General features: G+C 42.7%; 1 protein-coding gene across 3 annotated transcripts; it reads right to left on the bottom strand.

The window, feature by feature from the left end:
• Positions 1 to 19,539: 19,539 nt before the first annotated feature.
• On the bottom strand, positions 19,540 to 39,630 carry LOC121562054 (metallophosphoesterase 1). 3 transcript variants are annotated; one of them, XR_005999386.2, is made up of 10 exons: positions 39,021 to 39,630; positions 38,650 to 38,758; positions 38,239 to 38,342; positions 37,727 to 37,807; positions 28,699 to 28,810; positions 28,466 to 28,534; positions 27,734 to 27,856; positions 26,009 to 26,149; positions 20,979 to 22,070; positions 19,540 to 20,937 (listed from the first exon to the last, which is right to left on the bottom strand). XR_005999386.2 is itself a non-coding variant. In XM_041874442.2 (9 exons), the coding sequence occupies exons 1-9, from the start codon at positions 39,278 to 39,280 to the stop codon at positions 21,852 to 21,854; spliced, it is 1,218 nt and encodes a 405-aa protein (XP_041730376.1). In that variant the 5' UTR covers positions 39,281 to 39,630; the 3' UTR covers positions 19,540 to 21,851. The 3 variants fall into 3 exon arrangements, 1 of the variants encoding a protein (XP_041730376.1); XR_005999387.1 differs by having other exon boundaries at positions 19,540 to 20,978; positions 21,198 to 22,070; XM_041874442.2 differs by having other exon boundaries at positions 19,540 to 22,070.
• Positions 39,631 to 54,183: the final 14,553 nt, after the last annotated feature.

Raw genomic sequence — 54,183 nt, 5'->3', positions numbered from 1 at the left:
TGTCTGGTCTCTATAGTTGTCTAGTCTATAGTGTGTCTAGTCTCTATAGTGTCTAGTCGGTATTCTGGTCTAGTCTCTATGTGTGTCTAATTTATATGTTATATAGTCTGTCTATTGTGTCTCTATAGTGTGTCTAGTTCTATAGTGTGTTATAGTGTGTCTAGTCTATAGTGTCTCTATTGTCTAGGTTCTCTATAGTGTCTCTATAGTGTATCTAATAGTGTCTATAGTGTCTAGTCTCTATAGTGTTCTATATCTCTATTGTGTCTAGTCTCTTATAAGTGTCTCTAGTCTCTATGGTGTCTCTATATTAATGTCTATAGTGTGTCTAGTCTCTATAGTGTTGTCTCTATAGTTGTGTCTAGTCTCTATAGTGTTAGTCTGGTCTCTATAGTGTCTCTATTGTCTCTATAGTGTTTTATCTCTATAGTGTGTCTAGTCTCTAGTCTCTATAGTTTGTGTCTAGGTCTCTATGTGTCTAGTCTATAGTGTGTTATAGTGTGTCTTGTCTATTAGTCTCTATAGTGTCTATCTATAGTGTGTTCTAGTCTCTATAGTGTCTCTATAGTGTGTCTAGTCTCTATAGTGTCTCTACCTTAGTGTTCTAGTCTCTATAGTGTTCTATAGTGTGTCTAGTCTCTATGTGTCTCTATAGTGTGTCTAGTCTCTATAGTGCTCTATAGTGTGTCTAGTCTCTATAGTGTGTCTAGTCTCCTATATTGTCTCTATGATTTTGTCTAGTCTTATCTATAGTGTGTTCTAGTCTCTATAGTGTGTCCGTCTATAGTGTCTCTATAGTAATTTTTGTGTGTCTAGTCTCTATAGTGTCTATAGTATTTCTAGTCTCTATAGTGTCTCTATAGTGTGTCTAGTCTCTATAGTGTCTCTATAGTGTTGTCTCTATAGAGTGTTCTCTATAGTGTCTCTATAGTGTCTATCTCTACTTAGTGTCTCTATAGTGTGTCTTAGTGTGTCTAGTCTCTATAGTGTCTCTTATTTCTAAAACCAAATATATAATAGTGTCTCTATAGTGTGTCTAGTCTCTATAGTGTCTATAGTGTTCTAGTCTCATCTCTATAGTGTGTCTAGTCTCTATAGTGCTCTATAGTGTGTCTAGTCTCTATAGTGTCTCTATAGTGTGTCTAGTCTCTATAGTGTCTCTATAGTGTAATCTAGTCTCTATAGTGTCTCTATAGTGTGTCCTTCTCTATAGTGGTGTTAGTTATACTATAGTGTGTCTAGTCTCCTTGTGGTCTCTATAGTGTGTCTAGTCTCTATAGTGTGTCTAGTCTCTCTAGTGTCTCTATATGTGTCTTAGTCTCTATAGTGTTCTTTTGTCTAGTCTCTATAGTGTTGTCTAGTCTTAGTGTGTATCTCTATAGTGTTCTAGTCTCTATAGTTCTCTATAGTGTGTCTAGTCTATATGTCTCTATAGTGTGTCTAGTCTCTATAGTTTTCTATATTCTCTATAAAATCTATAGGTGTGTCTAGTCTCTATAGTGTTCTATAGTGTGTCTATAGTGTGTCTAGTCTCTATAGTGTCTCTATAGTGTGTCTAGTCTCTATAGTGTCTCTAGTAGTGTGTCGCTCTATAGTGTTCTATAGTGTGTCTAGTCTCTATAGTGTGTCTAGCTCTATAGTGTGTCTAGTCTCTATAGTGTCTTAGTCTCTATAGTGTGTCCTGGTCTCTATAAGTGTCTCTATAGTGTGTCTAGTCTCTATAGTGTCTCTATAGTGTGTCTAGTCTCTATAGTGTCTGTCTATAGTGTTCTCTCTATAGTTGTCTCTATAGTGTCTCTATAGTGTGTCTAGTCTCTATAGTGTTCTATAGTGTGTCTAGTCTCTATAGTGTTTTTGTCCTAGTCTTATTATTTCTTTATTAATCACCTGGTGTCTCTATAGTGTGTCTAGTCTTCTCTATAGTGTGTCTATCTCTATAGTCTCTATAGTGTCCTAGTCTCATAGTGTGTCTAGTCTCTATAGTGTCTCTATAGTGTCTCTATTCTAGTCTCTATAGTGTCTCTATAGTGTGTCTAGTCTCTTATAGTGTTCTATAGTGTCTCTAGTCTCTATAGTGTTCTATAGTGTGTCTAGTCTCTATAGTTTAGTGTTGTCTCTATAGTGTGTCTACTCTATAGTGTGTCTAGTCTATAGTGTTATAGTGTGTCTAGTCTCTATAGTGTCTCTATAGTGTTCTAGTCTCTATAGTGTCTCTATAGTGTGTCTAGTCTCTATAGTGTCTCTATAGTGTTCTAGTCTCTATAGTGTGTCTAGTCTCTATAGTGTCTCTATAGTGTCTAGTCTCTATAGTGTCTCTATAGTGTGTCTAGTCTCTATAGTGTCTCTATAGTGTGTCTAGTGTCTCTATAGTTGTCAGTCTCTATAGTGTCTCTATAGTGTGTCTAGTCTCTATAGTTCTCTATAGTGTGTCTAGTCTCTATATAGTGTCTCTATAGTGTTCTAGTCTCTATAGTGTCTCTATAGTGTGTCTAGTCTCTATAGTGTGTCTAGTCTCTATAGTGTGTCTCTCTATAGTGTTCCTCTATAGTGTGTCTAGTCTCTATAGTGTCTCTATAGTGTGTCTAGTCTCTATAGTGTCTCTATAGTGTGTCTAGTCTCTATAGTGTCTCTATAGTGTGTCAGTCTCTATAGTGTCTCTATAGTGTGTCTAGTCTCTATAGTGTGTCTAGTCTCTATAGTGCTCTATAGTGTGTCTTCTCTATAGTGTGTCTAGTCTCTATAGTGTCTCTATAGTGTGTCTAGTCTCTATAGTGTCTAGTCTCTATAGTGTCTCTATAGTGTGTCTAGTCTCTATAGTGTCTCTATAGTGTGTCTAGTCTCTATAGTGTCCCCAGGATCTAGTCTCTATAGTGTCTCTATAGTGTGTCTAGTCTCTATAGTGTCTCTATAGTGTGTCTAGTCTCTATAGTGTCTCTATAGTGTGTCTAGTCTCTATAGTGTCTCTATAGTGTGTCTAGTCTCTATAGTGTGTCTAGTCTCTATAGTGTCTCTATAGTGTGTCTAGTCTCTATAGTGTCTCTATAGTGTGTCTAGTCTCTATAGTGTCTCTATAGTGTGTATAGTCTCTATAGTGTCTCTATAGTGTGTCTAGTCTCTATAGTGTCTCTATAGTGTCTAGTCTCTATAGTGTGTCTAGTCTCTAGTGTCTCTATAGTGTGTCTAGTCTCTATAGTGTCTCTATAGTGTGTCTAGTCTCTAGTGTCTCTATAGTGTGTCTAGTCTCTATAGTGTCTCTATAGTGTCTCTATGGTGTGTCTAGTCTCTATAGTGTCTCTATAGTGTGTCTAGTCTCTATAGTGTGCTTCTCTATAGTGTGTCTAGTCTCTATAGTGTCTCTATAGTGTCTCTATAGTGTGTCTAGTCTCTATAGTGTCTCTATAGTGTTCTATAGTGTGTCTAGTCTCATAGTGTCTCTATAGTGTGTCTAGTCTCTATAGTGTCTCTATAGTGTGTCTAGTCTCTATAGTGTCTCTATAGTGTGTCTAGTCTCTATAGTGTCTCTATAGTGTGTCTAGTCTCTATAGTGTCTCTATAGTGTGTCTAGTCTCTATAGTGTCTCTATAGTGTGTCTAGTCTCTATAGTGTCTCTATAGTGTGTCTAGTCTCTATAGTGTCTCTATAGTGTGTCTAGTCTCTATAGTGTCTCTATAGTGTGTCTAGTCTCTATAGTGTCTCTATAGTGTCTCTATATTGTGTCTAGTCTATAGTGTCTCTATAGTGTGTCTAGTCTCTACAGTGTCTCTATAGTGTGTCTAGTCTCTATAGTCTCTATAGTGTGTCTAGTCTCTATAGTGTCTCTATAGTGTGTCTAGTCTCTATAGTGTCTCTATAGTGTGTCTAGTCTCTATAGTGTCTCTATAGTGTCTCTATAGTGTGTCTAGTCTCTATAGTGTCTCTTAGTGTTCTCTAGTGTCTCTATAGTGTGTCTAGTCTCTATAGTGTCTCTATAGTGTGTCTAGTCTCTATAGTGTCTCTATAGTGTGTCTAGTCTCTATAGTGTTCTAAGTGTGTCTAGTCTCTATAGTGTTCTCTATAGTGTGTCTATAGTGTGTCTAGTCTCTATAGTGTCTCTATAGTGTGTCTAGTCTCTATAGTGTCTCTCTATAGTGTGTCTAGTCTCTATAGTGTCTCTATAGTGTGTCTAGTCTCTATAGTGTGTCTAGTCTCTATAGTGTGTCTAGTCTCTATAGTGTCTCTAGTCTCTTAGTGTCTCTATAGTGTGTCTAGTCTCTATAGTGTCTCTATAGTGTGTCTAGTCTCTATAGTGTGTCTAGTCTCTATAGTGTCTCTAGTCTCTATAGTGTCTCTATAGTGTCTCTATAGTGTCTCTAGTCTCTATAGTGTCTCTATAGTGTGTCTAGTCTCTATAGTCTCTATAGTGTGTCTAGTCTCTATAGTGTGTCTAGTCTCTATAGTGTCTCTATAGTGTGTCTAGTCTCTATAGTGTGTCTATAGTGTGTCTAGTCTCTATAGTGTCTCTATAGTGTGTCTAGTCTCTATAGTGTCTCTATAGTGTGTCTAGTCTCTATAGTGTGTCTAGTCTCTATAGTCTCTATAGTGTGTCTAGTCTCTATAGTGTCTCTATAGTGTGTCTCTATAGTGTCTCTATAGTGTGTCTAGTCTCTATAGTGTCTCTATAGTGTGTCTAGTCTCTATAGTGTCTCTATAGTGTGTCTAGTCTCTATAGTGTCTCTATAGTGTGTCTAGTCTCTATAGTGTCTCTATAGTGTGTCTAGTCTATAGTGTCTCTATAGTGTGTCTAGTCTCTATAGTGTGTCTAGTCTCTATAGTGTGTCTAGTTTCTATAGTGTCTCTATAGTGTGTCTAGTCTCTATAGTGTCTCTATAGTGTGTCTAGTCTCTATAGTGTCTCTATAGTGTGTCTAGTCTCTATAGTGTCTCTATAGTGTGTCTAGTCTCTATAGTGTGTCTAGTCTCTATAGTGTCTCTAGTCTCTATAGTGTCTCTATAGTGTCTCTATAGTGTGTCTAGTCTCTAGTGTCTCTATAGTGTGTCTAGTCTCTATAGTGTCTCTATAGTGTGTCTAGTCTCTAGTGTCTCTATAGTGTGTCTAGTCTCTATAGTGTCTCTATAGTGTATATATAGTGTGTCTCTATAGTGTCTCTATAGTGTGTAAGTCTCTATAGTGTGTCTAGTCTCTATAGTGTCTCAAGTGTGTCTAGTCTCTATAGTGTCTCTATAGTGTGTCTAGTCTCTATAGTGTCTCTATAGTGTGTCTAGTCTCTATAGTGTCTCTATAGTGTGTCTAGTCTCTATAGTGTCTCTATAGTGTCTCTATAGTGTGTCTAGTCTCTATAGTGTCTCTATAGTGTGTCTAGTCTCTATAGTGTCTCTATAGTGTGTCTAGTCTCTATAGTGTCTCTATAGTGTGTCTAGTCTCTATAGTGTCTCTATAGTGTCTCTATAGTGTGTCTAGTCTCTATAGTGTCTCTATAGTGTGTCTAGTCTCTATAGTGTCTCTATAGTGTGTCTAGTCTCTATAGTGTCTCTATAGTGTCTCTATAGTGTCTCTATAGTGTGTCTAGTCTCTATAGTCTCTATAGTGTGTCTAGTCTCTATAGTGTCTCTAGTCTCTATAGTGTCTCTATAGTGTCTCTATAGTGTCTCTAGTCTCTATAGTGTCTCTATAGTGTCTCTATAGTGTGTCTAGTCTCTATAGTCTCTATAGTGTGTCTAGTCTCTATAGTGTCTCTAGTCTCTATAGTGTCTCTATAGTGTGTCTAGTCTCTATAGTGTGTCTAGTCTATAGTGTGTCTATAGTGTGTCTAGTCTCTATAGTGTCTCTATAGTGTGTCTAGTCTCTATAGTGTCTCTATAGTGTGTCTAGTCTCTATAGTGTCTCTATAGTGTGTCTAGTCTCTATAGTGTCTCTATAGTGTGTCTCTCTATAGTGTCTCTATAGTGTGTCTAGTCTCTATAGTGTCTCTATAGTGTGTCTAGTCTCTATAGTGTGTCTAGTCTCTATAGTGTCTCTAGTGTCTCTATAGTGTGTCTAGTCTCTATAGTGTCTCTATAGTGTATCTAGTCTCTATAGTGTCTCTATAGTGTCTCTATAGTGTCTCTATAGTGTCTAGTCTCTATAGTGTCTCTATAGTGTGTCTCTATAGTGTCTCTATAGTGTGTCTAGTCTCTATAGTGTCTCTATAGTGTGTCTAGTCTCTATAGTGTGTCTAGTCTCTATAGTGTCTCTATAGTGTGTCTAGTCTCTATAGTGTCTCTATAGTGTGTCTAGTCTCTATAGTGTGTCTATAGTGTGTCTAGTCTCTATAGTGTCTCTATAGTGTGTCTAGTCTCTATAGTGTGTCTAGTCTCTATAGTGTCTCTATAGTGTGTCTAGTCTCTATAGTGTCTCTATAGTGTGTCTAGTCTCTATAGTGTGTCTATAGTGTGTCTAGTCTCTATAGTGTCTCTATAGTGTGTCTAGTCTCTATAGTGTCTCTATAGTGTGTCTAGTCTCTATAGTGTGTCTAGTCTCTATAGTGTCTCTATAGTGTGTCTAGTCTCTATAGTGTCTCTATAGTGTCTCTATAGTGTCTCTATAGTGTCTCTATAGTGTTTCTAGTCTCTATAGTGTGTCTAGTCTCTATAGTGTCTCTATAGTGTGTCTAGTCTCTATAGTGTCTCTATAGTGTCTATATAGTGTGTCTCTATAGTGTGTCTAGTCTCTATAGTGTCTCTATAGTGTGTCTAGTCTCTATAGTGTCTCTATAGTGTGTCTAGTCTCTATAGTGTCTCTATAGTGTGTCTAGTCTCTATAGTGTCTCTATAGTGTGTCTAGTCTCTATAGTGTGTCTAGTCTCTATAGTGTCTCTATAGTGTCTCTAGTCTCTATAGTGTCTCTATAGTGTGTCTAGTCTCTATAGTGTCTCTATAGTGTGTCTAGTCTCTATAGTGTCTCTATAGTGTGTCTAGTCTCTATAGTGTCTCTATAGTGTCTCTAGTCTCTATAGTGTCTCTATAGTGTCTCTATAGTGTGTCTAGTCTCTATAGTGTCTCTATAGTGTGTCTAGTCTCTATAGTGTGTCTAGTCTCTTTAGTGTCTCTAGTCTCTATAGTGTCTCTATAGTGTCTCTATAGTGTGTCTAGTCTCTATAGTCTCTATAGTGTGTCTAGTCTCTATAGTGTGTCTAGTCTATAGTGTCTCTATAGTGTGTCTAGTCTCTATAGTGTCTCTATAGTGTGTCTAGTCTCTATAGTGTCTCTATAGTGTGTCTAGTCTCTATAGTGTCTCTATAGTGTCTCTATAGTGTGTCTAGTCTCTATAGTGTCTCTATAGTGTGTCTAGTCTCTATAGTGTCTCTATAGTGTGTCTAGTCTCTATAGTGTCTCTATAGTGTGTCTAGTCTCTATAGTGTCTCTATAGTGTGTCTAGTCTCTATAGTGTGTCTCTATAGTGTCTCTATAGTGTGTCTAGTCTCTATAGTGTCTCTATAGTGTGTCTAGTCTATAGTGTGTCTAGTCTCTATAGTGTCTCTATAGTGTGTCTAGTCTCTATAGTCTCTATAGTGTGTCTAGTCTCTATAGTGTCTCTATAGTGTGTCTAGTCTCTATAGTGTCTCTATAGTGTGTCTAGTCTCTATAGTGTCTCTATAGTGTCTCTATAGTGTGTCTAGTCTCTATAGTGTCTCTATAGTGTGTCTCTATAGTGTCTCTATAGTGTGTCTAGTCTCTATAGTGTCTCTATAGTGTGTCTAGTCTCTATAGTGTCTCTATAGTGTGTCTAGTCTCTATAGTGTCTCTATAGTGTGTCTAGTCTCTATAGTGTGTCTCTATAGTGTGTCTATAGTGTGTCTAGTCTCTATAGTGTCTCTATAGTGTGTCTAGTCTCTATAGTGTCTCTATAGTGTGTCTAGTCTCTATAGTGTCTCTATAGTGTGTCTAGTCTCTATAGTGTGTCTAGTCTCTATAGTGTGTCTAGTCTCTATAGTGTCTCTATAGTGTGTCTAGTCTCTATAGTGTGTCTATAGTGTGTCTAGTCTCTATAGTGTCTAGTCTCTTTAGTGTCTCTAGTCTCTATAGTGTCTCTATAGTGTCTCTATAGTGTGTCTAGTCTCTATAGTCTCTATAGTGTGTCTAGTCTCTATAGTGTGTCTAGTCTATAGTGTGTCTAGTCTCTATAGTGTGTCTAGTCTCTATAGTGTCTCTATAGTGTGTCTAGTCTCTATAGTGTCTCTATAGTGTGTCTAGTCTCTATAGTGTCTCTATAGTGTGTCTAGTCTCTATAGTGTCTCTATAGTGTGTCTAGTCTCTATAGTGTGTCTAGTCTCTATAGTGTCTCTATAGTGTGTCTAGTCTCTATAGTGTATCTATAGTGTGTCTCTATAGTGTCTCTATAGTGTGTCTAGTCTCTATAGTGTCTCTATAGTGTGTCTAGTCTCTATACTGTCTCTATAGTGTGTCTAGTCTCTATAGTGTCTCTATAGTCTGTCTAGTCTCTATAGTGTCTCTATAGTGTGTCTAGTCTATAGTGTCTCTATAGTGTGTCTAGTCTCTATAGTGTGTCTAGTCTCTATAGTGTGTCTAGTCTCTATAGTGTGTCTAGTTTCTATAGTGTCTCTATAGTGTGTCTAGTCTCTATAGTGTCTCTATAGTGTGTCTAGTCTCTATAGTGTCTCTATAGTGTGTCTAGTCTCTATAGTGTCTCTATAGTGTGTCTAGTCTCTATAGTGTGTCTAGTCTCTATAGTGTCTCTAGTCTCTATAGTGTCTCTATAGTGTCTCTATAGTGTGTCTAGTCTCTATAGTGTCTCTATAGTGTGTCTAGTCTCTATAGTGTCTCTATAGTGTGTCTAGTCTCTATAGTGTCTCTATAGTGTGTCTAGTCTCTATAGTGTCTCTATAGTGTCTCTATAGTGTGTCTAGTCTCTATAGTGTCTCTATAGTGTGTCTAGTCTCTATAGTGTCTCTATAGTGTATAGTGTGTCTATAGTGTGTCTAGTCTCTATAGTGTGTCTAGTCTCTATAGTGTCTCTATAGTGTGTCTAGTCTCTATAGTGTCTCTATAGTGTGTCTAGTCTCTATAGTGTCTCTATAGTGAATCTAGTCTCTATAGTGTCTCTATAGTGAATCTAGTCTCTATAGTGTCTCTATAGTGTGTCTAGTCTCTATAGTGTCTCTATAGTGTGTCTAGTCTCTATAGTGTGTCTAGTCTCTATAGTGTCTCTATAGTGTGTCTAGTCTCTATAGTGTCTCTATAGTGTGTCTAGTCTCTATAGTGTGTCTAGTCTCTATAGTGTGTCTAGTCTCTATAGTGTCTCTATAGTGTGTCTAGTCTCTATAGTCTCTATAGTGTGTCTAGTCTCTATAGTGTCTCTATAGTGCTCTATAGTGTCTAGTCTCTATAGTTCTCTATAGTGTGTCTAGTCTCTATAGTGTGTCTAGTCTCTATAGTGTCTCTATAGTGTCTAGTCTCTATAGTCTCTATAGTTTGTCTAGTCTCTATAGTGTGTCTAGTCTCTATAGTGTGTCTAGTCTCTATAGTGTGTCTAGTCTCTATAGTGTGTCTAGTCTCTATAGTGTGTCTAGTCTCTATAGTGTGTCTAGTCTCTATAGTGTGTCTAGTCTATAGTGTCTCTATAGTGTGTCTAGTCTCTATAGTGTCTATAGTGTGTCTAGTCTCTATAGTGTGTCTAGTCTCTATAGTGTCTCTATAGTGTGTCTAGTCTCTATAGTGTCTCTATAGTGTGTCTAGTCTCTATAGTGTCTCTATAGTGTGTCTAGTCTCTATAGTGTGTCTAGTCTATAGTGTGTCTAGTCTCTATAGTGTCTCTATAGTGTGTCTAGTCTCTATAGTGTCTCTATAGTGTCTCTATAGTGTGTCTAGTCTCTATAGTGTCTCTATAGTGTGTCTAGTCTCTATAGTGTCTCTATAGTGTATCGTGTGTCTATAGTGTGTCTAGTCTCTATAGTGTGTCTAGTCTCTATAGTGTCTCTATAGTGTGTCTAGTCTCTATAGTGTCTCTATAGTGTGTCTAGTCTCTATAGTGTCTCTATAGTGAATCTAGTCTCTATAGTGTCTCTATAGTGAATCTAGTCTCTATAGTGTCTCTATAGTGTCTCTATAGTGTGTCTAGTCTCTATAGTGTCTCTATAGTGTGTCTAGTCTCTATAGTGTCTCTATAGTGTGTCTAGTCTCTATAGTGTCTCTATAGTGTGTCTAGTCTCTATAGTGTCTCTATAGTGTGTCTAGTCTCTATAGTGTCTCTATAGTGTGTCTAGTCTCTATAGTGTCTCTATAGTGTGTCTAGTCTCTATAGTGTGTCTAGTCTCTATAGTGTCTCTATAGTGTGTCTAGGCTCTATAGTGTCTCTATAGTGTGTCTAGTCTCTATAGTGTGTCTAGTCTCTATAGTGTGTCTAGTCTCTATAGTGTCTCTATAGTGTGTCTAGTCTCTATAGTCTCTATAGTGTGTCTAGTCTCTATAGTGTCTCTATAGTCTCTATAGTGTCTAGTCTATATAGTCTCTATAGTGTGTCTAGTCTATAGTGTGTCTAGTCTCTATAGTGTCTCTATAGTGTCCAGTCTCTATAGTCTCTATAGTGTGTCTAGTCTCTATAGTGTGTCTAGTCTCTATAGTGTGTCTAGTCTCTATAGTGTGTCTAGTCTCTATAGTGTATCTATAGTGTCTCTATAGTGTGTCTAGTCTCTATAGTGTGTCTCTATAGTGTGTCTAGTCTCTATAGTGTGTCTAGTCTCTATAGTGTCTCTATAGTGTGTCTAGTCTCTATAGTGTGTCTAGTCTATAGTGTGTCTAGTCTCTATAGTGTGTCTAGTCTCTATAGTGTATCTATAGTGTGTCTAGTCTCTAGTGTCTCTATAGTGTGTCTAGTCTCTATAGTGACTCTATAGTGTGTCTAGTCTCTATAGTGTGTCTAGTCTATAGTGTGTCTAGTCTCTATAGTGTCTCTATAGTGTGTCTAGTCTCTATAGTGTCTCTATAGTGTCTCTATAGTGTGTCTAGTCTCTATAGTGTCTCTATAGTGTGTCTAGTCTCTATAGTGTCTCTATAGTGTGTCTAGTCTCTATAGTGTCTCTATAGTGTATAGTGTGTCTAGTCTCTATAGTGTCTCTATAGTGTGTCTAGTCTCTATAGTGTCTCTATAGTGTCTCTATAGTGTCTCTAGTCTCTATAGTGAATCTAGTCTCTATAGTGTCTCTATAGTGAATCTAGTCTCTATAGTGTCTCTATAGTGAATCTAGTCTCTATAGTGTCTCTATAGTGTGTCTAGTCTCTATAGTGTATATAGTGTCTCTATAGTGTCTCTAGTGTGTCTATAGCAGCGTTTCCCAAACTCTGTCCTCAGGACCCCTCAGCCTGAGAAATTGCAGCCCAAATAAATGCTTCACAGAGTTCAAGTAACAGACACATCTCAACATCAACTGTTCAGAGGAGACTGTGTGAATCAAGCCTTCATGGTCGAATTGCTGCAATGAAACCACTACTAAAGGACACCAATAAGAAGAAGACTTGCTTGGGCCAAGAAACACGAGCAATGGACATTAGACCGGTGGAAATCTGTCCTTTGGTCTGATGAGTCCAAATTTGAGATTTTTGGTTCCAACCGCCGTGTCTTTGTGAGACGCAGAGTAGGTGAACGGATGATCTCTGCATGTGTGGTTCCCACTGTGAAGCATAGAGGAGGAGGTGTGATGGTGTGGGGGTGCTTTGCTGGTGACACTGTCAGTGATTTATTTAGAATTCAAGGCACACTTAACCAGCATGGCTACCACAGCATTCTGCAGCGATATGCCATCACATCTGGTTTGGGCTTAGTGAGACTATCATTTGTTTTTCCAACAGGATAATGACCCAAAACACACCTCCAGGCTGTGTAAGGGCTATTTGACCAAGAAGGAGAGTGATAGAGTGCTGCATCACCCGACCTCAACCCAATTGAGATGGTTTGGGATGAGTCGGACCGCAGAGTGAAGGAAAGCAGCCAGCAAGTGCGGGAACTCCTTCAAGACTGTTGGAAAAGCATTCCAGGTGAAGCTGGTTGAGAAAATGCCAAGAGTGTGCAAAGCTGTCATCAAGGCAAAGGGTGGCTACTTTGAAGAATCTCAAATATAAAATCTATTTTGATTTGTTTAACACTTTTTTGGTTACTACATGATTCCATATGTGTTATTTCATATTTTTTGATGTCTTCACTATTATTCTACAATGTAGAAAATAGTACAAATAAAGTGTCCAAACTTTTGACTTGTACTGTGTATGTAGAGTATTCAGACCCCTTGACTTTTTCCAAATTTTGTTACGTTACAGCCTTATTCTAAAATGAACCTTCCAGAAGGACAACCATCTCTGCAGCACTCCACTAATCAGGCCTTTGTGGTAGAGTGGCCAGACGGAAGCCACTCCTCAGTAAAAAGCACATGACAGCCCGCTTGGAGTTTGCCAAAAGGCACTTAAAGGACTCTCAGACCATAAGAAACAAGATTCTCTGGTCTGATGAAACCAAGATTTAACTATTTGGCCTGAATGCCAAGCGTCACGTCTGGAGGAAACCTGGCGCTATCCCTACGGTGAAGCATGGTGGTGGCAGCATCATGCTGTGGGGATGTTTTTCAGCAGCAGGGATTGAGGGAAAGATGAACGGAGCAAAGTACAGAGAGATACTTGATGAAAACCTGTCCAGAGCGTTCAGGACCTCAGACTGGGGCCAAGGTTCACCTTCCAACAGGACAACAACCCTAAGCACACAGCCAAGACAACGCAGGAGTGGCTTCGAGACAAGTCTCTGAATGTCCTTGAGTGGCCCAGCCAGAGCCCGGATTTGAACCCGATCAAACATCTCTGGAAAGACCTGAAAATAGCTGTGCATCCAACCTGACAGGGCTGGAGAGGATCTGCAGAGAAGCATGGGAGAAACTCCCCAAATACAGGTGTGCCAAGCTTGTAGTGTCATACTCAAGAAGACTCGAGGCTGCAATCGCTGCCGAAGGTGCTTCAACAAAGTACTCAGTAAAGGGTCTGAATATCTATGTAAATGTGATATCAGTTTTTTATATTTAATAAATTTGCAACAATAAAAAAAAAAACTGCTTGTGCTTTGTCATTATGGGGTATTGTGTGTAGATTGAGGGAAAAAACAATTTAATCAATTTTATAATAAGGCTGTAACGTAACAAAATGTGGAAAAAGTCAAGGGTCTGAATACTTTCCAAATGCACTGTATTAGGATCCCCATTAACCGCTGCCAAAGCATCAGCTACTTTTCACATGAAACATGACATAATACATAGTACAGAACATTATTAATCAAGGGACTGAAATACATCAATTTAAAACGTCACACACAGCCTACTTTTCAGTACATACACACAATATCTACATCTAATACAAAGTACAGTGCAAATTACAATACAAGATACTGTATATAAAATGGCGGTGTCTCTTCACAGTCCCCATTGTGCAGTCAGGTGCTCTCTTATCTGTTTTTTTTAATCTGTTTTAATTGCTAGCTTGAGATACCTGGGGTGGCAGAGTTCCATGTAGTCATGGGTGTATTTAATACTGTGCGTTTCACAGCCTCTGTTCTGGATCTGGGGACTGTGAAGAGACCTCTGGTGGCATGTCTTGTGTTGTACCGATGAGTGTTCAAACTGTGTCCCAACTGCTTGAACAGACAGTTCGGGAACCAACACCTCGCACAATGACCAATAGTGACGCAGTCAATCTCTCCTCAACTTTGAGCCAGGAGAGATTGACATGCATGTTACACTTGCCCTCTGTGTAGTGCCATACGTGCTGCTTTGTTCTGGACCAATTGCAATTGACCTATGTCCTTCTTTGCCGCACATGACCACACAGCTGGGCAGTAGTCCAGGTGCGACAAAACTAGGGCCTGTAGGACCTGTCTGGTCGACTGAGATGTCAAGAAGGCAGAGCAACGCCCTATCATGGACAGACCTCTTCCCATTTTAGCAACCATTGAGTCTATATGTTTTGACCATGAAAGCTTGCTATCTAGGGTTACACACAGCAGTTTAGTCTCCTAAATTTGCTCAATCGCCACATTATTCAATAATATATCTAAATTAGGTTTAGCATTGAGCGAGTGATTTGGCCCAAAAATGATGCTTTTCGTTTTTGAGATATTTAGCACCAGCCTATTGCTAGTTTCCCATTCTAAAACTGTATGGAGCTATATGTTAAGTGTCTCAGTTATTTATTTTACTGTTGCAGCCGACGTGTGTACGGTTGAGTCATCAGCGTACATAGACACACAGGCTTTATTCAAGGTCAGTGGACGGTCATTAGTAAAAACAGAAAACAATAATGGCCCTAGCCGGCTGCCCTGCGGTACACCACACTCAACTGAATTTGCATGAGCGAGGCTTCCATTAACGAAAACCCTCTGTGTTCTATTAGATAGGTAACTCTCTATCCCATAATAAGGCAGAGGATGCAAATCCATAACACCTATGTTTTTTCAGCAGTAGGTTATGATCGATGACGTCAAAAGCTGCACTGAAGTCTAACAAAACAGCTGCCACAATCTTCTTACTATCAATTTCTTTCAGCCAATCATCAGTCATTCGTGTCAGTGCCCTTTCCTATATGCATGCTGAAAGTCTGTTGTTAATTTGTTTTCTGTAAAATTACTTTGTATTTGATCAAACACCATTTTTTCCAAAGGTTTGCTAAGCACTTGTAACAGGCTGATTGATTGGCTGTTTACATTTACATTTTAAATTTTTGTCATTTAGCGGACGCTCTTATCCAGAGCGACTTACAAATTGGTGCATTCACCTTATGATAGCCAGTGGGACAACCACTTTACAATATATATATATATATATATCATTTTATATATATATATATATATCATTTTATATATATATATATATATCATTTTATATATATATATATATATATATATATATCATTTTATATATATATATATATCATTTTATATATATATATATATATATATATATATTTTATATATATATATATATTATTTTATATATATATATTATTTTTTTGGTGGGGTAGGGGGGAGTAGAAGCATTACTTTTATCCTATCCCAGGTATTCCTTAAAGAGGTGGGGTTTCAAATGTCTCCGGAAGGTGGTGAGTGACTCCGCTGTCCTGGCGTCGTGAGGGAGCTTGTTCCACCATTGGGGTGCCAGAGCAGCGAACAGTTTTGACTGGGCTGAGCGGGAACTGTGCTTCTGCAGAGGTAGGGGGGCCAGCAGGCCAGAGGTGGATGAACGCAATGCCCTCGTTTGGGTGTAGGGTCTGATCAGAGCCTGAAGGTACGGAGGTGCCGTTCCCCTCACAGCTCCGTAGGCAAGCACCATGGTCTTGTAGCAGATGCGGGCTTCAACTGGAAGCCAGTGGAGTGTGTGGAGGAGCGGGGTGACGTGAGAGAACTTGAGAAGGTTGAACACCAGACGGGCTGCAGCGTTCTGGATGAGTTGTAGGGGTTTAATGGCACAGGCAGGGAGCCCAGCCAACAGCGAGTTGCAGTAATCCAGACAGGAGATGACAAGTGCCTGGATTAGGACCTGTGCCGCTTCCTGTGTAAGGCAGGGTCGTACTCTGCGAATGTTGTAGAGCATGAACCTACAGTATCGGGTCAACGCTTTGATGTTAGTGGAGAACGACAAGGTGTTGTCCATGGTCACGCCAAGGTTCTTTGCACTCTGGGAGGAGGACACAACAGAGTTGTCAACCGTGATGGCGAGATCATGGAGCAGGCAGTCCTTCCCCGGGAGGAAGAGCAGCTCCGTCTTGCCGAGGTTCAGCTTGAGGTGGTGATCCGTCGTCCATACTGATATGTCTGCCAGACATGCAGAGATGCGATTCACCACCTGGTTATCAGAAGGGGGAAAGGAGAAGATTCATTGTGTGTCGTCTGCGTAGCAATGATAGGAGAGACCATGTGAGGATATGACAGAGCCAAGTGACTTGGTGTATAGAAAGAATAGGAGAGGGCCTAGAACTGAGGCCTGGGGGACACCAGTGGTGAGAGCACGTGATGCGGAGACAGATTCTCGCCACGCCACCTGGTAGGAGCGACCTGTGAGGTAGGACGCAATCCAAGAGTGAGCCACGCCGGAGATGCCCAACTCAGAGAGGGTGGAGAGGAGGATCTGATGGTTCACAGTATCAAAGGCAGCAGACAGGTATAGAAGGACGAGAGCAGAGGAGAGAGAGTTAGCTTTAGCAGTGCGGAGAGCCTCCGTGACACAGAGAAGAGCAGTCTCAGTTGAATGACCAGTCTTGAAACCTGACTGGTTTGGATCAAGAAGGTCATTCTGAGAGAGATAGCAAGAGAGTTGGCTAAAGACGGCACGCTCAAGAGTTTTGGAGAGAAAATAAAGAAGGGATACTGGTCTGTAGTTGTTGACATCGGAGGGATCGAGTGTAGGTTTTTTGAGAAGGGGTGCAACTCTCGCTCTCTTGAAGACGGAAGGGACATAGCCAGCGGTCAAGGATGAGTTGATGAGCGAGGTGAGGTAAGGGAGAAGGTCTCCGGAAATGGTCTGGAGAAGAGAGGAGGGGATAGGGTCAAGCGGGCAGGTTGTTGGGCGGCCGGCCGGCCGTCACATGTCGCAAGATTTCATCTGGAGAGAGAGGGGAGAAAGAAGTCAAAGCATAGGGTAGGGCAGTGTGAGCAGGACCAGCGGTGTCATTTGAACCATTTAAAGGCTCTGCTGTTCTTGGGTTCTGTCCTCCCTCCATATCTGAGGGCACACACCGTCTTCTAGGCTGAAATTGAAGATGAGGCGAACAATGTATTCCACTACCAACCTCAGCAATTTACCATCCAGGTTGTCGGTACCAGGTGGTTTGTCCTTATTTATAGATGACAACAAAAATGTAAACAGCTGATAATCAGATATTTTGACGCGCTGTACCAAAATGGATGAATGAATGGTGGGAGTCAACGCAATCTGAGTACTGTTTTTGAAATTTCACATACCACAAAACGTAATTTTTTCGCATACTATTTAGTACGCTAGTATGGGTATTCAGACATGGCCAGTGTCTCTGTAGTGACTTAGTGTTTGAGTCCCAAATGGCACCCTATTCCCTATATAGTGCACTACTTTAGACCAGAGAATGCCACCGTATTCCCTATATAGTGCACTACTGTCATGAGAATTTTGTTATCTCTATGGTCGAAATCAAACACTTCTTAAATCTTTGAATAATTCCCAGAGGTGTAAATCTCTAGTTTTAAATAAATTAAACAAAGACCCCTTATTGGTCAGTAGGCTTATTAAACGTTGTTTTACACCACCCCTACGCCCCTGAGTGGGCCAATGAGAAAGCTCCTAGCCCATGTTTAGGCAACTGTCACATGTCTCTGTAAGCTTGAAGAAAAACAACCTAGTCGTCTCTTCCTGGATCTATTTCACACTTCTTCAAATACTTTGTTGCTGGGCAAATATGTATCTTATGCAGACAGATGGGGACATGTTTTTCAGTGTCTAGTTTCACATCCTGTTTCCTGCTAGCGTAGATATGAAAATAAGCCTTTTACTTCTAACTAAGCTTAACACATTATCAGATTGTAGTTTTATGATTCTATTACATTCCTACAGTTTTCAGGGTGTAATACTTCAGTCACATTAACACATTCCTCTATCAACTACTTTAGACCAGAGAATGGCACCCTATTCCCTATATAGTGCACTACTTTAGACCAGAGAATGGCACCCTATTCCCTATATAGTGCACTACTTTAGACCAGAGAATGGCACCCTATTCCCTATATAGTGCACTACTTTAGACCAGAGAATGGCACCCTATTCCCTATATAGTGCACTACTTTAGACCAGAGAATGGCACCCTATTCCCTATATAGTGCACTACTTTAGACCAGAGAATGGCACCCTATTCCCTATATAGTGCACTACTTTAGACCAGAGAATGGCACCCTATTCCCTATATAGTGCACTACTTTAGACCAGAGAATGGCACCCTATTCCCTATATAGTGCACTACTTTAGACCAGAGAATGGCACCCTGTTCCCTATATAGTGCACTACTTTAGACCAGAGAATGGCACCCTATTCCCTATATAGTGCACTACTTTAGACCAGAGAATGGCACCCTATTCCCTATATAGTGCACTACTTTAGACCAGAGAATGGCACCCTATTCTCTACATAGTGCACTACTTTAGACCAGAGAATGGCACCCTATTCCCTATATAGTGCACTACTTTAGACCAGAGAATGGCACCCTATTCCCTATATAGTGCACTACTTTAGACCAGAGAATGGCACCCTATTCCCTATATAGTGCACTACTTTAGACCAGAGAATGGCACCCTATTCCTTATATAGTGCACTACTTTAGACCAGAGAATGGTACCCTATTCCCTATATAGTGCACTACTTTAGACCAGAGAATGGCACCCTATTCCCTATATAGTGCACTACTTTAGACCAGAGAATGGCACCCTATTCCCTATATAGTGCACTACTTTAGACCAGAGAATGGCACCCTATTCCCTATATAGTGCACTACTTTAGACCAGAGAATGGCACCCTATTCCCTATATAGTACACTACTTTAGACCAGAGAATGGCACCCTATTCCCTATATAGTGCACTACTTTAGACCAGAGAATGGCACCCTATTCCCTATATAGTGCACTACTTTAGACCAGAGAATGGCACCCTATTCCCTATATAGTGCACTACTTTAGACCAGAGAATGGCACCCTATTCCCTATATAGTGCACTACTTTAGACCAGAGAATGGCACCCTATTCCATATATAGTGCACTACTTTAGACCAGAGAATGGCACCCTATTCCATATATAGTGCACTACTTTAGACCAGAGGATGGCACCCTATTCCCTATATAGTGCACTACTTTAGACCAGAGAATGGAACCCTATTCCCTATATAGTGCACTACTTTAGACCAGAGCCCTTATAGGCCCTGTTGTGAGTTGTAGTTCTTGTTGTGAGTTGTAGTTCTCTGGAAGTATAGCGTGGTCTGGAGGTATAGCGTGGTCTGGAGGTATAGCGTGGTCTGGAGGTATAGCGTGGTCTGGAGGTATAGCGTGGTCTGGAGGTATAGCGTGGTCTGGAGGTATAGCGTGGTCTGGAGGTATAGCGTTCTCTGGAGGTATAGCGCGGTCTATGTTTGAAGCAGCCCCTTTAAGCCCATCTATGTTTTACTTGTAGGTCTTTTAGGCCAAGTCACTTCATATGCAGTGTGATGTATAGACGGTGACAGTTTCTTTAAATAGGTTGCTATGGATCCCAGGCCACTTTCCACCTTCTTCTTCTTTTTTTTTAACAACAAACTGCTCATGTTGCACTTTCTTTACGGAGTCACTGTGTCATTCCGGTGGTAATAATAGCAGTCGATAACTATTGAAACCTCAGTGACAGTTCGTGCCTAGTTAGTTCCTGGTTAACTGGTATCAAACCACTGTAATAGAAAAGTGTTTCCACCACTAGATGAATATGGTTCTGCCGCATTTGATCTAGTCGCAACAAATTCACCCTGAACTCTATACTGTTGACATAATCTGCTTTATTATCATTTACATCAGGAATTTACATACATTTGGCACAGAAAGAACAGCTGCGAGACAAAAGTCTTTAAAATAAGCACATTGACACTGTAGGGCCATAGGATCTGTGTGCGTCTTTAGACATCAAATGCTGGTTGAAGACATGCATATCTTCTATTGGACTTCTGTACTGTAGATACAGACAGTGGAGGTCAGAGCCTGTATTTAAAAAGCCTCTGATCTAGGATCAGTTTTGCCTTTAAGATCACATTGAATGAGATTCCATGGACAGGAATAGACCTGATCCTAGATCGGCGCTCCTGCTCTGAGATGCTTCATGAATACAGGCCCAGAGGGAGATGGGAGACTGTGAACCTTAATACTTTCAGGGGCCACCATATGTGTAGATAGAAATGCCATGAATAGAGCCAACGTGATTCCAACACACAGGTGCTCTCCAGGTAGAAGCTGGACTTAACTACAGAACCAGAGTCAGATTACTGCATCCCCAGTACTAATTGTTAGGGTACTACTAAGGCAGGGTTGGTCAACACTGGTCCTGGAGAACTCTACTAACCCGAGCAGAGCTGTACTGGGCTAGCCTGCTAATGCAACCATCATAGTTGCTGGAACCGTACTGGAAAGGACAATTGGACCAAAGAAAATATCTGAGCCAGCGGAGTACGGTTCGGTTCTATAGGGTGAAGCAGGTACCAGTAGCTCTCCAGTAGGAGTGTTGGTCACCTCTTCATTAGAGGGATGACAGCATTGACACCTCTTCATTAGAGGGATGACAGCATTGACACCTCTGCATTAGAGGGATGACAGCATAGCCACCTCTGCATTAGAGCGATGACAGCGTAGCCACCTCTGCATTAGAGCGATGACAGCATAGCCACCTCGCTGCATTAGAGGGATGACAGCGTAGCCACCTCTGCATTAGAGGGATGACAGCGTAGCCACCTCTGCATTAGAGGGATGACAGCGTAGCCACCTCTGCATTAGAGGGATGACAGCGTAGCCACCTCTGCATTAGAGGGATGACAGCATAGCCACCTCTGCATTAGAGCGATGACAGCATAGCCACCTCGCTGCATTAGAGGGATGACAGCATAGCCACCTCTGCATTAGAGGGATGACAGCGTAGCCACCTCTGCATTAGAGGGATGACAGCGTAGCCACCTCTGCATTAGAGGGATGACAGCGTAGCCACCTCGCTGCATTAGAGGGATGACAGCATAGCCACCTCTGCATTAGAGGGATGACAGCATAGCCACCTCTGCATTAGAGGGATGACAGCGTAGCCACCTCTGCATTAGAGGGATGACAGCGTAGCCACCTCTGCATTAGAGGGATGACAGCGTAGACACCTCTGCATTAGAGGGATGACAGCGTAGCCACCTCGCTGCATTAGAGGGATGACAGCATAGCCACGTAGCCACCTCTGCATTAGAGGGATGACAGCGTAGCCACCTCACTGCATTAGAGGGATGACAGCGTAGCCACCTCTGCATTAGAGGGATGACAGCGTAGCCACCTGTGCATTAGAGCAATGACAGCGTAGCCACCTGTGCATTAGAGCAATGACAGCGTAGCCACCACTGCATTAGAGGGATGACAGCGTAGCCACCTCTGCATTAGAGGGATGACAGCGTAGCCACCTCTGCATTAGAGGGATGACAGCGTAGCCACCTCACTGCATTAGAGGGATGACAGCGTAGCCACCTCTGCATTAGAGGGATGACAGCGTAGCCACCTGTGCATTAGAGCAATGACAGCGTAGCCACCTCACTGCATTAGAGGGATGACAGCTTAGCCACCTCTGCATTAGAGGGATGACAGCGTAGCCACCTCTGCATTAGAGCGATGACAGCGTAGCCACCTCTGCATTAGAGGGATGACAGCGTAGCCACCTCTGCATTAGAGGGATGACAGCGTAGCCACCTCACTGCATTAGAGGGATGACAGCGTAGCCACCTCGCTGCATTAGAGGGATGACAGCGTAGCCACCTCTGCATTAGAGGGATGACAGCGTAGCCACCTCACTGCATTAGAGGGATGACAGCGTAGCCACCTCGCTGCATTAGAGGGATGACAGCGTAGCCACCTCACTGCATTAGAGGGATGACAGCGTAGCCACCTCACTGCATTAGAGCGATGACAGCGTAGCCACCTCACTGCATTAGAGGGATGACAGCGTAGCCACCTCTGCATTAGAGGGATGACAGCGTAGCCACCTCTGCATTAGAGGGATGACAGCTTAGCCACCTCTGCATTAGAGGGATGACAGCATACAGTATCTGACCCTGTATCATTCAGCAGTCAGGGACAACCTCTACCTGAGACGGTCTGAGAGACTTGTGTTTGCTGATGGGACAGAAGTCGAGGCACCGCAGGAGACCTCTCATCCACAGGCAGTGGACCAGAGGGAGGAGGAGGAGACTGGCTCCGGTAGAACAGTAGAGGGCTATCACTGTGGTCTCCTCTGGGAGGAAACACTTAGACAGGCCGTAGCCGCCGGGGGAGAACGAACCCTGGGAGAGGAGAGAGAGAGAGAGAGGGAGAGAGAAAGGTAATACTGTATATACAGTTGAAGTCGGAAGTGTACATACACCTTGGCCAAATACATTTCAACTCAGTTTTTCACAATTCCTGACATTTAATCCTAGTAAGAATTCCCTGTCTTAGGTCAGTTAGGATCACTACTTTATTTTAAGAATGTGAAATGTCCGAATAATAGTAGAGAGAATGATTTATTTCAACTTTTATTTCTTTCATCACATTCCCAGTGGGTCAGAGGTTTACATATACTCAATTAGTATTTGGTAGCATTGCCTTTAAATTGTTTAACTTGGGTCAAACGTTTCCGGTAGCCTTGCACAAGCTTCCCACAATAAGTTGGGTGAATTTTGGCCCATTCCTCCTGACAGAGCTGGTGTAACTGAGTCAGGTTTGTAGGGCTCCTTGCTCGCACACGTTTTTTCAGTTCTGCCCACACATTTTCTATAGGATTCAGGTCAGGGCTTTGTGATGGCCACTCCAATACCTTGACTTTGTTGTCCTTAAGCCATGTTGCTACAACTTTGGAAGTATGCTTGGGGTCATTGTCCATTTGGAAGAACGCTCATTTTCGTTTTCTGTTTCAAAGCGCTTTAAAAATGTGTTCTGTTGTGCGCCCTAATTAATATAACCCAGGACTGCTATGAAAAACAATGAGTCAGAGGTGCCAATTAATGCTTTGATTAAAGGAATATGTGGCCTTTGTTGTATGTGCTAGCATTAGCTTAATTTGCTGATAAGGTTTAAGCTACTTATTGTACTTAAGGGCAATTTAATATTATTGTTAGAACACTTTTATGTACCTACTTAAGGAGAATCTAAAGCCATAAGACTTTACTTTATAAGCTAGGTTTGTCTGGCTAGAGGTCCCCTGTAGCTCAGTTGGTAGAGCATGGTGCTTGCAACGCCAGGGTTGTGGGTTCGTTTCCCCGGGGGGCCAGTATGAAAAATGTATGCACTCACTAACTGTAAGTCGCTCTGGATAAGAGCGTCTGCTAAATGACTTAAATGTAAATGTAAATGGAAGACCCATTTGCGACCAAGCTTTAACTTCCTGACTGATGTCTTGAGATGTTGCTTCAATATTTCCACATAATTTTCCTTCCTCATGATTCTATTTTGTGAAGTGTACCAGTCCCTCCTGCAGCAAAGCACCCCCACAGCATGATGCTGCCACCACCGTGCATCACAGTTGGGATGGTGTTCTATGGCTTGCAAGCAACCCCCTTTTTCCTCCAAACATAACGATGGTAATTATGGCCAAACAGTTCTATTTTTGTTTCATCCGACCAGAGGACATTTCTCCAAAAAGTACGATCTTTGTCCCCATGTGCTGTTGCAAACCGTAGTCTGGCTTTTTTATGGCGGTTTTGGAGCAGTGGCTTCTTCCTTGCTGAGTGGCCTTTCAGGTTATGTCGATATAGGACTCGTTTTACTGTGGATATAGATACTTTTGTACCTGTTTCCTCCAGCATCTTCACAAGGTCCTTTTGCTGTTGTTCTGGGATTGATTTGCACTTTTCGCACTAAAGTACGTTCATCTCTAGGAAACAGAACGCGTCTCCTTCCTGAGCGGTATGATGGCTGCGTGGTCCCATGGTGTATATACTTGCGTACTATTGTTTGTACAGATGAACGTGGTACCTTCAGGCATTTGGACATTTCTCCCAAGGATGAACCAGACTTGTAGAGGTCTACCATTTTTTTCCGAGGTCTTGGCTGATTTCTTTTGATTTTCCCATGATGTCAATCAAAGAGGGACTGAGTTTGAAGGTAGACCTTGAAATACATCCACAGGTACACCTCCAATTGACTCAAATGATGTCAATTAGCCTATCAGAAGCTTCTAAAGCCATTACATAATTTTCTGGAATTTTCCAAGCTGTTTAAAGGCACAGTCAACTTAGTGTATGTAAACTTCTGACCCACTGGAATTGTGATACCTTGAATTATAAGTGAAATAATCTGTCTGTAAACAGTTGTTGGAAAAATTACTTGTGTCATGCACAAAGTAGATGTCCTAACCGACTTGCCAAAACTATAGTTTGTTAACAAGAAATTTGTGGAGTGGTTGAAAAACAAGTTTTAATGACTCCAACCTAAGTGTATATAAACTTCCGACTTCAACTGTATTCTGTCAAAGGCATACAGTGCATTCGGAAAGTATTCAGACCCCTTCCCTTTTTCCACATTTTGTTACGTTACAGCCTTATTCTAAAATTGATTAAATAAATTATTTTCCTAATTCTACACACAATACCCCATAATGACAAAGCGAAAACAGGTTTTTATACATTTTTGCAAATGTATATACAAAAATACAAATACAAATACGTATTTACATAAGTATTCAGACCCTTTGCTATGAGACTCGAAATTGAGCTCAGGTGCATCTTGTTTCCATTGATCATCCTTGAGATGTTTCTACAACTTGACTGGATTCCACCTGTGGTAAGTTCAATTGATTGGACATGATTTGGAAAGGCACACACCTGTCTATATAAGATCCCACAGTTGACAGTGCATGTCAGAGCAAAAACCAAGCCATGAGGTCGAAGGAATTGTCCGTAGAGCTCAGAGACAGGATTGTGTCGAGGCACAGATCTGGGGAAGGGTACCAAAACAATTCTGCATTATTGAAGGTCCCCAAGAACACAGTGGCCTCCATCATTTTTAAATAGAAGAAGTTTGGAACCACCAAGACTCTTCCTAGAGCTGGCCGCTCGACCAAACTGAGCAAATGGGGTAGAAGGGTCTTGGTCAGGGAGGTGACCAAGAACCCGATGGTGACTCTGACAGAGCTCTAGAGTTCCTCTGTGGAGATGGTAGAACCTTCCAGAAGGACAACCATCTCTGCAGCACTCCACCAATCAGGCCTTTATGGTAGAGTGGCCAGATGGAAGCCACTCATCAGTAAAAAGCACATGACAGCCCGCTTGGAGTTTGCCAAAAGGCACCTAAAGGACTCTCAGACCATGAGAAACAAGATTCTCTGGTCTGATGAAACCAAGATTGAACTCTTTGTCCTGAATGCCAAGCGTCACGTCTGGAGGAAACCTGGCATCATCCCTACGGTGAAGCATGGTGGTGGCAGCATCATGCTGTGTGGATGTTTTTCAGCAGCAGGGACTGGGAGATTAGTCAGGATCGAGGCAAAGATGAACGGAGCAAAGTACAGAGAGATCCTTGATGAAAACCTGCTTCAGAGCGCTCAGGACCTCAGACTGGGGCGAAGGTTCACCTTCCAACAGGACAACAACCCTAAGCAGGAGTCTCTGAATGTCCTTGAGTGGCCCAGCCAGAGCCCGGACTTGAAACCGATCTAACATCTCTGGAGAGACCTGAAAATAGCTGTGCAGCGACGCTCCACATCCAACCTGACAGAGCTTGAGAGGATCTGCAGAGAAGAATGGGAGAAACTCCCCAAATACAGGTGTGCCAAGCTTGTAGCGTCATACCGAAGAAGACTCGAGGCTGCAATCGCTGCCAAAGGTGCTTCAACAAAGTACTGAGTAAAGGGTCTGAATACTTATGTAAATGTTATGTTTTTATTTTATTTTTTTTCAAAAAAAATAAAAACCAGTTTTTGCTTTGTCATTATAGGGTATTGTGTGTAGATTGATAAGGCTGTAACGTAACAAAATGTGGAAAAAGTCCAGGTGTCTGAATACTTTCCGAATGCACAGGATAAGGTTAAAGCACAAAACAGCTCTGTTTACGTTAAGAGGTATCAAGGTAACATCAGAGTTGGGGAATAGTTAGTTTGATCTATTGCACAGCTGATTCAACTTGTCAACTAATCATCAAGTCCTTGACTAGGTTAATCAGGGGAGCTAGTTCAGGGCTACAACACAATTGTGAAACGTTTTGGGAGTCCCAGAGGAGAGGATTTATTACTGATTGAGTGACTTACCAGGATAAAACTGGGGTTGTTGCGGTTCCTCCAGTTGAAGGACGGAACACTGATCTCTGGGTACTGGTTGTCATGGAGAACCTGACAGCCGCTGTGGGTGTGGCCACTGAGAACCAGGCGGGGCTTAAACCACTGCAACAGCTGGGGGAAGGGAAGAAGCAAGCTCTGTTGGTGAAAGGTCAATGACAGCAGCATGATGACCACTGTCCACATCATAGACATCCAGGACCATCACTGGGTCTAGTGGAAGACTTCCAGGACCATCACTGGGTCTAGTGGAAGACATCCAGAACCATCACTGGGTCTAGTGGAAGACATCCAGAACCATCACTGGTCTAGTGGAAGACATCCAGAACCATCACTGGGTCTAGTGGAAGACATCCAGGACCAGCACTGGGTCTAGTGGAAGACATCCAGGACCATCACTGGGTCTAGTGGAAGACATCCAGGACCATCACTGGGTCTAGTGGAAGACATCCAGGACCATCACTGGGTCTAGTGGAAGACATCCAGGACCATCACTGGGTCTAGTGGAAGACATCCAGGACCATCACTGGGTCTAGTGGAAGACATCCAGGACCATCACTGGGTCTAGTGGAAGACATCCAGGACCATCACTGGGTCTAGTGGAAGACATCCAGTTAAAAAAAAAAATTGTATGTGATTCTACTCATTTTGCCATGGGGCAGAGAGAAAATGTTGCAGTTTTAATGCTAATTTACTGCAGTTCTACACATTTTGCCATGACTTACGCCATGTTCATATATCTGAGTGAGTGACTAACAAAATCAACAGGGGCCCCCTGGAGGTCAGAGCCCCTGGAGGTCAGAGCCCCTGGAGGTCAGGGCCCCTGGAGGTCAGGGCCCCTGGAGGTCAGAGCCCCTGGAGGTCAGGGCCCCTGGAGGTCAGGGCCCCTGGAGGTCAGAGCCCCTGGAGGTCAGAGCCCCTGGAGGTCAGAGCCCCTGGAGGTCAGAGCCCCCTGGAGGTCAGAGCCCCTGGAGGTCAGAGCCCCTGGAGGTCAGGGAGCCCTGGAGGTCAGAGCCCCTGGAGGTCAGGGCCCCTGGAGGTCAGAGCCCCTGGAGGTCAGAGCCCCTGGAGGTCAGAGCCCCTGGAGGTCAGGAGCCCCCTGGAGGTCAGAGCCCCTGGAGGTCAGAGCCCCTGGAGGTCAGAGCCCCTGGAGGTCAGGGCCCCTGGAGGTCAGAGCCCCCTGGAGGTCAGAGCCCCCTGGAGGTCAGGGCCCCTGGAGGTCAGAGCCCCTGGAGGTCAGGGCCCCTGGAGGTCAGGAGCCCCCTGGAGGTCAGAGCCCCTGGAGGTCAGAGCCCCTGGAGGTCAGAGCCCCTGGAGGTCAGAGCCCCTGGAGGTCAGGGCCCCTGGAGGTCAGAGCCCCTGGAGGTCAGGGCCCCTGGAGGTCAGAGCCCCTGGAGGTCAGAGCCCCTGGAGGTCAGAGCCCCCTGGAGGTCAGAGCCCCTGGAGGTCAGGGCCCCTGGACACATGCCTTGGGTGCCCGGTCAATAATTCAGCCATGATAGCAATCTATAAAATGTTGTCTGACATGGGATAATTGATTGACTGTTGTTTATTCTACTACTGACGGACCAAACCAAATGTTGCGCTAACTACGTGTCACTCGTTGTCATACAAAACATGCTGGGCTTGACAATGACAGCAATTGAGTTGGCGAGAGCACAAACTGATCTGGGACCAGTCTGTCATTGGTCCACGTACCCTGTGAGAGGCCTCCTGAGACAGCGCGTCGTACTTCTCTCTGAACAGCAGGTGGCGCTCTTCAGAAGGAGCAGCGTCCCGACCCGTACAGCCCGCATCGCTCTCCCGGTACAGAGGGTAATGCTGAGAGACAGACAGACAGAGGTAGAAGTATGCTGTTGGAATACTGTAAGTATTCCTTGCTTTCCAATCAAGCCACGTGGACAGAGGAGCAAACTAGAAATGTGAAAAGAAATTCAGCAACTCTTTGAGAACAATGCAAGAAAAAATACTAAAAAATACTTATTTATTATTAAAACTAGCTCTTCTACCTTTCATTACCTGTTATGATTACACTGTGTGGTTTTTACCATGTAATAGTGGTTATTACCATGTAATAGTGGTTATTACCATGTAATAGTGTTATTACTTGTGATAGTGGTTATTACCATGTGATAGTGGTTATGACCATGTGATAGTGGTTATTACCATGTGATAGTGGCTATTACCATGTGATAGTGGCTATTACCATGTGATAGTGGCTATTACCATGTGATAGTGGTTATTACCATGTGATAGTGGTTATTACCATGTGATAGTGGTTATTACCATGTGATAGTGGTTATTACCATGTAATAGTGGTTATTACCATGTAATAGTGGTTATTACCATGTAATAGTGGTTATTACATGTAATAGTGGTTATTACTATATAATAGTGGTTATTACCATGTGATAAAGAGCGGATATCTACCTGCAGGATAATGGGTGGTGTAGGAGGGTAGGTCCATGCGTCTCGACATAATTCGCTGGACTGGGAATTCTGTCAGATAGCAAAACACAACAGGCGTGTCAGAAGGACTCCATAACGTGTGTGGCAGAGGGCGTGCCTACCTGTAGTGAACAGTTGAGGTCCTTGGATTGTGTGTGTGTGTGTGTGTGTGTGTGTGTGTGTGTGTGTGTGTGTGTGTATGGTAGAGGAACCACCTGTAGTAGTGAACAGTTGAGGTCCCTAGAGAGTGTGCACAGCTGTTTCTCCACTGATTGGCAGATAGAACAGCCGTCACCATGCAACGCCACGCTGTTAACCAATAGGAAGCTAGAGAGACACACACAGAGAGAGACACCTTAGGGTTTATATAGTAGAGAGAGAGACAACACCTTAGGGTTTATATAGTAGAGAGAGAGACAGAGACACCTTAGGGTTTATATAGTAGAGAGAGAGACAGAGACACCTTAGGGTAGAGGGGGAAGAGAGAGAGATACTTAATGATACATTCTCATTTAATTAAATCCTCACCACCACCACCACCCCCCCTTAAAAAAAATAATATCCCTTTTACTGCATACTCACCTTGCCCTCTACCCCACGATACAAAAACAACACCACACATCACAATAACCCAAACCTCACCACCTCTACAACCGTATATCCAACCTATCTTCCCCAGCTGTACAGACAACCCCCCCGACAAGCCATATCTCCTGAAACATCTCCACACTTTTTATCATTTTATAGAACTAAGGCGCGCAGAGACCATCCCATTAAATAATAGTAAAGGGTCTGTTATCCCCCCACCTTTGACCCTGTTCCTCCTTGTTAGCCAAATAGCCAACTTTGCCTGAGCAAACAGAAAATTCAACACACATTTGGCCTTTTCCTTATTTGAATACCTGTACTCCATTATAAACATCCAGACAATAAACTCCACCCCCAACCTCTCACACAGACATTCCAACAGAGACATTAATGGCATTAACCTGGCGCACACAGAAAACACATGAATCACAGTTTCACTCATCACAAAAAAAACAAAAAAACATTTTTAGTCATTTAGCAGACGCTCTTATCCAGAGCGACTTACAGGAGCAATTAGGGTTAAGTGCCTTGCTCAAGGGCACATCAACAGATTTTTCACCTAGTCAGCTCTGGGATTTGAACCAGCGACCTTTCGGTTACTGGCACAATGCTCTTAACCACTAAGCTACCTGCCGCCACAGAAAGGACACCCCTGTCCGACTCCCGGGTCGACCCGTGCCAACCAGCTGTTAGTGGCCAGGGCTCCATGTAGAACCCTCCGCTGGACGTCCCCTGACCTCTTTGGTACTGGGAGTTTGTAGAGCCCCCTCCATCTAAATACCCACCATACTCTCCGCCCCCACATACCCCCTGCCACTGATGTGCCTTCACTCCTGTTAGGCTCAGATTTTTACAGAGGTTGTAGAAGGCTTTACCTCCCACCCCTTCAAACTCCCCCAGGCTCAGTGTTAAAATCTGAGGAGGGTGAGGACGGCCAGTTTATGCCACAGGGAAGATGCCACCAGGTTGTTGATTTTATATAGTATATACCCTCCCTCTATATGACACTTGGGACAGGAGCCACCTCCACCTGGCCAGTCTTGACACCACTGCCTGTAACATCCCCTCCCAGTTCTTCCTGACCCACCTCTCCGAGCCCAGGTACACGCCCAAAATGTTAAGCCCTTCACAACCCCACTGCAACCCCCTGGAACCATGCCCCACATAACAGAGCTTTGCTCTTGCCCCAGTTCACGTTAGCTGACGAAGCTCCCTCGTACCTTCAGACTAGTCTCTAGTACCTGCATATCCTGCCCATCATAGAAACGTCATCTGCATACGCCGACACTGTTATGCCTGTCAACACACCCATGCCTGTCCAGCAGACTCCCTGCAGCCTCCTGCATATCAGGCCCAAAAAAGGCTCAATGGCTAGTGTATATAACTGCCCTGATAGAGGGCATCCTTGTCTAATGCCCCGCCTCACCCAGACTAGCCTACTGAGCCCCCCTCCCACCTTGACCATACATGATGCCCCAGCATACAACATCTTCACACAGGCCTAAAACCTTTCCCCAAACACAGACATCACATTAAACAGATACTCATGGTCCACTCTATCAAAAAGCTTTCTCTTGGTCTAAAGAGACCAGTCCAAAGTTCACATTAGAACCTCTAGACAAGTCCAACATGTCCCTGATTAAGAACAAGTTGTCCGTGATTGAGCATCCCGGTACACATTATGTCTGGTCCTTGTGTACTATAGAGTCCAGATGGGACTTCAGTCTGTTAGCGAGTACCTTGGCAAATATCTTGTAGTCCAAACAGAGCAATGCTACAGGCCTCCAGTTCTTAAGTCCCCTTTTTTGGGCAGGAGAGTCAGAGCCGCCCGATGGCAGCTCATCGGCAACTCTCCTACCCCAATGCACTCACGCAACATGCAAAAGAGGTCCATACCAATTATTCCCCAGAATTTTTTATAAAACTCCACTGTGAGTCCATCGACCCCCGGTGCACGGCTGGGGGATATCTGGGTTACGGCCTTTGCCAGTTCATGGGACAACAGGGGAATGTCCATTTCATCCCTCTGTGCCAGAGAGAACTTAGGGAGTTCTGCAAACAAAACCTGAGCACACATAGGATCACACAGTTCTGCCCTATACAACTCAGTATAAAACTCCACGTTCCGCTCCCGCATCTCCCCCACCACAGAGGTCACCTGCCCATCCGACAGCCGTAGACAATGCATACCCTTGGCTTCACCACTCTGTCTTTCCAAACCAAAGAAGAAGGAGCTGGGAGCATCCATCCCCTTGAGCACAGAGAACCTAGCTCTTACAAGTGCTCCCTTTGCTTTAAACCTGGAAAAAACTGCCCAGGTCCCTACGTAGTTCAGCTAGATTAGCCTGGAGGCCTACATTGCCTTGCCCCAACAGCTCTACCTCCATCTCACTAATACTACGCTCGAGTTCCCCCAATACTCTTCTAGCCTCTGATGATGAGAGAGCTGTATACTGTTGACAGAAAAGCAGAATTTGGACTTTTCCCACATCCCACCATTGACTCAGAGACTCATACTCCTCTCTTCGCTACCCCCACCTTTCCCAAAAAGTCTGGGAACCTGAGCAAAAAGTGGCATCTTGTAAGAGCTTTACATTAAACTTCCAATAGGATGCCTGCCGAGGCCCTGGTGAAATAGACAGCCGAGCCATGGTTATGTGGTGATACGAAAAACCCACCGGGAGAATGGTAGCGCCAAACAGCCTATTGCTCTGATTCCTGTACAATCGATCAAGCCGGGCTGCACTCACCCTAGCCCCAAAGACCTTCACCCATGTGTACTGTCTTGTGTTGGGATGTCTAGTTCTCCAAACATTCACTAGGTCAAACTGATTAATGATGTCCCTTATCACCCCTAATGAGCCTGAATGAGGCTCCTCCCCATTTCGGACTTTCGTAAAATCAATCGTACAGTTCCAGTCGCTGCCTGTGAGAGTTCCTGTCCAAGACACACCTGTGTTAGGCGCATACACATTTATAAGGACAAAACCCCAGGAAGTTAATTTCTGCTTTTACTACAAGCAGTCTACCACTACACACCTCCTTTGAGGAGCACATTTTTACGACCAGACCTGGTGCAAAAAGGACTGCCAACCCTGCACTAACATTTGTCCCATTGCTCAGCACACTTGCCCCTTTCCACCAGAGCCCCCAATCAACTTCATTCACCACATCACTATGCGTCTCCTGCAGAAACGACACCTGTACGTTTTTTTGTTTGACATATTCACCCACTGGCGCTTGTATCCTCACCTTGTCTACTGCCTTTATGTGGGCACGCAAAGCTCTTATGCCCCAAATCCCCACACTCAAAGCACCGTAGACTATATGTGCTGGCAAATGCCGCATAGAGCCCCTCCCCATGCCTCACTTTAAAATGCACATTTAACTGTTGCTCATTGTTATTCAGAAACATGAACAATTGCCTCTGGAACGAAACAACATGCTTGACGGCATCTGCCTGAAAACCTGCCGACAGTACACGAAAACCGCTAGCAAACTTACCAAAACTACTCAGCTATTTCCTGATTTGATCATCCGTAATAAACAGAGGCAAATTTCAACTACCACCCTAGTCGAAGAGGTAGAAAGAGGAGAAATTGGCATCCAACACACCCCTTACAAATATTCCACAAGCAATGAGCCTTCCCACCAAATGTACTCTTTTCGTGAACACAACCAACCAGCTTCGTCCATTCTGGTAGCGGAATGTATAAATTCTCCTACCTGTTGGCCGACTGCGAGCAGAACCTCCTTCACCTGAATTCCATTCTCAGGAACACACCTGAATCCACGCCGTAACGACAGCGTCTCCTCCGCGCACACCACACCGTTCAAAATCCCAGGAAACTAAAACTCTGTCCTCTTTCTCCCTAACTTTGTAAGAAAAACAGTGGGTACCGCTAAAACAAACAGTGCATTAACCCTCCACCATAGAAAATAACAAATGAAAAGAAAAGACCAAGAAAAGATTCAAGAAAATAAGTTAGGATAGAGCCCTCCACACGAACTCTCAAACTCCAAAAGACTCCCAGCATGCACAGAGAGAGGGAGAGACCCATCCTAAGAGGTATGTATCAGATGCTCAACATGCTCTGCTCACACCTACTGTGATGGTCCGGGCCTAAACAACACCAGACACTATGGAACGCAAAGCTTTTACTATCTCATCCTGGAATATCCAAGGCCTGAGGTCATCTGCCTTTGGCCTAAAGAGCAGGAACCCAGACTTCATCAAAGAAATTGGAAATAAAGACATTGTCATCCTACAAGAAACATGGTATAGAGGAGACGGACCCACTGGTTGCCCTCTAGGTTACAGAGAGCTGGTAGTCCCATCCACCAAACTACCAGGTGTGAAACAGAGAAGAGATCAGGGGGTATGCTAATTTGGTATAGAGCAGACCTAACCCACTCTATTAAAATAGTCAAAACAGGAACATTTTACATCTGACCAGAAATTAATAAGGAAATTATCTAAACAGAGAAAAATGTCCTCGTGTGCTACCTATATCCCCCCAATAGAATCCCTATACTTTAACGATGACAGATTCTCCATCCTAGAAGGGGTGTCAACAATTTCCAGGCCCAGGGACATGTACTAGTCTGTGGTGACCTAAATGCCAGAACTGGACAAGAACCTGACACCCTCAGCACACAGGGGGACAAACACCTACCTGGATGTGACAGCATTCCCTCCCCCATATGCCCCCCTAGGCACAACTACGACAACATAACCAACAAAAACGGGTCACAACTCCTGCAGCTCTGTCGGACGCTGGGTATGTACATAGTCAATGGTAGGCTTCGAGGGGACTCCTAAGGTAGGTACACCTATAGCTCATCTCTTGGCAGTAGTACTGTAGACTACTTTATCACTGACCTCAACCCAGAGTCTCTTAGAGCGTTCACAGTCAGTCCACTGACACCCCTATCAGATCACAGAAAAATCACACATTACTTGAACAGAGCTATGCTCAATCATTAGGCATCAAAGCCAAAGGAACTGAATAATATTAATAAATGCTATATACGGAAGGAAAGTAGTGTGGAAACGTACTAAAAAACAATTAGGCAACAACTAATTCAATCCCTTCTAGACAATTTCCTGGACAAAATGTTTCACTGTAATAGTGAAGGTGTAAACTTGGCAGTAGAAAACCTAAACAGTATATTTGACATCTCAGCTTCCCTATCAAATCAAAAAATTTCAAGCAGACAACCTACGAAAATTAACAGTGACAAATGGTTTGATGGAGAATGCAAAAACAAGAAAGAAATTGAGAAACCTATCCAACCAAAAACATAGAGACCCAGAAAACCTGAGCCTACGCCTTCACTATGGTGAATCACTAAAACAATACAGAAATACACTACGGAAAAAGAAGGAACAGCATGTCAGAAATCAGCTCAATGTAATTGAAGAATCCATAGACTCTAACCACTTCTGGGAAAATTGGAAAACTCTAAACAAACAACAACATGAAGAGTTATCTATCCAAAATGGAGATGTATGGATAAACCACTTCTACAATATTTTTGGCTCTATAACAAAGAACAAACACTAAAGAGGCCTTTCTACTGACTCTGAAAAACATGAGGACTGCAGATGTGGCCAGGGCAATAAATTGCAATGTCCGTACTGAGACGCCTAAGACAGCGCTACAGGGAGACAGGACGGACAGCTGATCGCAGTGGCAGACCACGTGTAACAGCACGTGCACATCCGAACACCACACCTGCGGGACAGGTACAGGATGGCAACAACAACCGCCCGAGTTACACCAGGAACGCACAATCCCTCCATCAGTTTACATCTCAGTAAGACAAAAATAATTGTGTTCCAAAAAAAGGTCCAGTTGCCAGCACCACAAATACTTTTTCCATCTAGACACCGTTGCCCTAGAGCACACAAAAAACTATACATACCTCGGCCTAAACATCAGTGCCACAGGTAACTTCCACAAAGCTGTGAACGATCTGAGAGACAAGGCAAGAAGGGCCTTCTATGCCATCAAAAGGAACGTAAAATTCGACATACAAATTAGGATCTGGCTAAAAATACTTGAATCAGTTATAGAACCCTTTGCCCTTTAAGGTTGTGAGGTCTGGGGTCCTCTCACCAAGCAATAATTCACAAAATGGGACAAACACCAAATGGAGACTCTGCATGCAAAATTCTGCAAAGATATCCTCTGTGTACAACGTAAAACACCAAATAATGCATGCAGAGCAGAATTAGGCGGATACATGCTAATTATCAAAATCCAGAAAAGAGCCGTTAAATTCTACAACCACCTTAAAGGAAGCAATTCCCAAACCTTCCATAACAAAGCCATCACCTACAGAGAGATGAACCTGGAGAAGAGTCCCCTAAGCAAGCTGGTCATGGGGCTCTGTTCACAAACAGACCCCACAGAGCCCCAGGACAACAACACAATTAGACCCAACCAAATCATGAGAAAAAAAAACAGAATTACTTGACACATTGGAAAGAATTTACAAAAAAACTGAGCAAACTAGAATGCTATTTGGCCCTAAACAGAGAGTACACAGTGGCAGAATACCTGACCTTGACTATGTACAGAATCAGTGAGCATAGCCTTGCTATTGAGAAAGGCCGCCATTGGCAGACCTGGCTCTCAAGAGAAGACAGGCTATGTGCACACTGCCCACAAAATGAGGTGGAAACTGAGCTGCACTTCCTAACCTCCTGCCAAATGTATGACCACATTAGAGACACATATTTCCCTCAGATTACACAGACCCACAAAGAATTCGAAAACAAATCCAATTTTGATAAACTCCCGTATCTATTGGGTGAAATACCACAGTGCGCCATCACAGCAGCAAGATTTGTGACCTGTTGCCACATGAAAAGGGCAACCAGTGAAGAACAAACGCCATTGTAAATACAACCTATATTTATGTTTATTTATTTTCCCTTTTGTACTTTAACAATTTGCACATCATTACAACACTGTACACTACCAGTCAAAAGTTTGGACACACCTACTCATTCAAGGGTTTTTCTTTATTTTTACAATTTTTTACATTGTAGAATAATAGTGAAGACATCAAAACTATGAAATAACACATATGGAATCATGTAGTAACCAAACATTTTTTCAAATAGCCACCCTTTGCCTTGATGACAGCTTTGCACACTCTTGGCATTCTCTCAACCAGCTTCATGAGGTAGTCACCTGGAATGCATTTCAATTAACAGGTGTGCCTTAAGTTCATTTGTGGAATTTCTTTCCTTAATGCGTTTGAGCCAATCAGTTGTGCTGTGACAAGGTATACAGAAGATAGCCCTATTTGGTAAAAGACCAAGTCCATATTATGGCAAGGACAGCTCAAATAAGCAAAGAGAAACGACAGTCCATCATTACTTTAAGACATGAAGGTCAGTCAATACGGAAAGTTTCAAGAAATTTGAAAGTTTCTTCAAGTGCTGTCGCAAAAACCATCAAGCGCTATGATGAAACTGGCCCTCATGAGGACCGCCACAGGAATGGAAGATCCAGAGTTACCTCTGCTGCAGAGGATAAATTAATTAGAGTTACCAGCCTCAGAAATTGTTCAAGTCACAGACACACCTCAACATCAACTGTTCAGAGGGGACTGTGTGAATCAGGCCTTCATGGTCGAATTGCTGCAAGGAAACCACTACTAAAGGACACCAATAATAAGAAGAGGCCTGCTTGGGCCAAGAAACACGAGCAATGGACATTAGAATGGTGGAAATTTGTCCTTTGGTCTGGAGTCCAAATTTGAGATTTTTGGTTCCAACTGCCGTGTCTTTGTGAGACTAGGTGTGGGTTAACGGACGATCTCTGCATGTGTAGTTCCCACCATGAAGCATGGAGGAGGAGGTGTGAGGGTGCTTTGCTGGTGACACTGTCTGTGATTTATTTAGAATTCAAGACACACTTAACCAGCATGGCTACCACAGCATTCTGCAGCGATACGCCATCCCATCTGGTTTGGTCTAAGTGGGACTATCATTTATTTTTCAACAGGACAATGACCCAACACACCTCCAGGCTGTGTAAGGGCTATTTTACCAAGAAGAAGAGTGATGGAGTGCTGCATCAGATAACCTGGCCTCCACAATCCCCCGACCTCAACCCAATTGAGATGGTTTGGGATGAGTCGGACCGCAGAGTGAAGGAAAAGCAACCAACAAGTGCTCAGCATATGTGGGAACTCCTTCAAGACTGTTGGAAAAGCATTCCAGGTGAAGCTGGTTGAGAGAATGTCAAGAGTGTGCAAAGCTGTCATCAAGGCAAAGGGTGGCTATTTGAAGAATCTCAAATATAAAATATATTTTGATTTGTTTAACACTTTTTTGGTTACTACATGATTCCATATGTGTTATTTCATAGTTTTGATGTCTTCACTATTAATCTACAATATAGAAAATAGTAAAAATAAAGAAAAACCCTGGGTGTATACAAACGTTTGACTGGTACTGTATGTAGACATATGACATTTGAAATGTCTTTATTATTTTGTAACTTTTGTGAGTGTAATGTTTACTCAGGCCTTCATGGTTTATTTAACTTTTGTTTTATCTATTTCACCTGCTTTGGCAATATGTTTCCCATGCCAATAAAGCCCCTTAAATGAGAGAGAGGGAGAGACTCTTACTTAACTCCTTTCTTGGTGACCATTCTGGTGGAGGTGGTATTGAAGGCCTTCTCAAAGCGCTGTAACTTGAACCAGTCCATTCTTCAGGAGGAGAGAGAACCAAGCCGGTTAGAGGTTAGTGTAGTCAAGTACAAACAAGCTGTTTGTATTATTTGTGAGACTTTTCATCGGCTACTACAAGCTTCTTTTGAAGGTTGAACTGTTTTCATCTCTGTTTACATACAATACGTACAATTTACATACAATACATCATGTATGAAGAATGTTAAAGAACACAGAGGCTACTGTACAGTACTAGGCCGGTTCTGTACATTTTGAAGCATTTCACTATTCCACCGTTTGCTTTGGCCATTCTGCAATCCCCGAACTGCTATAGAAGGCAAAAAAAAACATATATTCTGAATAGGCCTCGTTGACTTAAGAACATTGATAAGCCAGGTTTAAAGTATGGGCATGCCAAGTTGGGAGACAGTATAGAGTCTACGGCTTAATGCTGATGGACGGAAACCTACTCGTAGTGGAAGCCGACGTCGTGGTTTCCAACCAGCACTACCAGCTCTGTGTCACTGGGATGTCTGAACACCTTCTGGAAACGATGAACATCATCCTCCCAGTTCTGTGGAGGGAATAAGAGCAAGTTGGATATATATATAATATTACATAGACATGTTGGGAACAATAGTAATAAATACAGTAGGTCTAGGGCTGTTACATACAATGTTCAGTTTTTGCCTCTTGCCGCTAGAATAACATCAACGCCGCAACAGGTTTGGATTTACATTTATATTTTAGTCACTTAGCAGACGCTCTCACCCAAACTTCTTTGCATAATGGCTAAGACTAAGTTGTAGGTTCGAATCCCAATTAGACAACCCCCGAATTCGCCGCAGTACCCTATATAACGAACTTTTATGGCCACGTACCTTTGGAGAGCTCCACTTCCCCTCGTTGAACACGTCTCCCAGAATAAAAACGACCTCGGGCCTGAGCAGTGTCAGGGCGGTCTGGAAAGCCCGTTCCATCTGCCATTCTCTGGGTGGCACAGAGACAGACCGACACACAGTCAGTCAACCGTCAGCTCAGTGCGCCATGCATTACCCGCTCTGTTGTTATTGTTTACGACTGCTGCTCTAATCATCTTGGAGACAGCGTGGATATTGGCTGATAAGGAGAGTCGAGGACGTACGCATCTTATGCATACCTTATAATACAAACTAGCTCACAAAGTATATGCAAAATATACATGTATTTATTTCAAAATGCATAGTTAGATCTATTCATGAGGATCAATTACCTTCGCAGTTTGTCGAACCAGTGTCCTCCGACAGCGCCGAGGAGGTGCGTGTCTGAAAGCACCATAGCGCGCATAACTTCCGCATTTGGCTGCCCGTTTGCGCTCTTCTCACCCGCCGGCGCACCACGGTCGATCCCTGGCCAACCACACTGTAATATCGCGGCGTAATAAATCAGATACTCACAGAATATGAAAACGCTGCAAACCGCTCCGAACAGGACAATAACGGCGCTGCATGCCACGTTCAAGCCCGACATCATATCTCAATCGTTGTGGTGTTCAGATGGCCTGCAGTAGAGGCACACTGATGTAGCCGCGCTTCACCAGGCATCTTTCTTTTTTTCTTCTTTTTTTCAAACCTAAATATCAGAATGTCTGCGTGCCGTTCTCATCGCATTGTGCACAGTTGTAGAGAAATAACTGTATGTTTTTGCAATTCAAAGATCTGAACGGCGACCGATAACCTTATCTCCCTGATTAAGCAGTCGAGTGGACTGTTGACGGCTGAGCGAGCTAGAAGACGCTGTTTTTGCGATAGGTCCCCATTCAAGTTGGGGTTAAAATCATATGAATAATACAGCCTTCATTTACACCACACTGTAATAATAATGATTCCTTGATTAAAATTATAATATAGCCTACAAATACATACATGTATTTTTTGAGTGGGACCATCATGACTGGGCTCTCAGATTAGCTAGTTGGCCAATCTAAAAAGCGCTCAGGAGCATAACTAACCAGATTATCCTAACAATGTCTTAAGAGGACCGATGAACAGCCGTAAGGCACAGTACCAGTTACCTGCTTAACCAGTTTGATATTTCCATGTTTTACTGAACAAATGAAAAGGCAAAATCCTTGTTTATTCTTCCATAACATTCGCTAACAGCAGTCCAACAGCCCGATGCAGAGTTACTGTGCAGTGTGTTTCAGTACAGTCTGTCACAGGACCTTCAGTTTACACTGAATTGAGTGGACGGTGGTATCTCTTAACATGCTGTAATGTAATGGTTCTGGTTCTGACACTGAGTGGACAGTAGTATCTCTTGACATACTCTTCAATATAACATTTTACATTTTCATTTATATTGACATTTTCGTCATTTAGCAGACGCTCTTATCCAGAGCGACTTACAAATTGGTCCATTCACCTTATGATAGCCAGTGGGACAACCACTTTACAATATATCAAATTATTATTATTATTAATTTTTTTGGTGGGGGAGGGTAGAAGGATTACTTTTATCCTAACCCAGGTATTCCTTAAAGAGGTGGTGAGTGACTCCGCTGTCCTGGCGTCGTGAGGGAGCTTGTTCCACCATTTATAGTTAGGGAAAATAGGATTTTGGATGGGACTGAATTGTGTGTCCCCACAAGGTAAGTAGGTAGGTAGGTAGGTGTGTGTGTGGAGACGTACCCAGTTGTTCCTCACCACCCAGTACTCTGTCCCGTCCTCCGAGTTGCAGTAATCCAGACGGGAGATGACAAGTGCCTGGATTAGGACCTGTGCCGCTTCCTGTGTAAGGCAGGGTCGTACTCTGCGAATGTTGTATAGCATGAACCTACAGGATCGGGTCACCGCCTTGATGTTAGCGGAGAACGACAGGGTGTTGTCCAGGGTCACGCCAAGGCTCTTTGCACTCTGGGAGGAGGACACAACGGAGTTGTCAACCGTGATGGCGAGATCATGGAACGGGCAGTCCTTCCCCGGGAGGAAGAGCAGCTCCGTCTTGCCGAGGTTCAGCTTGAGGTGGTGATCCATCATCCACACTGATATGTCTGCCAGACATGCAGAGATGCAATTCGCCACCTGGTTATCAGAAGGGGGAAAGGAGAAAATTAATTGTGTGTCGTCTGCGTAGCAATGATAGGAGAGGCCATGTGAGGATATGACAGAGCCAAGTGACTTGGTGTATAGCGAGAATAGGAGAGGGCCTAGAACTGAGCCCTGGGAGACACCAGTGGTGAGAGCATGTGGTGCGGAGACAGATTCTCGCCACGCCACCTGGTAGGAGCGACCTGTCAGGTAGGACGTAATCCAAGAGTGAGCCGCGCCGGAGATGCCCAACTCGGAGAGGGTGGAGAGGAGGATCTGATGGTTCACAGTATCAAAGGCAGCAGACAGGTCTAGAAGGACAAGAGCAGAGGAGAGAGAGTTAGCTTTAGCAGTGCGGAGAGCCTCCGTGACACAGAGAAGAGCAGTCTCAGGTGAATGACCAGTCTTGAAACCTGACTGGTTTGGATCAAGAAGGTCATTCAGAGAGAGATAGCAAGAGAGTTGGCTAAAGACGGCATGCTCAAGAGTTTTGGAGAGAAAAGAAAGAAGGGATACTGGTCTGTAGTTGTTGACATCGGAGGGATCGAGTGTAGGTTTTTTGAGAAGGGGTGCAACTCTCGCTCTCATGAAGACGGAAGGGACATAGCCAGCGGTCAAGGATGAGTTGATGAGCGAGGTGAGGTAAGGGAGAAGGTCTCCGGAAATGGTCATCCACCTCATATACCTCATCCACCTCATCCACCTCATATACCTCATCCACCTCATCCACCTCATATACCTCATCCACCTCATATACCTCATCCACCTCATCCACCTCATATACCTCATATACCTCATCCACCTCATATACCTCATCCACCTCATCCACCTCATCCACCACATATACCTCATCCACCTCATATACCTCATCCACCTCATATACCTCATCCACCTCATCCAACTCATCCACCTCATATACCTCATCCACCTCATATACCTCATATACCTCATCCACCTCATATACCTCATCCACCTCATCCACCACATATACCTCATCCAACTCATATACCTCATATACCTCATCCACCTCATATACCTCATCCACCTCATCCAACTCATCCACCTCATATACCTCATCCACCTCATCCACCTCATATACCTCATCCACCTCATATACCTCATCCACCTCATCCACCTCATATACCTCATCCACCTCATATACCTCATCCAACTCATCCACCTCATCCAACTCATATACCTCATATACCTCATCCACCTCATCCACCTCATATATCTCATATACCTCATCCACCTCATTCAACTCATCCACCTCATATACCTCATCCAACTCATCCACCTCATCCACCTCATATACCTCATCCACCTCATCCACCTCATATACCTCATCCACCCCATCCACCTCATCCACCTCATATACCTCATCCACCTCATCCACCTCATATACCTCATCCACCTCACATACCTCATCCACCTCATCCAACTCATATACCTCATATACCTCATCCACCTCATATATCTCATCCACCTCATATACCTCATCCAGCTCATATACCTCATCCACCTCACATACCTCATCCACCTCATATACCTCATTCACCTCATATACCTCATCCACCTCATATATCTCATATATACAGTGAGGGAAAAAAGTATTTGATCCCCTGCTGATTTTGTACTTTTGCCCACTGACAAAGACATGATCAGTCTATCATTTTAAGGGTAGGTTTATTTGAACAGTGAGAGACAGAATAACAACAAACAAATCCAGAAAAACGCATGTCAAAAATGTTATAAATTGATTTGCATTTTAATGAGAGAAATAAGTATTTGACCCCTCTGCAAAACATGACTTAGTACTTGGTGGCAAAACCCTTGTTGGCAATCACAGAGGTCAGACGTTTCTTGTAGTTGGCCACCAGGTTTGCACACATCTCAGGAGGGATTTTGTTCCACTCCTCTTTGCAGATCTTCTCCAAGTCATTAAGGTTTCGAGGCTGACGTTTGGCAACTCGAACCTTCAGCTCCCTCCACAGATTTTCTATGGGATTAAGGTCTGGAGACTGACTAGGCCACTCCAGGACCTTAATGTGCTTCTTCTTGAGCCACTCCTTTGTTGCCTTGGCCATGTGTTTTGGGTCATTGTCATGCTGGAATACCCATCCAAGACCCAAATTCAATGCCCTGGCTGAGGGAAGGAGGTTCTCACCCAAGATTTGACAGCACATGGCCCCGTCCATCGTCCCTTTGATGCGGTGAAGTTGTCCTGTCCCCTTAGCAGAAAAACACCCCAAAGCATAATGTTTCCCACCTCCATGTTTGACGGTGGGGATGGTGTTCTTGGGGTCATAGGCAGCATTCCTCCTGCTCCAAACATAGCGAGTTGAGTTGATGCCAAAGAGCTCGATTTTGGTCTCATCTGACCACAACACTTTCACCCAGTTCTCCTCTGAATCATTCAGATGTTCATTGGCAAACTTCAGACGGCCCTGCATATGTGCTTTCTTGAGCAGGGGGACCTTGCGGGCGCTGCAGGATTTCAGTCCTTCACGGCGTAGTGTGTTATCAATTGTTTTCTTGGTGACTATGGTCCCAGCTGCCTTGAGATCATTGACAAGAACCTCCCGTGTAGTTCTGGGCTGATTCCTCATCCACCGCATCCACCTCATATCCCTCATCCACCTCATCCACCTCATATACCTCATCCACCTCATCCACCTCATCCACCTCATATACCTCATCCACCTCATCCACCTCATCCACCTCATCCACCTCATCCAACTCATCCACCTCATATACCTCATCCACCTCATCCACCTCATACACCTCATACACCTCATCCAACTCATCCACCTCATATACCTCATCCACCTCATCCACCTCATATACCTCATCCACCTCATCCACCTCATATCCCTCATCCACCTCATCCACCTCATATACCTCATCCACCTCATCCACCTCATCCACCTCATATACCTCATCCACCTCATACACCTCATCCACCTCATCCAACTCATCCACCTCATATACCTCATCCACCTCATCCACCTCATATACCTCATCCACCTCATCCACCTCGTCCACCTCATATACCTCATCCAACTCATCCACCTCATATACCTCATCCACCTCATTCACCTCATCCAACTCATCCACCTCATATACCTCATCCACCTCATATACCTCATCCACCTCATTCACCTCATCCAACTCATCCACCTCATATACCTCATCCACCTCATATACCTCATCCACCTCATGCACCTCATATACCTCATCCACCTCATCCACAATTTAAACAGAGACTTCAAACGGATCTCCCAGGTAACAACATCGATCCAAAACCCTTATTCCAACCAAAATGACTCAGAACTAGGTCTGGATTGACTAGGTCTGGATTGACTAGGTCTGGATTGACTAGGTTCCACTTCACTTCTCTTATTCTTTCTCCACTGTAACTCATCACCACTCTTACTGTCATCACCACTCTCACTGTTATCACCACTCTTACTGTCATCTCCACTAAAGACGCCATCTGATTCAAACAGAACATCCGCTTCCGCCATTTTCCAATCAGCACAAGCTCCACGGTGCGCTCTCTCTCGCCAACCGACCACTGTGTTGATCTTGCTGACCTGCCTGCTGCTTCCCACGCCATGTTGCTGAAGTTCTTCTTCTTTGGCATGTTCAGTGTGCTCTCTATGCCGTAAATGCGAACGGTTGCCACCTAGCGTCAAGGCGTGTAACTACAACCAAACGCATTCAGGTACTGTTTAGTAGCCTTTCATAAATGCTGATTGCTTTGTGTCATATTATCATAGACAACCACCGCAGGTACGTTTAATTGAGACAAGGTCAGATAACAGTAGATCTGCTGCAGAGGCCAACATGTCATCAAACAAATGATTAAAACAATAACAGTACTACCACAGATTGAACAAGATATTTCACCGGATGTATTAGTGTGAAGCACCCGGTTGGCGTTTCCACTCGCTACCAAATATGGTGATGCGAGGAAGCCCAGTGGCCGGCAAGTGGGAGAAGATGGAGCGAGATGGATTTTTTGGCCGACATTGTGCTAATTTTCTCATCTATGAAACATTTGATCTCAATACAGTTTCCTGATCCGAAAACTACAATCTGTTAACGAACAGAGTGGACTAAGTTTTGTTTGCCAAAGTTTATTCTGCATTGTTTAGAAGGAGTGTAAGGGCGAATTGAGTTATTGCGCACGCACACTTCCATCTCCTTACCTGTTCTGCCCTCTATGATTAATTTGCTCCCATAGAGCCTCACAGTGGAGGAGTCATAATACCCATAAAACCTAGCGGTCAAACAGGGAAATGGTTCCAATAATTTTCCCCACCATTCATTTGTCCCATAGTGTATTTTAGAAACGCTTAAAATAAGGGCTGTGTTTCGTGTAGGCTTACCCTGGCGTGACGTTTTGACAACCGTGTAAATCTCTCTAGGACAAGGTGACTTTTATCATTTTTTTTTATTTTAAATTAAATTTCAAATTACAAATACAATAACAAATAATAATGCAAATATATTGCATTTGGGGACAGATTTCAAATATTTGTTTTTGTGTATGTAACATTTACCAGAGAGAATGAAGAAATGAACGACTGATTCAGTAGCTTTGTTTTAACTTGAATAATAACATATTAAATATTTCATTGTGAATACATGGGTCTTATTAATTAAATAAAAAATGTAATTACTTAACTCGCTCCAAAATAACATCACAGAGTCACACTCATAAAATATGTGTGTAATAGTTTCCCGTTCTTTATCACAAAAAAAGGCAGATGTCCTCTAAATCCATGAAGTTATTACAAGGGTATATTTTGTGCAAGATTTTAAAGTAAATTTATTTTACTTTATTTGATATACAAAATTTAAGAGGGAGCAACCAAGCTTTCTTCCATTAAACTTCAGTAATATGTGTGTTCCAGAAGAGTTTCCCTCTTGGAGTGAAAAAGATCCCTTGAGAATCTATTATTACATTTATTATCCAGCAGGGGGCAACCTTCTGACATAAATTGGGCATCTATCTTTTGACATGTTCTCCAAAACACAAATGAGATGTCATTAATCGAGTAAGTCCTGAAGGTATTGCCTTGCATGTAGAGTTAAATTCTTTATAACATATTGGGACGTTATATGTTTCTAAGAACTTTCTATAAGACAGTATATTCCTTTCTTTATCAAATAAATCACAAATATAATATTTATTTCAAACCACTTAGCTGGTAGAGCACTGGCCCTTGTAATTAGCCAAGGATAGTGGGTTCACCGGGACCACCCACTTACATAAAAAAATGTATGTTCACGCATGACTGTAAGTCAGCTTTGGATAAAAGCGTCTGCTAAATGGCATATGTATTATTATTATTATTAAATAAATCACCAAATATAATATTTATTTCAAAGCACTTAGAAATTCTTCTCCCCTGGACCCTAAATATTTCATTTCATAATCTTTCACTGGAATATTCTCAATAGATTGTTAATTTGATTTACGTACGGACAATATTTCACATTTATTTAAGTTAAGTTCCGGACCAGAAGTCCGGAAAGATTTTCATAATATTAAGAGCAATAGCAACTTGATCCTTGTCTTCTGGAAACAGAGCTGTATCGTCTGCTAATTGAGATATTTGTATTTATTTTCCAAATATTTAAATACATTTTAATTCAGGGTTGTTTAAAATGCTAATAGATAGTAATTCTAAAACTTAAAGGAATAAGAAAGCTGAAATAGGGAAACCCTGGCGATTTTTTTAGATGTGTTACGATTAATCATAATAGAACTACTAATATCTTTATAAAACATATTGATAAGAGACAAAGCTAGTCCCGAAACCAAAAAATGTATTAGGAACTTGTGTTTTATTGTATAGGGATGTAGCTCAGAGCATGGCGTTTGCAACGCCAGGGGTTGTGGGTTCGATTCCCACGGTGGGCCAGTATTAAAAATAAATGTATGCACTCACTGACTGTAAGTCGCTCTGGATAAGAGCGTCTGCTAAATGACGTAAATGTAAAATGTATCAAATGCTTTACAAAAGACGAGGTATAAATTCATAGCCTTGGAGTCAATCAATCAATCAGCGTAATCAATCAGCGTAATCAATCTTGTCTAAAACTAACCTAATGTTACAGCTGATGTGCCAGTTAGCTAAATGTATTGCTAAAGTTATCCATTTATAATCTGTATTTAATAATGTAATAGGTGTCTCCAAATATCTATGAAAAGGGGATCTTTATCAGGTTTTGGTATTAAGGAAATAACCCCTTGTTTCATGCTAGTAATCATCTCACCCTTAGCTAGGCATTCTTGGAAAATGTTGAATACTGGTCCCTCTAAATGTTCCCAAAAGTGTAAATAAAATTCTACAGAAAGACCGTCTGTTCCCTTCTTCGTAGATTTAAAAGCATCTCTAATCTCTACTATAGAAAACTCATCTTCACATATGGATTTGTGGTCCTCTGTAGCTCAGCTGGTAGAGCACGGCGCTTGTAACGCCAAATAAAAAAAAATTATGCACGCATGACTGTAACTCGCTTTGGATAAAAGCGTCTGCTAAATGGCTTATTATATTTTATTATTATTATTATATTATTTAACTAATTGGAGCATAAAATATTCACATTCAATCCCATTAAAACTAGATTTATACAGATTTTCATAGAAAGAATACACAAAGCTTGAGATGAGCTTAGGGTCTTTACACAAGGTACTGTCAGTATTTAAGACAGAAAGAGATTTTCTCTTCTAGTTCCTTTTTTCAAGAGCAAAATAAAAACATTTAGCTCTAGATCTAATAAAGGCCCCTTTAGCTAAATCAATGTACATTTGATCTACAATGAACAAAAATATAAACACAACATGTAAAGTGTTGGTCCAATGTTTCATGAGCTAAAATAAAATATCCCAGAAATGTTCCATCCCTGTTAGTTAGCATTTCTCCTTTGCCAAGATAATCCCTCCACCTGACAGGTGTGGCATATCAAGAAGCTGATTAAACAGCATGATCATTACACAGGTGCACCTTGTGCTGGGGACGATAAAGGGCCACTCTAAAATGTGCAGTTTTGTCACACAACACAATGCCACAGATGTCTCAAGTTTTGAGGGAGCGTGCAATTGGCATGCTGACTGCAGGAATCAATGTTCATTTTTCTACCATAAGCCGCCTCCAACGTCGTTTTAGAGAAATTGGCAATGCGTCCCACCTGCCTCACAACTGCAGACCACGTGTAACCACGCCAGCCCAGGAACGACAGCGTGTTCCAGTTCCCGCCAATATCCAGCAACTTCGCACAGCCATTGAAGAGGAATGGGAGAACACTCCACAGGCCACAATAAACAGCCTGATCAACTCTAGGTGAAGGAGATGTGTCGCGCTGCATGAGGCAAATGGTGGTCACACCAGATACTGACTGGTTTTCTGATCCACACCCCCTACTTAAAAACAAAAGGTATCTGTGACCAACAGATGCATATCTGTATTTCCAGTCATGTGAAATCCATAGATTAGGGCCTGATTAATTTATTTCAATTGACTGATTTCCTTTATATGAACTGTAACTCAGTAAAATTGTTGAAATTGTTACATGTTGCATTTATATTTTTGTTCAGTGTAGTTCTATTCGAGATGTATTCAAATCTATTTCTTCCTCTGCTGAAAGGGTATCCTTTTCTACAAGAACATTCAATGTATTCATAAAGCTCATCTGCTTTCAAACACATTTGCTTCGGTTGTTCCTTTCTGCGTGTTTTGGCGATAGATCTTACTTTGAAATGTTAATATTTCCCAGTTACTTCCATGCTTTGGTTGTAAATCATATGAATTAAAGAATTCCCTGATTAAGCTCTTTGTGCTCTTGTTAAAGACTGGATCATTTAGGAGTGAATTATTACGTTTCCAGTATCTTCGAATACCACTTGATTTTTCAGAACATTCCATCTTCAATAATATCATTTTATGATCAGTGAAAGGAGCATATTTATGATGATCACTTACTTATGTACATACTGTAAAAATGGGGGAGAAATGAGAAACAGATCAATTCTTGATCATCATTCACCTATTACACCTGGTGTATTCCTTTAAGTTTGTATTAAAGAAACGCCATGTATCAACCACTGTCAGTTCATATTAAAGAAATGCCATGTATTGATCACTGTCAGTTCATATTAAAGAAACGCCATGTATTGATCACTGTCAGTTCATATTAAAGAAACGCCATGTATTGATCACTGTCAGTTCATATTAAAGAAACACCATGTATTGATCACTGTCAGTTCATATTAAAGAAACGCCATGTATTGATCACTGTCAGTTCATATTAAAGAAACACCATGTATTGATCACTGTCAGTTCATATTAAAGAAAAGCCATGTATTGATCACTGTCAGTTCATATTAAAGAAACACCATGTATATCACTGTCAGTTCCTATTAAGAAAGCCATGTATGATCACTGTCAGTTCATATTAAAGAAACGCCATGTATTGATCACTGTCAGTTCTAGCATGTATTGCACTGTCAGTTATATTAAAGAAACGCCATGTATTGATCCCTCAGAAAGTTGATCACTGTCAGTTCATATTAAAGAAACGCCATGTATTGATCACTGTCAGTTCATATTAAAGAAACGCCATGTATTGATCACTGTCAGCTTATTGCAAGATGAGGCAATGATGTTGCTATTCTCCGATCTCTGAGCTATTTTAGGTGGAAATCTATCTAAGGGGGAGATCTAAATCTATCTGAAGAGGAGATCTAAATCTATCTGAAGAGGAGATCTAAATCTATCTGAAGAGGAGATCTAAATCTATCTAAAGGGGAGATCTAAATATATCTAAAGAGGAGATCTAAATATATCTGAAGAGGAGATCTAAATCTATCTGAAGAGGAGATCTAAATCTATCTAAAGGGGAGATCTAAATATATCTAAAGAGGAGATCTAAATCTATCTGAAGAGGAGATCTAAATCTATCTGAAGAGGAGATCTAAATCTATCTAAAGAGTTATCAGGTGTTCATTATAAGCCATGCATTTGTATACTTGTTTTGCAGCTCAGTAAGCTTATCAGCAAGATCCGAAAATAAAGTCTTATTTTAGGTTTTAGAATTGTACCCATACACATTGCATACACTACCAGTCAAAAGTTTGGAGACAGCTACTCATTCAAGGGTCTTTCTTTATTTGTACTATTATTTTACATTGTAGAATAATAGTGAAGACATGAAAACTATGAAATAACACATATGGAATCATGTAGTAACCAAAAAAGTGTTAAACAAATCAAAAATATATTTCATATTTGAGATTCTTCAAATAGCCACCCTTTGCCTTGATGACAGCTTTGCACACTCTTGGCATTAAGAAAACAAATACAGTGTAGCGATATGCATAACTGGTTACTAGTTGAACTAGTAAGATAGGTAGCTAGTAAGATAGGTAGCTAGTAAGATAGGTAGCTAGTAAGATAGGTAGCTTAGAGAAAGAACTTGACTACCCTAAACCGAGGTAGTTGTGATCAATATGATGAACCCTGGTGATATAAAACAGGGTGAATGTAAAAATTACAATCAACTTTATTACTCAAGAGTAATTTTGCTTACTCTTAGCTTTTTAATTTGACTTACAAAGAGTATTGATTTCTAGTCATTGTAGCTATCTACAGTGGGGAAAAAAAGTATTTAGTCAGCCACCAATTGTGCAAGTTCTCCCACTTAAAAAGATGAGAGAGGCCTGTAATTTTCATCATAGGTACACGTCAACTATGATAGACAAATTGAGATTTTTTTTCTCCAGAAAATCACATTGTAGGATTTTTTATGAATTTATTTGCAAATTATTTTTAAGTGGGAGAACTTGCACAATTGGTGGCTGACTAAATACTTTTTTTACATTTACATTTTTACATTTTAGTCATTTAGCAGACGCTCTTATCCAGAGCGACTTACAGTTAGTGAGTGCATACATGATTTTTTATTATTTTTATTTAATTTTTTCATACCCCGGTGGGAATCGAACCCAAAACCCTGGCGTTGCAAACGCCATGCTCTACCAACTGAGCTACATCCCTGCCGGCCATTCCCTCCCCTACCCTGGACGACGCTGGGCCAATTGTGCGCCGCCCCATGGGTCTCCCGGTCACGGCCGGCTACGACAGAGCCTGGATTCGAACCAGGATCTCTAGTGGCACAGCTAGCACTGCGATGCAGTGCCTTAGACCACTGCGCCACTCGGGAGGTTTTTCCCCACTGTACCTGAGTACACAGTGTTTTAAAGTCATTCAGGACTCTCATGTCAGATTGAGACATTCACTTGACGTCTTGACAATCGATCTTCTTTCCATCGATAAATCCAAAAGGGCCGCTGAAAGATTCTTTCTTCCCTTCTCCTTTTTCTTCTGCAAAATAACAGTCCATGAATATAGGCTACTGAACCAACTGTCATGAGCATTTCAAATGCTAGTATGTGCCATGTTGGATTTGACCGCTCCTTTCCCCACAGTCTGCAGGTCTCCACCTCTCCTACCATGTTGGATTTGACCACTCCTTTCCTCGCAGTCTGCAGATCTCCATCTCTCCTACCATGTTGGATTTGACCGCTCCTTTCCTCACAGTCTGCAGGTCTCCATCTCTCCTACCATGTTGGATTTGACCACTCCTTTCCCCACAGTGTGCAGGTCTCCACCTCTCCTACCATGTTGGATTTGACCGCTCCTTTCCTCACAGTCTGCAGGTCTCCATCTCTCCTACCATGTTGGATTTGACCGCTCCTTTCCTCACAGTCTGCAGGTCTCCATCTCTCCTACCATGTTGGATTTGACCACTCCTTTCCCCACAGTGTGCAGGTCTCCACCTCTCCTACCATGTTGGATTTGACCGCTCCTTTCCTCACAGTCTGCAGGTCTCCATCTCTCCTACCATGTTGGATTTGACCGCTCCTTTCCTCACAGTCTGCAGGTCTCCACCTCTCCTACCATGTTGGATTTGACCGCTCCTTTCCCCACAGTGTGCAGGTCTCCACCTCTCCTACCATGTTGGATTTGACCACTCCTTTCCTCACAGTCTGCAGGTCTCCATCTCTCCTACCATGTTGGATTTGACCGCTCCTTTCCTCACAGTGTGCAGGTCTCCACCTCTCCTACCATGTTGGATTTGACCGCTCCTTTCCCCACAGTGTGCAGGTCTCCACCTCTCCTACCATGTTGGATTTGACCACTCCTTTCCTCACAGTCTGCAGGTCTCCATCTCTCCTACCATGTTGGATTTGACCGCTCCTTTCCTCACAGTGTGCAGGTCTCCACCTCTCCTACCATGTTGGACATTGACACAGGTTGTAAAATTGGTTGTAAAACAAGTTCAGTAATGTTGTCAGGGTAGAAGCTGTTAGGGTGAAGTCGTATTATAGGCTGTTGGTCAGAGGGGTGAAGTGCTGTCATCCACAGGCATCTCAGGTCATTATTACTGTGTTAAAAGCTTTAACAGTACTGTGCATTACCTTGTGTGAGTACTTCCTACGATGAGCAAAAAGCTTGAATAATGTATGTCTTTATGGGTTTTACCCATATATTATATTATCCAATACAGCTGCTCAGTCCTATACAGATGTCGGATCTTAACTTGATCACTCTTTTGTCGCTGAGAATTTTCCTGCTGCATCAGGAAATTCAACTGAGCAGTCCCTGAAAAAAAGAGCAGTTCTCTTTCTCTGAATTCCGAGGGCAGTCGAGTCATTTGGGATCAGGGCTTGCTGTCAAAACCATTTTCTCTCTCTCGCTCAAACACTAGACCTAGGTCCAATTACTGCGATATTCAAATGTACAAAAAATATATCTGAAATGCAGCCATGCACATCAACAACCGTTGTTTTATATAGCTTAATAACACAAGAGAGATAGACATTGGTCACCGCTAGGCTACGACGTTTCAAGTTTCAAATGTATCCTATGGTCAAAATGGAGTTCAATGGTGTTGTAGTGGTTAGGGCTGCTAGCTTCAGAGCACAAAACATTAGGAACACCTGCTCTTTCCATGACATAGACTGACCAGGTGAATCCAGGTGAACGCTGTGATCCCTTATTGATGTCACTTCAAATCAATATAGATGAAGGGGAGGAGACGGGTTAAAGAAGGATTTTTAAGCCTTGAGACAATTGAGACATGGATTGTGTACATGTGCCATTCAGAGGGTGAATTGGCACACATACATAAAATATTTACGTGCCTTTGAACGGGGTATGGTAGTAGGTGCCAGGCAAGGTTTGTGTCAAGAACTGCAACGCTGCTGGGTTTTTCACGCTCAACAAGTTTCCAGTGTGTATCAAGAATGGTCCACCACCCAAAGGACATCCAGCCAACTTGACACAACTGTGGGAAGCATTGGAGTCAACATGGGCCAGCAGTCCCTTGTGGAACGCTTTCGACACCTTGTAGAGTCCGATGCCCCGACGAATTGAGGCTGTTCTGAGGGCAAAAAGGGAGGGGGTGCAAGTCAATATTAGGAAGGTGATCGTGATGTGTATAGACCTACTGTGTTTGGCCCATGCCCTTCTGACACTAATAAACTCACTCCCTCCGATTGACTAGATTTAGTTACACATTTCAAATATGGGATCTTGATATGAAATGACCATACCAGAAACTGTTGGATAAGATACATAAGAAATGAATAAAATTAAAACAGTATGCTACACCAACATTAGTTTCCACTCATACAAAGTGTTTGGGTAAATTACCACAGTCGATTGGCCGTGGTAAACGAGGAAATACTTTATTTATATTGTACAGAATGCTTGCCAAATAGATAAATAACCCATAGTCTGTTCAAAAAGGACTATATTGTGCAGATTACAATACCAACCAGAGGGAGAACATATCTTGAAAGACTTTGGTTGCAAGCAGGACTAATAGCTGATTTATGCTTGATCCGACAATGCTGTCTGGAGGCTCCGTATGGAGGGTGTGACATAATGCCATCTGGAGGCTCCGTATGGAGGGTGTGACATAATGCCATCTGGAGGCTCCGTATGGAGGGTGTGACATAATGCCGTCTGGAGGCTCCGTATGGAGGGTGTGACATAATGCCGTCTGGAGGCTCCATGATGTAATAGCCGTCTAGGCTCCATATGGAGGGTGTGACATAGCCATCTGGCTCCGTATGAGGGTGTGACATAATGCTGTCTGGAGGCTCCGTATGGAGGGTGTGACATAATGCCATCTGGAGGCTCCGTATGGAGGGTGTGACATAATGCCGTCTGGAGGCTCCGTATGGAGGGTGTGACATAATGCTGTCTGGAGGCTCCGTATGGAGGGTGTGACATAATGCCGTCTGGAGGCTCCGTATGGAGGGTG

Source organism: Coregonus clupeaformis, unplaced genomic scaffold, assembly GCF_020615455.1.
Source record: "Coregonus clupeaformis isolate EN_2021a unplaced genomic scaffold, ASM2061545v1 scaf1210, whole genome shotgun sequence".
Classification (NCBI taxonomy): domain Eukaryota; kingdom Metazoa; phylum Chordata; class Actinopteri; order Salmoniformes; family Salmonidae; genus Coregonus; species Coregonus clupeaformis.
The sequence above is the reverse complement of the archived record's forward strand: the minus strand, read 5'-3'. Positions and strand labels throughout refer to the sequence as shown.

What these genes read in the sequence shown, in the direction of transcription:
- LOC121562054 (XM_041874442.2), bottom strand. Translation starts at nt 39,280, where the DNA reads ATGATGTCGGGCTTGAACGTGGCATGCAGCGCCGTTATTGTCCTGTTC. An exon ending in TCAACTGTTCACTACTACAG is followed by an intron (nt 28,535 to 28,698) that starts GTGGTTCCTCTA and finishes GCTATCTGACAG; the next exon opens with AATTCCCAGTCCAGCGAATT. An exon ending in CACCACCCATTATCCTGCAG is followed by an intron (nt 27,857 to 28,465) that starts GTAGATATCCGC and finishes TCTGTCTCTCAG; the next exon opens with CATTACCCTCTGTACCGGGA.